At 42.6% G+C, this 72,089-nt stretch overlaps 15 non-coding genes across 15 annotated transcripts; all 15 read left to right on the top strand.

Moving 5' to 3' along the window:
• The first annotated feature begins 37,120 nt into the window (after positions 1–37,120).
• Positions 37,121–37,194, top strand: trnat-cgu (transfer RNA threonine (anticodon CGU)). The gene has a single exon. It is a non-coding gene; the product is annotated as a tRNA-Thr (tRNA).
• A 1,199-nt stretch (positions 37,195–38,393) lies between these two features.
• Positions 38,394–38,467, top strand: trnat-cgu (transfer RNA threonine (anticodon CGU)). The gene has a single exon. It is a non-coding gene; the product is annotated as a tRNA-Thr (tRNA).
• Positions 38,468–39,352: 885 nt separating this feature from the next.
• Positions 39,353–39,426, top strand: trnat-cgu (transfer RNA threonine (anticodon CGU)). Its single transcript has one exon. It is a non-coding gene; the product is annotated as a tRNA-Thr (tRNA).
• Positions 39,427–42,174: 2,748 nt separating this feature from the next.
• Positions 42,175–42,248, top strand: trnat-cgu (transfer RNA threonine (anticodon CGU)). Its single transcript has one exon. It is a non-coding gene; the product is annotated as a tRNA-Thr (tRNA).
• A 1,189-nt stretch (positions 42,249–43,437) lies between these two features.
• Positions 43,438–43,511, top strand: trnat-cgu (transfer RNA threonine (anticodon CGU)). Its single transcript has one exon. It is a non-coding gene; the product is annotated as a tRNA-Thr (tRNA).
• A 920-nt stretch (positions 43,512–44,431) lies between these two features.
• trnat-cgu (transfer RNA threonine (anticodon CGU)) lies at positions 44,432–44,505 on the top strand. Its single transcript has one exon. It is a non-coding gene; the product is annotated as a tRNA-Thr (tRNA).
• A 4,259-nt stretch (positions 44,506–48,764) lies between these two features.
• Positions 48,765–48,838, top strand: trnat-cgu (transfer RNA threonine (anticodon CGU)). The gene has a single exon. It is a non-coding gene; the product is annotated as a tRNA-Thr (tRNA).
• A 3,153-nt stretch (positions 48,839–51,991) lies between these two features.
• On the top strand, positions 51,992–52,065 carry trnat-cgu (transfer RNA threonine (anticodon CGU)). The gene has a single exon. It is a non-coding gene; the product is annotated as a tRNA-Thr (tRNA).
• A 1,485-nt stretch (positions 52,066–53,550) lies between these two features.
• On the top strand, positions 53,551–53,624 carry trnat-cgu (transfer RNA threonine (anticodon CGU)). Its single transcript has one exon. It is a non-coding gene; the product is annotated as a tRNA-Thr (tRNA).
• A 1,481-nt stretch (positions 53,625–55,105) lies between these two features.
• On the top strand, positions 55,106–55,179 carry trnat-cgu (transfer RNA threonine (anticodon CGU)). The gene has a single exon. It is a non-coding gene; the product is annotated as a tRNA-Thr (tRNA).
• Positions 55,180–56,646: 1,467 nt separating this feature from the next.
• Positions 56,647–56,720, top strand: trnat-cgu (transfer RNA threonine (anticodon CGU)). Its single transcript has one exon. It is a non-coding gene; the product is annotated as a tRNA-Thr (tRNA).
• A 1,501-nt stretch (positions 56,721–58,221) lies between these two features.
• trnat-cgu (transfer RNA threonine (anticodon CGU)) lies at positions 58,222–58,295 on the top strand. The gene has a single exon. It is a non-coding gene; the product is annotated as a tRNA-Thr (tRNA).
• Positions 58,296–59,823: 1,528 nt separating this feature from the next.
• Positions 59,824–59,897, top strand: trnat-cgu (transfer RNA threonine (anticodon CGU)). The gene has a single exon. It is a non-coding gene; the product is annotated as a tRNA-Thr (tRNA).
• Positions 59,898–61,555: 1,658 nt separating this feature from the next.
• trnat-cgu (transfer RNA threonine (anticodon CGU)) lies at positions 61,556–61,629 on the top strand. Its single transcript has one exon. It is a non-coding gene; the product is annotated as a tRNA-Thr (tRNA).
• A 6,471-nt stretch (positions 61,630–68,100) lies between these two features.
• On the top strand, positions 68,101–68,174 carry trnat-ugu (transfer RNA threonine (anticodon UGU)). Its single transcript has one exon. It is a non-coding gene; the product is annotated as a tRNA-Thr (tRNA).
• The last annotated feature ends 3,915 nt before the right edge of the window (positions 68,175–72,089 follow it).

Here is a 72,089-nt window from a genome sequence, read left to right as displayed (position 1 = left end):
GGGCTATATGTATATTTGGGAATGAAGGCGACTTTTAAGACACAAACACTACATCGAATTACACTGTCAGCAGCTGTATAATTGCTATTATGAATATGTACACAAAAAGGTAAAGCATCTGGAGACGTCTGGATGACATTTATAGAATATTGTTACAGGCATATATGGTTGTATAACTTGCAAGCCAGTACACATATAAGTGTGTGATGTTTAGGCACTGCACATTGGGTGCAAAAACCCCCCCACACACAAAAAAAAAAAATATATATATATATATATACAGTGAGGGAAAAAAGCATTTGATCCCCTGCTGATTTTGTACGTTTGCCTACTAACAAAGAAATGATCAGTCTATAATTTTAATGGTAGGTGTATTTTAACAGTGAGAGACAGAAAAACAACAAAAGAATCCTGAAAACCGCATTTCAAAAAAGTTATAAATTGATTTGTATGTTAATGAGGGAAATAAGTATTTGATCCCCTATCAATCAGCATGATTTCTGGCTCCCAGGTGTCTTTTATACAGGTAACGAGCGGAGATTAGGAGCACTCTCTTAAAGGGAGAGCTTCTAATCTCAGCTCGTTACCTGTATAAAAGACACCTGTCCACAGAAGCAATCAATCAATCAGATTCCAAACTCTCCACCATGGCCAAGATCAAAGAGCTGTCCAAGGATGTCAGGGACAAGATTGTAGACCTACACAAGGCTGGAATGGGCTACAAGACCGTCGCCAAGCAGCTTGGTGAGAAGGTGACAACAGTTGGTGCGATTATTCGCAAATGGAAGAAACACAAAATAACTGTCAGTCTCCCTCGGTCTGGGGCTCCATGCAAGATCTCACCTTGTGGAGTTTCAATGTTCATGAGAACGGTGAGGAATCAGCCCAGAACTACATGGGAGGATCTTGTTAATGATCTCAAGGCAGCTGGGACCATAGTCACCAAGAAAACAATTGGTAACACACTATGCCGTGAAGGACTGAAATCCTGCAGCGCCCGCAAGGCCCCCCTGCTCAAGAAAGCACATGTACAGGCCCGTCTGAAGTTTGCCATCATCTGAATGATTCAGAGGAGAACTGGGTGAAAGTGTTGTGGTCAGATGAGACCACAATCCAGCTCTTTGGCATCAACTCAACTCGCCGTGTTTGGAGGAGGAGGAATGACCCCAAGAACACCATCCCCACCGTCAAACATGGAGGTGGAAACATTAGGCTTTGGTGGTGTTTTTCTGCTAAGGGGACAGGACAACAGCACCGCATCAAAGGGATGATGGACAGGGCCATGTACCATCAAATCTTAGGTGAGAACCTCCTTCCCTCAGCCAGGGCATTGAAAATGGGTCGTGGATGGGTATTCCAGCATGACAATAACCCAAAACACACAGCCAAGGCAACAAAGGAGTGGCTCAAGAAGAAGCACATTAAGGTCCTGGAGTGGCCTAGCCAGTCTCCAGACCTTAATCCCATAGAAAATCTGTGGAGGGAGCTGAAGGTTCGAGTTGCCAAACAGCCTCGAAACCTTAATGACTTGGAGAGGATCTGCAAAGAGGAGTGGGACAAAATCCCTCCTGAGATGTGTGCAAACCTGGTGGCCAACTACAAGAAATGTCTGACCTCTGTGATTGCCAACAAGGGTTTTGCCACCAAGTACTAAGTCGAAGGGGTCAAATACTTATTTCCCTCATTAATATGCAAATCAATGTATAACTTTTTTGAAATGCGTTTTTCTGGATTTTTTTGTTGTTATTCTGTCTCTCACTGTTAAAATACACCTACCATTAAAATCATAGACTGATCATTTCTTTGTCAGTGGGCAAACGTACAAAATCAGCAGGGGATCAAATACTTTTTTCCCCCACTGTATATATTCTAGAAAAATATGGAATAATCTGAACAATCAATTATCTAGTAGCAGGTGGCCAACGTTATGCCTTTATCCTAGACACAGCAGCCTATATAACACGGAGATGATATGCAACAACATAATGAAACCAGTGTCAATCATTCATTACTAATCACATATCACACACGCATGATGCAATTGGATTGAATGAGCACCATATCGCCATCTATACAAGAGAAAGTGGACTATTATGACAATTAAAATTATAACGGCAGACATCGATGCCCGAAGGCGTGGAAGACGATGCCAGCCCTACACTTTCAGATCCATCGGAACTTTCTAGACCTTCCGATCACCTTTTAATAAGACATTATCGGTTTGATAGACACAGCATATCGTTATTGTGTCACCTGCTGAAGGATAAATTGAACAATAGATTTGCACGCAACCATCCTCTTACCGTGGAGACAATTATGTGCCGCGTTAGCCTATATGCTACAGGCTCCTTTCAAACTACAGTAGGGGACGTTGTGGGGGCGCCAAGCCACTATCAGCACCGCTATCACAGCTGGCACTGTGGAAAATCAATGATGTAGATTGACATATATACAACTGACATATACACAATTATATTACACTGTCATATTACAATGTGTACTATAAAGAGTATCTATGTATGGATCAGTGGCGTAGCCAGGAAAATGAGGGCGAGGCGTAATGAGGGATTCACGGTGGGGGTCTGGGGGTCCTCCACCAGAAAATGTAGAAAATTAAACACCTGAAATGAGCGATTCTGAGTCATATCGGAGTCGAACAACTTATATCAATATCTCCATGAAATATATATTTGCTTCACAACCACATATCACAATGGGACACATCCAGTGAACAATCACACATCAACCGACATTATACTGGCAAACTAGGGGCCAGATTGAATCAAATCTTTGACCGCTGCTAATACAAAACTACAGAACTGGACTCAGTTGCGGCTTCATTCTTCAGTTGATCATTTATTCTAATAATTAATGTAACCACTATGATGTTCATTTAGTAGTTTTGTATTAGCCAGTGGGTCAGTTTTTATTGAATACACCGCGCTACACATATTATTCTTATTCTTATTCTTATTATTCTTATTATTATTATATGTGTTTATATGTTTATTGGCAATCTTACAAAACAGAGCAATACAAAGTGCACATGACAAGTAAACGCTGATTTAAAGCGTCCCTGAATAAGAGACTTGCATTTTTCTGGTATTCATATATAACCGAAGATACCAGCATTGATCCACGGCTATAGATAACGCCTGGATAAGATTGTCTGCGAAGACATACAAAATTTAAAATACACAGCTGTCATCAAGAGCGGCTTTGTTTTTATTATTGTATTATTTTCTCCTACTCTTTTTTAGCCGCTACACAGTACAGGTTTGTAATTGTGTTTCAGCGGGTAGACTCATGCTTTCAATTTACAGCGTGGAGCTGTACCTTCAGGCGCTATCGTGGGGCTGGATAAAATTAAAACTTTGACCCACCCGCTAATAGCAAACTACACACCTGTACATCACAGCGGTTACATTTATGGTTAGAAGAAAGTGTCATCTTACTGAAAATGAAGCCGCAACTGAGTACAGTTGTGTAGTTTGCTATTAGCGGGCGGGTCACAGTTTTGATTTCTCTGCTTTATCGACGCATCGCTCTCCTCGCAGCACGTCCTGCTCTCGCGCCCTCGCTGTCACTCAGATTTCAGACACTGTGATTGGCTCGCGATTTCTCTCACGCGCCCGCCCACCCCAGAAACCCCGCCAGAAAATCCGGCTCCTCCCGCTCGCAGCTCCGCACATTTCAGATTTAATTCAGCGAGGAGCTGAGCTGCGAGATCCCCTCCTGTGACTCTTCTGGGACTTTTCGCGCTCGCAAACATTTTTGATTTAATCCTGCCCTTAGTCTTTTGCTGTTACAATGTACAAAGACAGAGTAGGTCCGTATTTTCGGGTGTAGCTCGCACAGTACACGTCTTATGTTTACCCTTTCAACTCTACTTTGTAGAGCCAGCGATTCTGCATTGTTCAGTATATAATATGTCACCATAATATACGATCTCACTGAGATAGAAGAGGACAAAATCGTGCCCCCGTGTTGCATCGTTAACATTAAACAGTAGTAATGCACTCGCGGTGGCACTCGATCTCAGATTGAAATGATTTTCAAATTAAAGCAATAACCCACCACTACAGATTCAGCAACGTCATTGCTGTTGTACCATTGTTCATATTCTTGTATTTATTTTAATAACTTGTATTTTCGTGTTTTGTGAATCACTTTTAATTCTATGTTTTAGTTTCACTTTCGGTTTGTCTAGCTTTTCTCAACGGCTTTCTTTCTGAAACGATCCCTCACTATAACAAATCTCAGTTTATACTATTTGTATTTGCTTGCAGAAGTGTCTGTGTGTTTAAACAGATACTTTCCATTGTAGTACTGTTGCAAGTGACTGATAGTTCTTAGTTTTTACGATGTGCATGCCAAAGATGGCTCCTGAATCTTGTTTTCTCAGTGAAAAATATGATATATGCTGCCACAAGTGGAGACAGTGCATCATTACAGTAAAAAAATTGACTTTTTGTTTAAAACATTTGTTCATTGCGCCCATATTTCTTCACGTAGGAACTTTTCTTATAGAATATTTGTAGAGAACAGTCCACAGATGCTGTATACCAAAGCACACATCAGCCAGTCAAATGGTCTATGAGGAGCTGAGGCTCAAGTGTTTTCAGCTTAATTGAAAATTGTGAGCACACCATGTGACTTATCATTTTTTTGATATATCCAAATCAAGTATTTACATAAGCACACTATGTAGAAAAAGTTTCATAACTCAACTCTTTACCATTCCTGATAAAACACTGTTTGAAAACGGTCCAATTTTTTGGACTACATTCAAGATGGCTGCCAAACCATGTGACGTTAGGCCACCATATTGTATTTAAGTGACCATACCATAGCCCCTACACTCATACCATAGTTTGGTGAGTTTTCACCAAGCAGTTCAAAAGTTATAGGCATTTGAAAATATTCTGGCGGAAGAAAAGAAAAATAAATAAATAAATAATAATAATAATAATAATAATAATAATAATAATAATAATAATAATAATAATAATAATAATAAAAATCCTTACAACAACAATAGGCTTCCAGGCATCCTGGACCTGGAAGCGTAATAATAAATATATCTGCAAGCAGCAATGCAGGGGGCCAAATACACATCTACACAGTACTAACACAGTCTAATACATTCTAATGTACTTCAAACCTGCTATTTATGACACGTTATGCAATTTAAGCATTGCTTTAAGCATCTCGTTTCATCAATCGTATTGCCTTTAACAAATCTGATGGAGGATCTAGCCAAGGGCATGTGTACAGAATTCCACATCAATCGTACCTGCGGTTTCACAGAAGAAGACGTTTGAAAATTGTCCAAAATCTGTCACTTAAACCAATCTGGCAACCAGCCAGTGACAAATGACTTCCATATTACATATGGCAATGCTCTACACAGCTGTGTATCACTGTATGAAGTGTATTGTTTGTATAAGCTTTTGAAAATAACTGCAGAAACATTTTCATAATAATACTAATGAAATATATTCGTTGCAGACAACTATTGAGGCTTCCAGGTGATTCCAGTCAATAAATGTATGGTTTCACACCCCTAATAATATAAATCAGATGAAAGCAAATTTTGACAAAATCGGAAGAGTTTTCATGTTGAAGTTCCCCCTCTTGTGGTCACATATGTTGAAGTACAAGCCAGTATTAATCTCAAAAAGTCAACTACCCTGATTTGATTTCAATATATCATTTTTAATTAAATTAGTTTAATAATATAAATAGCTCTGGTATCATAATAAATGAGTAAACACTTTATTCTACAAGTCTCATTTGTGTACTTGTATAGCATAGAACTGCTGCAGCTTTTCAATTCGCAGTAATCATCCGAACCTCATTTAGTAGCTTAATTTCTGTTTCATTTGGTTGTCACATTGATTACCGATGTGCACGTTATATATAATTATGGCTTGTAAATTCAATGTTTTATACACTGTAAAAAATTAATCATGGGTCTTGTAATTTTCACTAAATGTTTTTACGTAATTATTAAAAATAATGTGTACATTTTATTAATGAAATTGTGGTTTAGTGTTTGATACAAAATATTGAGAAGATTTCACTAATAGAACCAAGAGATACATTTTCCTCTTTTATTTAAGGACATTTCTGCAATTTTAAGGCTTAAGAGAATTAGTTCAATTTTAGTTGTCTCATGTCGATGCCTATTCTGACGAGCTGATGAGTTGAAACAGGTGTCTTAAATTAACGAAATCCAATATTCCACAAAAAGTGTGACAGGTAAAATGTCTTTCTCTCTAGAGATCAGTATGGATTGAAAGGTTTGTTTGATGTTGGCTTGAGAAAGAATAGCCAAAAGAGAGATAGATAGATAGATAGATAGATAGATAGATAGAATTAGATAAGTGCTGATTGGCTCGCAAATAGAACCGTATAGTACGAAGTTTGAGTTCAACTTTGTAGACAGAACCTTTTTGTTTTCTAAATAAAAAGTCCAAAAATGTACACAACTTAAAAAAAAGTCACATAATGTAAATAAGTTGTCACAGAATAAGAATATGTGAATAACTCAATTTTGTCAAAAATGTCAGATAGAACCTTATAATTCCAAGGGGATGAACCTGAACAATACTTTTTTACAATTAAATTGTCTAAAACAACTGTGAAAATATTTAACACAAATAAGACTTTTGTCAGCCACTATATTAAGAAAGGTAACACTTTATTTAGGTGGTCCACTTTAGAAATTCTACTGAGTATAAGTAACTTTGCAACTACGTGTTAACGTAATCTATTAACCCTAACCTAACAGTTTACTTGCAGTCTACTAATACTCTAATGAGAGTAGTTACTTACAGTTAGTAGAATGTCTAAAGTGGACCATCGAAATAGTGTAACCAAAAAAAAAAAATGTAGGTTATATCTTTCAGTCCTCAAACCCAAAAGGCGTGATGTAAGGCAGAGTGTAATTTCATTTATATGTAACAGAGAGCAGCTAGTAAGAGCTGTGTGAGTAAACCTCACTCCACTTGGCCTCAAGAGGTGCCCCAGTGACTGATGCTAGAGGCTATGATCTTTAGCGTCCTTGTTAGTGCACCCACCTCCAATGCCGGTGAAGCTGGTTCGAATTCTGCTTGGAGCGGTGCAAGTAGGACCAGTTACATTTACAGATTGGGATCAACATCAGTGTTAAGGTGCAAAGCTTCAGTTGAAGCAACCCTTCGGATCCCAGTGAATCAGGCACCCCAGTGAGCGCTTCCAGTAACAGTTTAGACTCTCAGCAGGAGACAGGCCCGGGAAATAAAGTCACTGACACAATGTCAGTTTGTTTATCTTCGTTTATTGAAAGTTTCACACAGCCTTTTATACATCTACAAGCAATATTTCATAGGTGGTTCGGGGCAGTCCCGAACCTGAATGAAATTTTCTTTGCATATGTCCCAGGGCAGTTCCGAGACACAGGAAGAAATAATTGATAAGGTATTCTTTATAATTGGGAAAACAACTTTACCCCAACAATCAGAATAAGTAAACTGAAAATTAGAATTAATGTGGGGGCTGTTTTACATTCTGAATGCACTATATTCCTCATGTAAACATGGTTAATTTGCAGTTTTCCCCCCTACACTGGTGTCACCAAATGTATTTTTTTTCTTTACCCTGAATACACCCTCTGTCATTGGTGAAACTATATTTGAGCTTGTTATTTTGACAGTGTGTGCCGTCCACTGAAACATATTTTTTTGTTTTAGTGTTTACAAAGAAATTTAGAATTTTAAGCTGTTATAAGAAAAATGTTTCAAAATGTTTGTTTACAACCGTACACAAATAAACTTTATAATTATGGACAGATATATAATGATAGAGAGACAGACAAGATAAAAATACTTATTTAATGGTTGTTTTACAGTGCGACAATACAGATGTACAGCAAGATCTCCTGCCGCAAATAATGAAAATTGCCATCTGCAAGAGGGATGATCAGGAGGACGTCAGCATCATCTTGGAGGGGGTGCAAGTCATGGGTGGCTTGGAAAATCTGTCTAGAGCCTGTGCTGTTTTTCTTGGACTGACGTATGCACTAAACCTCACCTACTCGAAAGAACTGAGGCACACATTTGAGGCCTTTCAGAAGCTCTTCTTAGAACTGGATGTGTGCAAGTTTTCCCCCAAATTACTAACACTTAAAAACAAACTCATGTCTTAGATTGAGAGACAAAGCATTATTACCAAGTTCTGGTGGAAAAAAAACTGCACTGATTGAGCGTTTGATACTGTTCTACATGATTGTTGTTCATACAATCTTTTAGCTAGTATAAATGGTTTTATACATTTTGCTACAAGTTGTTATTTGTATGCACATGTTTTTGTGTAACAAAATGATGTTTCTCAATGACATGGGAAATGTAAACTTTTTTTTTTCATGTCTTAAAACTGCTGCTTACATTTTATATATATTTGTTATTTATGGTTACAGTCCAAAAAGACAATAAAAGCATGTTTGTCAACAAAAACTGCATTTTGTATTCATTATTATCTTAACCTGAAAAAGGCAGTACATTTTATAATTAAGTCATTTTAATTAATACAAATGAGTAAATTTTACTTGATTAATTTGTGAGAAAACATACAATAAAAAAGATTAAATTAAATTCATTGTGTGCCATAGACTAAATAATTTAGGAAATTTTACTTAATTTATTCGCGTAGATTTCGCAAAAAAACTAAACCTTAAAAAATATGTGTAATAATGTTACCATAATTTTTTAAAGTAGATTGCATGTAACATTTTTTACAGTGTACAATTCCAGCTTGTAAAAGCAATGTTTTTCATAAAGCGGGAAATATGTCCAATTACTAATATCAAGCGCCTCAATGAGCAGGTCCGTTTATTCGATTGTAGCTCGCACAGTAAACGTCTTATGTTCGCCCTTTCAATTATATTGAATAGAGCCAGCGATTCTGCACAGTTCAGTATACATGTCACCATAAGTTACGATTTCACTGAGAGAGAAGAGCACAAAATCGCCCCCTGTGTTGCATCGTTAACTATTTAACCAGGAACTGATGCATGGATCCAGCCAATCTCAGTTTGAAATGATGTTCAGTTGAAAGCAATAATCCACCACTACAGATTCAGCAACATCACCGCTCTTGTACCACTGTTGATTTTCATGTATTTTATGTATTTTACATAATGTGTATTTATGTTTCATGTGAATCACATTTAATCCAATTTTTTAGTTTCACATTTTTTTTCTCTTGCTTCTCTTCAAGGTTTCTCTACAGCTGAAATAATCCCTAATTTAAACACATCTCAATTTACACTATTTGTATTTGCATACAGAAGTGTCTGTGTGTTTAAAATAATAGTTTCCACTCTAATACTGTTGCAAGTGACTGATAGTGTTTTGTTGTTACGATGTACATGCCCAAGATGGCCGCTTCATTTTTTAAAATCTCAGTGCTGTTTGTGGTATATGCTGCTACCAGTGGTGACAGTGTTTTATTGCAGGCTTAAAATTGAACAAAATGTACAGTAAGTCAAAATATTTTGTTCATTACTGCTATGTTTCTTCATGTAGGAATTGTCTTTTAGGATATGTGTAGAACACGGTCCAAAGATACTGTATACCAAAGCACACATCAGCCAGTATAAGGGTTTATGAGAAATTGAGGCATAATCCAAGATTGTTGCCACACTGTGTGACTTATCAATGTTTGGTAATACACATTTCAAGTACTAACATCAGAGTAGTAATGATGGTACTTTATGTCAAAGTGACAGGTGGCCCCGCCCCTACCCAGAAGCCCCATGGGCTGGGAAACCCGCCTTACCCAGAAGCCTCACGGGCCATGAAGCCCCTCCTTACCCAGAAGCCCAATGGGCCAGGAAGCTCCTCCTTACCCTGTACCCTTTGATCCTCTCCAGTCAGCCATCTTGTAAGAATACAGGTTTTACCCTTTGACCCTCTCCTGTCAGCCATCTTGTTTGGATGACCGTGATCTTGTTAGGATGGCAGCCATCTTGTTTGGATGACCTCCATCTTGTTAGGATGACAGGCATTTTGGAAAGGGCACAGGTCATCTTGACAAGTGTTCGCCGCCATCTCACCCTGATGGTGTATGTGTGTGTGTGTGTGTGTGTGTGTGTATGTAATGTTTAAGAGTTTAAACTTATTATTATTTGTGTTAGGTTATGTTTTATGATTAGGTTTGGTACGATAAGTTGTTACCAAAATAAAATACATTAAAATAAGAAGAGAACAACAACATAAAGTTTTAATAAAAAAGTATTTTAAACTGTGTTTAGTGATCTGCATGTGATGATTTTAGGTTATATATTTTATGATTGTTTTTGGGGTGGTATAAAATAAAATAAATTAAATTAGAAAAAGAGAACAAAATAAAGTTTTGATCAAAAAAGTACTTACCCAGAGTGGAATTCCAACCCACACAGACATACATCTATTAGATCTTAAGTCCAATGCCTTAACCACTCAGCCACCTGGGTGTTACTATTTGGTATAAGTTACTAAGTTGAAGGGTGTATTCATTAATCACGAGAAAATGAACCATGAAGAGAGATTAAAAGAGATCTATTATACGCCTAAAGAAGCCGGTCGTTTTGGAGGACTCGATACACTGCTGAGAAGTGCCAGAGCAAAGGGTGACCGTATAAAAAGAGAACATGTTTCACAATGGTTATCGGATCAATATACATACACAGTGCACAGACCAGCGCGGGTGAGGTTTAAGAGGAACTTGACACTGGTACAAGACATTGACTGGCAATGGCAGGCAGACCTGGTGGAAATGGGTCAGTTTTCAAAGTTCAACAACGGTATGAAATACATTCTAACCTGTATAGATGTGTTGTCCAAATACGCCTGGGCAGTACCATTAAAAAACAAAACGGGTCAGCAAGTGTGTGCCGCCTTTAAAAGAATATTCACCCAAGGGCGCGTTCCAAAGAAACTGCAGACAGATCAGGGGAAAGAATTCCTCAACCATGGTTTTCAAAGTCTTCTCAAGCAATACCAAATTGTACATTTTGTGACAAATAGTAAAGTGAAAGCCAGTGTGGTAGAGAGATTCAATAGGACTATAAAATCGAAAATGTGGAAGTACTTTAGAGCTGTTTCACAGTTACAATCACACATTCCATAGAACTGTTAAGGAACGACCAGTAGATGTCACCCATGACAATGCCCTGAGGGTGTGGAGGACTGTGTATGGGTCATTTGTAAAAAGCAAACCTTCAAAATTTAAGTTTAAAGAAGGTGATCATGTGAGGGTGTCGAGAATAAAAGGGAAATTTGAAAAGGGGTATGAGCAAACATTCACAGATGAAATATTCATAGTTAAAGAATGTGTGCCTGGATTAAGGCCTATTTACAAACTAAAAGATTATGCTGGTGACGACATAAAAGGTCAGTTTTACACCGAAGAGTTACAAAAGATAAACCCAAATGGTGACAGAGTCTATCGAATACAGAAAAATTTAGACTCCAGAGGCCGTGGCCGGGGTAAACAAGTTTCTCTCAGCAGCTGTGTTTGTGAAGAGGGTCCGGGTGGCCCCCGCTGTCAGGCTGGGTCATGCCGATGTGCTGCAGGTGGCTAATGCAAAATACCCTGTAGATCGGGTTCATATGAAAGTGTTCAGTCTGGCCAGAGGAAGCAGGGTCTGCAACCAGGAAAATGTGTTTCTGGGACAATTGGCTAAAATAATAGCAATTGGTTTTGTGGATAAACCCCTTCTACTTTAAACATTGTGATATTAATTTCCTGGCCCTGTAAGTAGATCGGGAGCAGATCCCTACTAAACCGCTACAACCGGATTTCGCAAATGATAACTTTAACCTGGTGGAAACAGCCGGAAAGCACCTCAAAGACAAGCCTCTGGTAGTGGACTGTAAGGAGTTTGCCAGAGGTTACACACTGTTTGCATTTAACCTCAGCCCGGATCAAGAGTGCACTGGGCACTATTCGCTCATAAAAACAGGGAACCTGAGAGCAGAAATTAGTTTTGCCCAGCCATTACCAACCACCGTGAACATGATAGTGTATGCTGTTTTTGACAACATTGTTGAAATTAACATTAATCATTATTAAGATAAGTCCTTTACGACTACAGTTGAAAAACGATTGCCTTGTGGCTTTCAATACTCTGGTCATGAATACGCAACAGATTGGGGCCATCATGACTAAGGACAGTTACACAACAGACTATTTTCTGGGTGTGTTTCCATCTGACAAGCTCCCCAAATGGTCAGGAGTCCACAGGCCGGCCTGTTTCGTCATCAACACACATCCGCATGACCGACCCGGGGAGCACTGGCTTGCTATCTATCTAGGAGGAGATGGGAAGGCCGAATTCTTTGATTCTTACGGATTCCCCCCCAATGCTCCTTTTTTCCCTAAATCAATCATGCGTTTTTTAAACACAAACTCAGTGTTAACAGTGTTAACTCCAGACAGTTGCAGGATGCTTTATCCACAACATGTGGAAACCACTGTGTGTATTTTTTACAACAGCGTTGTAAGGGGCTAGCTTATAATCAGATATTGGATTTGTATTCTGAAGATTTAATTAGTAATGACAACATGGTAATGCAGTTTGTGAAAAGTTATAACAGGAGAACGAGACCTATGTATCTGTTTAAGCTTCATGTAAATGAGAATTGTCAGATGTGTAACCGAATGCATGATTTTAGGATCTGTCATAATTGCTAAATCAGTCATGAACAGAAATAAACAATGTTAGAACAGTGTATGAATAACACCATAGACACTATAGAATGATAGAATAATGCTTGTGTGTATGTTTGTGTGTGTGCGTTTAAGCTTAATGACGTGGCATTCTCATATATGTAACGCCTGCTAACCTGATAATAAAATATTATATACACATGAATTATGTTTATATGTAGTTAATAAATCCATACATACAAACACCATAGTTTATCACGCGTTACATTTTTTATTCAGCACACACAAAAACCAAATAAACTAAAACAGTGAAACACCACTGATAATGTTCTTTGACATACAAACACAATAATAATAATAATAATAATAATAATAATAATAATAATACATTTTTTATTATCAGAATCACACAAGGATTTAACATTTTACAGATAACATCAATGTATGTATTTCTATAGCCTATATATAAACAAACAACAACCAAAATAATAATACAAAAAATAAAACCATGAGGACCCGCTTTACAGAGACAGCCATGGTAATTTCCCAAACAGCCTATGCTTTTTAGCTGGCTGGTCTCTTTGTGGTGTTTCGGGTGGGGCAGCCGCCCCCTCCATCGAAATATCAAAGTCTGGTTCAGGAGAAATAGGATTTCTCTGTATAGACATAGAACTGTCTCTAGTAGGTGTTGTTTTCAGTTTCTCCAACACCTCCCTGTTTATTCTGTTAGACAGTACCGAACCGGGGATGTTAATCTCCGCCCTCGCCATCATAAAACTGCCCCAGCCTTTGGGGGCTCTTCCTGTGGCCAGCGTGTGCGGCTGTGTGACAGCCCTAACCAGATCAATCACATGAGACCCACGAACAGGGCCCCCCTTGTACACAAATTCCCCATTCTCATTCCAGCTAGCTATAGAATTGTTGGACACCATTTGGGCATTTTTATTTTGCCTTTGTGGGATAGCGTCTAAAATATAATCGAAAACAGGCTCTGTGTGCGGTTTTTCGGCCGGGGTATCGGTGTCAGGCATCTGCAAAGTCAAAGTGGCTTTTTCAGATTCTGCCTGCCGCGTCAGGGCCAAGTACCTCTGCAGCGCTTTGTCATATTCACCCAATTGAGAGCTTTGCAGAATATCTTTCATTTCACCATCCAATTTATATGTGGCTATTTTTCTGATGTCGTGTTCAACTGGAAAGTCCTCTTTAATTTGGCCCATCTGTTTCTGAGGTACTAGATACATTTTCTCAGTGAATTGCATTTTCATCTGGTCAGTAAGCCGGTAATGAGGGGAATGGCAATACTTAGCAAATTACCGATAAACCCCCCAGACTGATTCAATAGATTTCTCTTTCTCTTAACAGACACTGTCTTTTTACTAAGTGTTTTTATAATGTGGCCACTTTTCTTGAGTTTCTGAAATTGTTTAGCGCTCAAGCGGATGTTTCCTTTCAGTGTATTTAGAGCGATTTCTGACACGGCCTGTACCAGGTCGCTTCCAGCGGCGCACAGAATGGCCTTGTTGCGGCTTGGCTTTAACCAGCAGCTGCAGGAGAGCCAGTTTTCTCTTCATACGCAGTGACATACTGACAGCCAGAGTCACAGACAGCAAATGTGCTCAACGCTGGAAAACCAGCGGCTTTTACTTTCTTTGTTTTTTAAACACATAAACCACCGGGATGTCAGGGGGGAAAAGACCCGTCCTTAAACGGTATTCATCAGGGGTCTTTGACATGACATCGACAAATAAGTATCCGAAATACTTCTTGGTGGCATCTTCAAAAGCTTCCAAAAAATATTGAGATTTGCCTGGATACATCTGTCGAGCTAACGTTGTAATCTGTAATTTATCTCTCGGTCTTTTGCAGTGTTCTCATCTCAAAGTGCCAGTCACGTTTAACACGTACTATCCCCGGTTGCCGCAGTGCAATGTCTTTTATTTCACCATTTGCACCAGCCTACTTATCCGCATAGTCAAGTATCAAATCTTTTAGGCTATCGACATTAATTTTCTCACTATTAGCCACGTTTAATGTGATACCTTTACCTTGATACAGGCTTTCCCTCCTGAGAGCTTATATCCATAGGATTTAGGTCCTGTTGCAACAAACTCTGTAATGTGCTGATCCGGAGGCAGCTCACTTGTCAATTGACCCAGATAATCTCCTAACTTGGGGTCCCACTGTCCTGGCCTGCTTACATAAATGATTGAATCAGTGTCATAATACAAACAACGACCTTGTAATGAATCCAGAAGAGAGTACAGTTCTAACCTAGCATAGGCGGTGGTGAAACTGGCAATACAAATATTTACATTTGAAAGCTGTGTGTAGTGCTCTTTTCCCCGTTTCCAGGTGACACAGGCACATAAAATCATCGTCATCATCAATAAAATCACAAGACGGGACCTCGTGGTATGGGGCAAACACGTATTTAAATAATTCGTTGGGGTCTCTCACAATACTGGTGTTTTGTAAATCTGGTCGTTGTCCAAATTTTCCCCATAAAGAATTCAAAAACAGTTTTGAAATCTGTCTTTTGGCCGGATTCTTAGTAATGTTGTAATGGTCCAAGTGTACCCCCTCTCTGTCATGTTACTCTCTGATGTAGTGTTCACGGTCTGTGTCATTTTTGCACCACTGGGGGTAGCCTGAAGCTTCTTGTTTGCCTTTTAAATGCGTTTTAATATATTCACTAAACAACGTGTTGGTCGAGTGCTTAAAGTGCCAGATCTCGTATAATTCTGCTATTCTGTAATCCTTATCTACAGCAGCCAGCAGCTCTGGCATGCACCAGACACCGGTAAGCGCTATCTGCTCGTCGCTGTTTGTTCAGGGGGAGCCCTGCTGGGTGTCAGCGCACGTCCGACAGAGTGTAAAGAACAGTTTTTTACCAACTCTGGTCGGTAGCACAGGGAAAAACAACCTTCTAGGAGGGTAAACTTTGACTTTTGCGAGCCCAAAGTAATTTTGTAAATCTTCAAAGCCCTCGCATATTATATCCGGGTGACCAACGGGGTACAATTTGGTTTTATTTACAAACGGGTACAGACTGGTGAAATCATAGTAACGGAGTTCCTAGCCAGGTTTTGGTTGATAATACAGGGTCACTGCATTCGTCCACCCACCGAATAGAGACTCCCTGGGGTCTAAAGGCGCTGGTAACTGTGATTCGGAAATAAATGCCCTAACATCCTGGTCTTCATTCAGCATTGTCTTCCATTTGTGTTCCCACATCACTTTAACATCAAACCCTTGTAATTTTAAGAATTCGGTTTTATACATTGTCTTTTGATATAGCCAGCCGAATGTTGTTTTTGTCACACTGTTAACGTCATTTTCGCTATAACAGGTATCGCAACCATGAAAAAAACATCCATGGTACTCAAAAGCAGTGTACACACCGTTTATTACTGCAAAACCATCTAGATAGTACGGGCCAAATTTATGCTCACCACCCAGCTTTAGTGCGTGTTGTATACTGATGTTGTCTGTGTGTTCAGTATACATGAGCCACTGAATAGCGGGGGTCGAGAACCGCTTTTTCTGGTTGTGATAATTGTTGTGCGGGACTAATGCTATGGTCTGCGGTCTGAGAAACATGTACCGGTACATGGTCATACACACAGAGGCTAATGTGATGTACTGAAACGGGTCAAGACTGACTTTAATCAGGTCTGAATCAGGGTCAGACGGACACTTCAGACGTATCTGCTCTGTCATACTTAATATCTCGTTTCTATATGTAGTACAAGCTTGTCTCAGTATGTCCACGTCCTGTCTACAATACCGCTTCAATTCATCGAGTTTGTGCTCATCGTACCATTCCTGAAACTGTGTTTTATCAGCACCCATCATGTAGTCTACCCCGTAAAATTGTTTAGCGGGTAAGGGTCCTACATAATTTTGGTTTGCGACCGTGTTAAAGAAGTGTGGGAAATGGCCTTTCTCACCCTCAAACCCCATTGCTTTTGGCATATTGCTCAGTTTCAGAGGCAAGAAATGTAATGAATCAATGAACATGATGTTCAGAGCGGTCACTGTCATGCACATAATTTTACCTCCTTGTGTGATGAAGTGTGTAGCAACCTTTTCACGTATGAGCTCTCTAATGACCAAGTAGTTATCATAGCCTTTACCATTGTGTGAAATAAAAGTGTAGTTTTTAAAACACGTGTCAATGAAACATTTCACAAAGTCAGATAAGCAAGAATCCCCATAAAACTCCCATGTGCGGTTGTTGTTTATGTGTGAGGCATAAACATAATTTGGGATGTGTGTCCTGTTTCTTGCATGCATTCAAAATCAAAGAAACTGTATTTTTCCGATTGTTTGGGGATGTTTATTACGCTCATGTAGCATACATGATTGTCAGGTGTCTGGATAACACTTTTACAGCGCGGAAAGAGCTTTTCTTCACAAGTGTGCATTATTGGGAGAAAAGTCCGGCACTCTGTACAGTAAAAGTGTTGAACACACTGAATCTCTTTGGTGGCAGCTTTAGCCTTGTGTTTCCTGAGACAGACACCACCTCTACAGAATATTTTACATACATCGCATCTGGTGATGGTCTCTTTAACCTCAAAACAGTGGGGGTCAAAACACGCTCTGCACAAATTCCGACACGTGTGACTATTTTTATGCCCATATACTGCGTGGCAATAATCACAGAAATAGTTAACACCTATAAATGTTCTGATGTTTAAAACCCCGTAGTAATGCTGTTTGTGAAGTAAAACAAACATCTGTGCATTCTTTCCCTTTCCACAGGCGGTACACACTGGCGGCAAAACATAAATTGTTACCTTGGTTTTTGAAATCAGTGAGGCATGCCCTTTTCTTGTCTATTATCTTGCAAAACAAAATACCTTTTATACGTCTCCGTACCCCACCTTGCATATTAGGATTTCGGTGTGACTTTGCAGTAAATTAGCTATGCTCTCTAGGAAATCTGTTTCATCCAGCTCCCCCAAATGTTGCCTCCTCTAACAGAAAGCATTATTTAATGACCCCGAGCTCAGTCTAAGCTGTACAAAATCATTAGGACCCACATTGTGTGATATTTCATTTAACAGCCCTTGCACAGCACCAGTACAATTCTACCAGATCCAGATTCACAAACCTGAATTCTTCATAAAACTCCATTCCCCGGAACCTGTTAAGTTCCCGGTCATAGTGACGAATACGCTCCAAAAACACCCGAGGCGGGTCCCCGCCATCACCACCCTCAACCATTTGTTCAGCATTTTCATTATTCACCTCTAACATTGCTACATCACCACCCCCAATCTGATTATCATTATTATTCGCTTCTAATGCTTACCCATCAGACACGTGCAAATCTATATATTCCTGAATTTCCAAGTCTGGTTGGTTATTATTATCAGCTTCTAATGCTAATTCATCAGACACAATCAAATCAATATATTCCTGAATTTCCAAGTTTGCTGGGTGGTCATCAACCGCCACTGTGCTGTAATGGTGTCTGTGATCCTGCTAATTGTGACACATCCATTCTAGATTTAAGCCTACGCAGCATTCTTTTGGCTACATTAATATTCTTTATCAGTACTGCCGTGATACGTGCAGACCGAGTGTCTTTGTGTCTTACTTGTTTCATTATTTGTTAATTGCGGTTTTCACTCACAGTGTGACGATTCAGCAAACTCGATGTTATACCCTTTTTGTTTTAACACATTTGTCAAAACATGTATTTTTCTATGAGCTGTGTGTAAATCTTCTACCAGTTGCCAACAAATGTGACATATTTTACTAAACAACAGGGCCCTAGAATCATCAGAGGTCTGAATGCCTGTACAGGGTATTTGTTCACCTGACCTGTCTATCTCTTTATGCACACTCGGAGTGGGGTTAACTGTGCTATTTGTCTGCTTACCTCATTTTACAGTAGCGGGCTGTCTTACTGCGTGCTTTTCTCTGAAACATGCACTCTACCTTCAAAATGGTTTAGTGACTTGTTAGAAAGTGTGGATGAGAAAGTAATGCAAATAGTTGAGAAGGTTATAAAAAACAAGGCTTATCAAGTGTTTTACAAACATAAATAAAATACTGTTTGTGTCTGCTCTGCTTTTCTGTGCAATAAGACATTATATTAATTCCTATATTTTTTCAGAGAAAGAAACCCCCGGGGCCCCTGGAATTATGTTTACGTATGTTTGAGGAATCTATGTTTGAAGATGTCATCCTCACTCTAATAGCTCACAAGTTTGGTGATTTGTATGATACTGGTAATTCTGATGTGAAATCGCTAGTTGCTGATGTTGAAAAAACAGTGGCGTCCCTCCCCAATGTGCTCAAGAGAATGCTGTATAAAGAGACACATCCTGGTGAATCTGCTTTTACATCTGTCCAAAAAGTTCTGCACAGTTCTTTTGGAAATACTATCCCTATCATGACCAAACCCAATTTCTACACTGTGCTAGACAGAATAGTGTCACTGCCCTGGCCAATAAACAAGTAGAGGGAGTAGCTAGTGCAGTACAGTTCAGGTGTTTCTTCCTGGCTGCTGTAGGTGTTGGGGAAGCGGGATCATTGGTCACCCGAGTCAGTATCTAATCTCACTGTCTACATCTGACTTGATGCCTTGTTGTCATTTTTAGAGCTGTCACAATAAAATATTGACATTGAAATATATTTTACTGAGTCTCATATTTTGAATGTCTATACCTTTTCTTTCTCTTTTATTTTTCCAACACTGTACCACCCCAAAAATAATCATAAAATATATAACCTAAAATCATCACACGCACATCACTAAACACAGTTTAAAATACTTTTTTATTAAAACTTTATGTTGTTGTTCTCTTTTAATTTTAATGTATTTTATTTTGCTAACAACTTATCATAACAAACCTATTCATAAAACATAACCTAACACAAATAATAATAAGTTTAAACTATTAAACATTACACACACACACACACACACACATACACCATCAGGGTGAGATGGCAGTAAACACTTGTCAAGATGACCTGTGCCCTTTCCAAAATGCCTGTCATCCTAACAAGATGGAGGTCATCCAAACAAGATGGCTGTCATCCTAACAAGATTACGGTCATCCAAACAAGATGGCTGACAGGAGAGGGTCAAAGGGTAAAACCTGTATCCTAACAAGTTGGCTGACTGGAGAGGATCAAAGGGTACAGGGTAAGGAGGGGCTTCCTGGCCCGTGGGGCTTCTGGGTAAGGAGGGGCTTCCTGGCCCGTGGGGCTTCTGGGTAAGGCGGGGCTTCCCAGCCCATGGGGCTTCTGGGTAGGGGTGGGGCCACCTGACACTTTGACATAAAGTGCCATCATTACTACTCATAAGCGCAATATGTACAATATCTTTCCCGTTCCTGAGAAAACTATGTTTGAAAACTGTAATTTTTTGCCTGGACTACAATCAAGATGGCTACCAAACCATGTGACATTATGCCGCCATTTTGCGATCTAGTGACCATGCCATAGACCCCTACATCCATTCAAAGTCTGGTGACTTTTTAGACTGCGGTTCAAAAGTTATAGGCATTTGAACATATTCTGGTGGAAGAGAAGAAAAAATAAGTATAATAATAATAATAATGACCAGTGACCACCACATTGCTTATGGGATCAATTCTGTCATGTAACAATCAGTCCAATACATTCTAACATAGTTCCATACTGCACCATATGCATTTATTTGCAACTTGACCATCTCTGAAATTTGATTGGCTCATGGCGGCCATTTTGTTTTCTCAATCAACTTGCCTTGAAAAAATCTGATAGAGGATCTAGCCAAGGTCACGTGTACAAAATTTCATATCAATCAGACCAACCATTTCAGAGATGAAGATCTTTGAAGATTCTTGGCCAATCCAATATGGCTGCCAAACCATATTACTTATTGACTTGTTTTGAACAAATCTGAATTTAGGCCATAACATAACATCACACACCAAGTTTCACATCTGTCCCGTCTGCGGTTTCGGAGAAGAAGATTTTTGTATATTTTCCAAAATGTGTCACTTAAGCCACTATGGCCACCAGACCATGTGACATATGGCCTCCATATTGAATATGGCATAGTACTACATAGCCATCTATCACTGTATGAAGTTTCATGAGTTTTCATCAAGCGTTGGTTTTTATAGGCTTTTGAAAAGATACTGCGGAAAAATAATAATCCTAACAATAACAATAGGGTTCCAGCAACTTCGTTGCTTGGCCCCCAACTTTTGAGGCTTCCAGGTGCTTGGAGTCGAGAAATGTATGGCTTCAGACTCATAAAAATATGAATCAGATGAAGACACATGTTGACAACAATTGTTGCTTAAAGGTTTTGGTAAGTAGAGTATTCAAGGTCAAGTTCCCCCTCTTGTGGTCTAATATTTTAAGGAACAAGCCATTTCAATCTCAATAAACCAACTACACTTATTTGATTGAAATGTATCAATTTAATTACATTAGTAGTACCATCAATACTTCTAATATCATAATATAGTAGTAAACACTTTATTCTCTAAGTTTCATTTTGTGTACTTTAAAACACAATCTAACCATTTAAGTAGCTTTAGATTGCTGCTGCTCTCCATTTTTCCATTTACCTTCTCAAGCTTATTTAGTTGCATACCTGGTGTTTCATATAGTTATCACGTTGATTTCTGATGTATGCGTTATATATATTTACAGCTGGAAAAGCAAAGTATATCACTAAGGAGCAAATAGCTCCAATTAGTTTTTACTATTGCGCCTGACCGAGTATGTCCGTATGTCCGTATGTTGTCTTATGTTCAACTCTATAGATCCAGTGATTAAATTATCCATTACAGAAATAATCCATTAGGACAAGGCACATCAGGAGGTCTGTGCAATAGGAACAGTCTGGACACCATTTTAAGTTCCGAACGGAATTAACGTCTTTACTATCTACATATTTATTTATTTATTTATACATTGTTTTTTTTTTTTGTTTTTACATTTTGGCACAAATTATCCTCCATACTATCCATGACAAAATTAAAAATAAATACATGGAGAAAATAATAAATACATGAATTAATGTGGAAATAAATAGATGGATAAATAAACAGATTTTGAATTAAATACAATAATAAATAAATCTCCATGTATTTATTAGAACATGTATTTATTTATTTCAACATTTATTTATTATTTTCACTGCGAATTTGTTTTAAATTTTAATTAAAAATAAATACAGTGAAAATAATCAATACATTAATACATAAATACTTGTTCAAATGGACATTTATTTATGTCAACACTACTACATTTATTCATTTATTTATGTAATGTGAAGCGATTCAAGTAATGAATAAACAATGTATTTGCTAAAATAAGTTTTGCTTAAACTTTAAGGGGAACTGCACCACAATTTTATCTTAATTCTGTTATTTGTATAAATTGTTTTAAATATAGCAATGTCACAAATGTCTGAAGTGAAGATATATTTATTAATATGATTTTCTTAAGGAATAGGTGACCATTTTCTCTCCACCAGACCCTCGGTAACAGTCTGTACTAGTATGTGTAAGACCTGTAGGCAATACAAAGTAAAAGCATAATAATAATGATGATATTATTTATAACTAGAATGCTAAAGTTCCATGAGAAACATTGTGGAAGTACAGTAAGCAGTATGTTTCAGTGTACATGTAATATATTAAGTACTATAGTACATCACAAGGTACTACAGTAAACTATAGTATACAACAGGGTAGTTCAATATTTGTCTAAGTACCGTAGGAGGCACTATAGTACATTACAAGATACTATAGTATATCATGTAACAAGAGTATACTATAGTATAACAGTGTACTATCGTATGTCACACATTATTCAGTATACCATAGTATAAAAGTTTAGTGTGGTATACAACAGTGTCCTACAGTATTTGTTGTACTACTTAATTGTAGTTTTAATATTTAATTAACTATATTTTCTTGTAAAGAGCTTTGCGATACACTATGAAATTTCCATGGAATCCGAATGTGTTCAATTTCGTTGGATTTCATGAAATCCGAATGCATGAAATTGCATGATTTAATCAGGTGAATACAGATTAAATCGTGATGCAATTGCATGCTATATAAAGGTTGTTTGGGAGCAAGACTACATGATGAAGTTTTGAGTTTTGAAAGAGAAAAGCAAGATCAAGAGTGTAAATATGTATAGGAATATTTAGTTATGGCAGCTTCTGCCATGCTGTACATTGGCAAAAAGAAGATGGCTTCACTCACATCTATGCAAGTGTACACTCAGTATTTGTTGCAGAAATTAATGAAAGCAATACTAGTTTCAGTACTGTACTTCGCAAAAACATATTTGCATATTTGTTCAAAACTTGTACTTTAATATTTTTGCGATATCTAACACTGATAGTCCTAGATTGTTTCATGTGTGCATGTATTTAAACAAAACAAAAACAAACAAAAAACAACATTGTTCTCTTTTCTTTGCTAAAACTATTTTTGTTACATTGAATCAGGGGTATGCATACATCTGGAAGGCACACTATATGTAATGGTAAGTTACAACAACATAAATTACAGTATATATATATATATATATATATATATATATATATATATATATATATATATAATCATCACAGTATAGTTCTTAAAAGATCATTTATCAAGCAGATTTAAACAAATTAAAAATGTCTATTATAATGACTGGCTATTATACAGTACACACTAGAAGCACCGACATTTCAAACTACCTACAAGAGCCAAAACTATAGTATAATAATGATCAAATAAAAAACTTTATTTGCGTTTATGCAGCTAAAATGCTGTAGGCATATTTAATACATATATTTAGGAAAAGTGAGGAATTGGTATCCATAGTGTATTCAGGAACACATAGTAATTCAAATTAAATCAGTCAAACTGACCAGCCGTGCACTTCTAGAGTTAAATTATAAAGGCAAATCATGCAAAAGATCACATCACGTGTACAGTATCAGCACACAAACTACAGGGTCACAAGCCGCTAATGGGAAACTAAACTTTGGATTCAAACTCGATTTGTAAGGAAATATTGAAGACAAGGAAAGGTTTTCTGTTTCATTTGCATGCAATGCTTTTCTTACAAGAGCAGTGTAGTTTACAGTATAATTTGTGAGCACCCATTTGCTGTAGCAATTATAATTTAGTTTGCTTATTATAATGATTTGGTGTTTTTTAAATATATATTCCTATATATATATATATTTTACCATTAATGTTACAGCGTTGTTTTTATTTTAATAAGTGCCCGATTAATCAGCAATTGCCCATTGATTAACCGATCAAATATTTGAATGGACTGACAGCCTTAATATATATGTGTGTGTGTTATTGTAATGAAATGTATGGTTTGTATTATTATTAGCAACTGTACGCTATCCAAAACAGAGGTATGGAATATTTTGCTTTTGACAGCTTAAAAAGAAAAATATGTGAACAAAGACCAATCAAGGCTAACTTACCAGTATACAAAATAACATTTATAAATATTAATGTAAAACTTTTTGAAGAGCCGGTATTAATGTTTTGTATAAACTGTATAATGTTTTATATTAATGATTGAAAAACATGTCAACAGAGCCAATTGTATTAATTGTCAAGCAAGCAAATTTTAGCAAGGCTGTTCTGACACTCCCAGCATCTCCTTCAAGATTTCTGTGGCTAATCTGTGGCTGGAGAGGTCACCTCATCATTATTGATCAACAGTTGCTTTGAGAACTATGAGACCAGACCTCTGCCAGTAGATCAAAGGAAGCCCTCTTGATATGTTTATTCATTTATTTACAGTAGTTTACAATTAAGATTAAACATAAATTAGTACATTTTGTGCACCCCCAAATCCTAATATGAGGGGCAAAGCTAACGAACTGAGCTTCCGTCCCTCAGTCCCAACAGCTTTCATATGATATTATTTTAATATAGTGATACAACATTTTGTGACATTCCTGTTTTGGATGCCCTATTTTTCAAGTTTGATTGTAATACATGAGTGTTATTAAAGTTTTAACTTAGAGTTACAGACTACATTTGCTGGGCACATCTAAAGACTAGCAAAAATTTATATTTGGATTTCGTTTTGTGAAAATTACTTCACGCTGGGGAATGATTTATTGCAGGATTTACATGTGGTAAGAACAGTATAATTATTAATACTATGTATGTGTAAGAACGGAGATAAAGTGCTCAGTTTAATTTATTTAAAAATGTGTTATGCTAATTTAGGTAAGGTAGCTGGGGTTTATTAGGGTGTGTGCAGGGGTTTTAGAGTTGGTGACCACGTGTGCGGAGCAACACCTGGAACTGTGTGAACTTCTACTGGGCAAGAGGCGCGTAGTTTTTTTCTTCAATAAATCTAGCAGCAAGTAAGCAAGCGATTTGTGGGCTACTTGCTTTCCCCCGCTGAAAATACTACATTGGCATCAGAAATGAGGATGGACACTTACGGCTCCTGGCCAGCAGACAGGGGAGGAGGGGGCGCAGGCCAGAGACTCCAGCTCTTCAGGCAGTGCCTCGCAGCCAAGCGTGAGCGGCAGATAAACCGGCAGTGTGTACAGTGTCGGTCTGCTGTGTATCGCTGTTTCAATAATTAAATTATTATTATTATTTATCTCTTGGCAGACACCCTTATCCTTACAATACAAAATAATAAATAATAATTCATAATAACCAATAAAATGCCCCCCCAATGCTACAGTATGTAAGTTACTATAAGTACATGTAAGTTATTTTTAACAGTAGTAAGCTACTAGTAGTAGTTTTTGAAAATAATCGAAACGTTAAACGATTTGAAAAAGGTGTTTAAGGAAAATAAGCTAAGGCTATTAGATAAGGATAATATAGGGAATTAATTGCCTGGTATGTATACTATGTTTCTACCAAAGTTGTAACAGGAGTTGGAATTTTGGGGGTAGAAGGAAAGCTGTAAAAATCCTCAGATTAAACTTAATGGATAATTATTTACTGAATATTGGCATATATCATTTGTTTGTACATTTTCTTATCTTGACAATTATCAAAAAGGAATATAACAAACATTAGAATTAGAGTTACCCTGTGTTAGACTTGTGTCCTTAATTAGAGATAATTAGAGTTGCCTTGTGATAGACTGGTGTTGCTGCAGGGTTGGGCTTCGGAACACTTTAATTTTGTTAAAAAGTAAACAAAATTGGAAACATATATATACACACACATTTAATTGCATGTAATTAACTTAGTTAAAAAAAAGTAAATTAAAAACTAAAACAGTAAAATATGCGTATACAAAAAAACAAATCAGTCTGTTACTATTTTTATATTATACATACTTATTTAAAATAACACATCATCCAATAGGCTTCTGGTTTGGAGCCAAACAATAGCACTAAATGCTACTCCTCATTGCTAATTGCAATAGATTGATTGCATTTTTTTTTTACTTTGGATAGTTATGTCTGCTACTACAGGGAGAAGCTGTTCGATCTCCTCCACAGTCTTCAATCCCATCTGCCGTAGAAGGTCCTCCACTGGGGCAAGCAATTGCTCCCCTTTCTCTGTGAACAGTAGGAAACCTTCTTCGGTGTCACAGAACCTCAGGATGGTTTTCTGTTTCTTTTCTGTTTTTTATGTTGACTCCTGAATGAGAATTAATTAGATGCTTTTCTGGTTTTACCCAATTTATCCTGATTTCTAAAGGAATTAACGGAATGTAAAAAAGATTTGGAGAGGTTGAGCTTGAGGTGGTGTGAGTGCATCCAGGCAGAGATAGCAGACAAGCAGGAAGAGATGCAAGAGGGGATGAGAATGTCGGAGGAGGGAAAAGACAGGAAGATCTGGGCATCATCGGTGTAAAAATGGTAAGAGAAACCATGGGATGCAATGAGGGGGCCCAGGGAGTGAGTGTAGAGAGAGGACAAGAGGGGACCCAGAATGGAGCCTTGGGTTACACCTGTGAGGAGAGGTTGGGGGGTGGATGAGGAACCTCGCCATGTCACTTGGTAGGTCCCGTCGCTGAGGTAGGAGTAGAACCAGGTGAGAGCAGTTCAGAGATTCCAAGGTCAGCGAGGCAGGAGAGGAGGATGGAGTGATCGACAGTGTCAAATTCTGCAGAGAGATTGAGGAGGATGAGGACTGAGGAGAAGAAGGCCACCCAAGCACAGCTGAGGGAGTCAGTGACTGTAATTACATAAAATCCATTACCAGTAAAAACATGGAATATGCATACCTTACAAGTCCTTACAAAGGTTACAGATTTTTTTTTATCATTCTTGCCTCACAGAATTACAGACCAGTTGCAGCAGTGAAGTTGAAACTCAAGAACCTTCTTGTTTGTTTAGATTTGCACTCTTCTCACAGAACTGGTAACTGAAGTGCCCATAGGAAACCCACACAGACAGAGGTAGATCATGTGAACTCCACACAGACAAGCCCCCAAGCCAGGACTCAAACCCCAGACCCCTGTACCGGTGAGGCAGCAGTGCTAACCACCATGCCACCATGCTGCCCTACTAGGTCCTCATTATTTTATACAGCTCTGGAAAGAATTAAGAGACCACTGCACATTTTTCTTAAATCAGCATCTCGACATGTATGGCAGTCATTCCATGCCAGTGTCTGTTGAATTCCAACACAGACACACCTCATTCTACTCAATGAGGTACTAATTAGGTGATCACCTGAACCAAATCATATTTAAGGAGGAAAAGTATATCACTATCCTCTTGCATTAGCACCAGCTGGATGGGAAAAACAGTGCTAGTAGAACCTCAAAAGTAATTGGAATCAGAAAATAACTATTGACCATGCCAAAAGAGTTGAAAAGGAAAGTTTTGAGAAAATTAGGTTTCAATTCTGGCTTTACTGGCAGAGGGATACAGTGAGCGTTGCTTCCATTCTTAAAATGTCAAAGATGGCGGTTCATAAGAACAAGGTCAAGCAGCAGACATTGGGGACAACAAAGCTACAAAGCTACCAGCAGAAGACAAAAACGACTCTCCACTGACCGGGATGACCGCCAACTCATTGGAATGTCACTCAACAACCGTAGGATGACATCAAGTGACCTACAAAAAGAATGGCAAACGACAGCTGGGGTGAAGTGCACTGCGAGGATGGTTCGAAACAGGCTCCTAGGGGCAGGGCTGAAGTCTTGCAAAGCTAGAAAAAAGCGAGAAGCAAAGAAGAGCCAGGCTGAGGTTTGCAAAAGACCATAAGGTTTGGACCGTAGAGGACTGGAGTAAGGTCATCTTCTCTGATGAGTCAAATTTTCATCTTTGCCCAACACCTGGTCATCTAATGGTTAGACGGAGACCTGGAGAGGCCTACAAGCCACAGTGTCTCGCACCCACTGTGGAATTTGGTGAAGGATCAGTGATAATCTGGGGGTGCTTCAGCAAGGCTGGAATCGGGCAGATTTGTCTTTGTGAAGGACGCATGAATCAAGCCATGTACAAGGTTGTCCTGAATGAAAACTTGCTTCCTTCTGCTCTGATCCTTCTGCTGTGTTCCCCAAATCTGAGGATTGTTTTTTCCAGCAGGACAATGCTCCATGCCACACTGCCAGGTCAATCAAGGTGTGGATGGAGGACCACCAGATCAAGACCCTGTTATGGCCAGCCCAATCTCCAGACCTGAACCCCATTGAAAACCTCTGGAATGTGATGGATGGAAGATGGATGGTCACAAGCCATCAATCAAAGCCGAGTTGCTTGAATTTGTGCGCCAGGAGTGGCATAAAGTCACCCAACAGCGATGTGAAAGACTGGTGGAGAGCATGCCAAGACGCATGAATGCTGTGATTGAAAATCACCAAATATTAATTTCTGAACTCTTTGTAAGTTAAAACATTAGTATTATGTTGTTTAAAAATTAATATGAACTTATTTTCTTTGCATTATTTGAGGTCTGACAACACTGCATATTTTTTGTAATTTTGTCCAGTTGTAAATTTCTGCAAATAAATGCTCTAAATGACAATATTTTTATTTGGAATTTGGGAAAAATGTTTTCAGCAGTTTATAGAATAAAACAAAAATGTTAATTTTACCAAAACATATACCTATAAATAGTAAAACCAGAGAAACTGATAATTGTGCACTGGTCTCTTAATTTTTTCCAGAGCTGTATACACCTTTATATGCGCTGCCATATCAAACATTTAACACTAAAGCATGTTGTGAATAAATGTTATGCTTTGGAATTTTAATATTGACATGAATAGACAATCCATGCAAGTAAACTCAAACACACAATAACAAGTGGTATTGTCACTGTTGTATCCCACACATCCCGCAATTCACAAGCTCCCCTGCAGAGGTCAGAATCACCGGAATTCTAAACCCTCACATTCCCCAGCAATCAGCCACTTAACATTCCTCGGCACCATGTGCACTTGTTCTATCATCCTCGAACTCCCATTGGACCAGCACTCTCCTTCACCGTCCTCTGCTCCTCTCTGCTACACATATAAACCTTTCTGTGACTTTAATTCACTGCTAAGTCTTGTATCCTTTTGTTATTGATTGTTTACAACCTCCACGTGTTCCTCCACCAATTCCCGTATTCTCCCTACCAGCCTGTTTGCCTGATCATTGACCCCTTGCTTGTCTTTTCGACCAGGACTTGTGGATTTCCCTGGACATTACGGTTTGCCGGCATTGACCACAGCCTGTTTCTGACCACCTCTCACTCCGCACCTGGGTTCCCCGCCATGGCAGTCCTTCGTTACAGGTATACAGTCCGGTCCATAAATATTTGGACAGACCCAATTGTCAATTTGGCTCTGTACACCATCACAATGGATTGGAAAGGAAACAATCAAGATGTGCTTTAAGTGTAGACTTTCATCTTTAATTGGAGGGTAGTTACATCCAAATCGGGTGAATGGTGTAGGAATTAAACCAATTTTTATGTGGTCCCCCCAATTTTAGGGGCTCAAAAGCATTTGGACAAACTAATATAATCATTAATTAAATTGTGAGTTTCAATACTTGGTTGTGATGCGGGACAGTGGCCTGTCCGAATGCCAAATATATTTGCACCATTGTTGCAGTAAGATTGTGTAGCCCATGTATGAATTTAAGCTTTGTGTATTGCTCCGCAGAGGACAGGTGCAGTAGTTCTGTGTAGCTGATTTTTAGAAAAACATTTTCATCCAAGGCTATAGAGAAAACAGAAGACAAAGGAGAAGTCTGTGATCAAGTTTGGGGTACATCATTGACGTCATCCAGTTTCCCAGCAACCAAAGGGAGTCATCTTGTATATGATAGCATGTTCTTTAGAAAAACCTTAGATGTGTCTTGCTGACTGACCATCTCCAGAGCACTTAGTTGTAGCTGAATAAACTATTTTGGTATTATTTCAGTTAAATCGGGTCCTGAGTATTCCTTGTCCGCCTGTTTATTGAGGGAGTAAAATTTCTCCCTATCAGTTGCAAATCCTTTGCAGTCAATGACTGCCTGAAGTCTGGAACCCATAGACATCACCAGATGCTGGGTTTCTTCCCTGGTGATGCTATGCCAGGCCTGCACTACAGCTGTCTTTAGATCCTGCTTGTTCTTGGGGTGTTCTGCCTTAGATATCAAAACAAACCAATCAGAGAGCAAAAACATTAGGTGGGGCCAAATCCACTAATAAGAACGTACTGGTGAGCGGAGGAACACCACAAGGCCATGAACACCACGGAAAACAACTGTGGTGGATGACAGAATTTTTTCCCTGGTGAGGAAAACCCCTTCACAACAGTTGGCCAAATCAAGAATACCCTCCAGGAGGTAGGTGTATCTGTGTCAATGTCAACAATCAAGAGAACACTTCACCAGAGTACATCTTGTGGTAAACCCTCTGTATTTAAACAGGAAATGGGAAGACCATATTAGAGTTTGGCAAAAAACATCTAAAGAACCCTGTACAGTTCTGGAACAACATCTTATGTACAGATGAGACAAAGATCAACTTGTACCAGAATGATGGGAAGAGAAGAGTATGGAGAAGGGAAGGAACTGCTCATGATCTGAAGCATACCACCTCATCTGTGAAACATGGTGAAGGTAGTGTTATGGTAAGGGCATGTATGGCTGTCAAGAGAACTGGTTGACTTTTGACAAAAGCAGCAGGATGAATTCTGAAATGTTTAGGGCTATGTTATCTGCTCCGATTCAGCCAAATGATTCAAAACTCATTTAACAGCACTTCACAGTGCAGATGAACAATAATGTGAAAGCAGGTAGAGGAAAGCAACCCCAAGAAGACTACCGTCACCAGCCACGAAACCAGACGGCTTCATGCCCTAGGGCTCGTTCAGGAGTTGAACACAGGACCTCTCGCACACTAAGTGAGAATCATACTCCTAGACCAACGGGCCAACTGAACAAGTGGCTTCACAAAGTTCTCCTCCTCAACAACACACTACATGTCCTCCTCCTCCTCCTCCTCAACAACCACAACAAACTTGCATAATACACATTTTTTTTATAGAAAAACACACAGATGACAGTCTGATTTCCCTTCAGCTGCACAGGCAACAGCATCTGAGGTCAAAAGCCCTCTTGTGCAGAGGAGCCCAAAAGCTGGCTTTTGACAGAGAGCACACTGTTCAGTAACCACTTAATAAGTAGGCCTAATCATTTCTTATTTTTTACAGAATAGGACACAGAAATAACTTATGATTACTTATTTGTTATCTACATTTTACTTTTCATAGTATTTCCAAACGTTTTTTATCGATGTATGAACAAACACAACCATTGAGACACACACTATTAGAGATTTTTCGTTTTATTTTCTTTATGAATGTAATTCAAAACAATATAGAGTAACAGTGACAAAAAGTGCCAGGGGTTTATGACAATACAGAAAGCACATTATAGAAAAGACCTGAAAAACACACAAGCACTACATCAGAGATACCACGCATTAAGTCCCTTCCCTGCGCTGTAGGCTCCATAGCGCTGCATCACTGCTGCCTCTCGCTAATCTCAAGATGGAGCTGGGGGTAGGTGTTCCATGGCCAGGCTGTCGTTCCCTCTGCCAAGTGTGTACAGGCCAAGATACCTCCATTACTTCAATCACTACATCTTCCGCTGACTTCTATAGGGGGCTGCGTGAACTACTGAAGTAATGCTGTAGAGATAAGTGTCCTTAAACTGGGAAATGGAAATAAAGATTAAGTAAGCATCACTCATTGAAGAAATGCATCACAGTGTCTCTGTCAGCCTGTACAGCAGCGCATGTTTGCCGTAGCCAACATTTATTCAGTGCCAAATTTCCTTGCACAAAGCCATAGCAGATTCTCAAGCCCTCCCATGTTGTTGATTATCTTGTATCCATGTATTAAGAATAATGGTAATGCTTTATTTTAAGTGTCCATTATAAACAATCTATTAACATGTTATGTTATTATTATATGATTAATTTTACAAATTATAAATATATTAGACATTTTTAAACTTTTTTGCTATAATATGTTTTAAGGTATTTAATAACATATTTAATAAAGGGTATAATAACATGACATTTGCACACCGATATCAATCTATTATCATTAACTGCCATGCCAGTTAATTGCTGCTATTATCCATCCATTTTTGAAACCAGTTATCCTGGCGAAGGTCGCCGAGCACTGATCCCGGCAGGCAAAGGGCACAAGGCAGGAATACACCCAGGACGGGACCCCAGTCCATCGCTGGGCAACACACACACACACACACGCAGACACACCCACATACAGGGCAATTTAGAGAAGCCAATTAACCTAACCCACATGTCTTTGGACGGTGGGAGGAAACCCACGTGGACACGGGGAGAACATGCAAACTACATAGTATAGCAAAAATGTTTAAATAAAAATGTCTAATATATTTATAATTTGTAATAATCATATAACAATAACATAATCAATAATTTGTTAATAGATTGTTTATAATGGACACTTGTTAGCATAATAACTAATGTATGTTATCTATCTGTATGTAATGCTGTTGTCCTATAAGTCCTTACATTTGTAAACAGGGATTTTTGAAATAACCATTACTTATTTTGTGAAAAAACAGGGAAACAGAAATAAGGAATAAGTAACTATTACTTATTTCTTCATACTGCTAGAATCAGAATTCACAGAAAAAGTAATAAACAATAAAGATAAAAATAAATAACCATTACTTATTTAAAAAAAAAAAAAACAGGAACCAGAAATAAATAAGTAAACTTTACTTATTTTGCAGAAAAAAATAAAACAGTTTATTATTAATATATTGAGGAAACAGTGAAAAAAATAACCATTACTTATTTTTTGAAAAATAAGGAATCTACTTCATAGAGGTTCTGAAATCAGCATACTTCTCATGGCAGGAAAGGAAACTGGAAGCCTTTTGACACATTTCTTGACTTTGATTGAAGATTTTCCAGTATTTTAATCAGACCTCCTGCCAGAATATATTCTGCAGTGGGTTTCAGAATGGGCTGCCAAAACTGCGTAATCTCCTCCACCAACCTTTCCTGGTTTTCCTTTGTTTGGTAAAACTGCATTTATGGAAGATACCCTTACAAAAATAAAATATTTAAAAATATATAATATTCTGAAATATGAAATGTATTTTAATGTATTAATATGTTTTATAAATGTGCATACCATTTTATAATATATGGTGAAAATATACTTTTAAATATCAATTGCAGTTTTAGTATGTTACTTGATACAGAAATATGGTCAAATACACTATATTATACAATACAAATATTGCTTAATATAACTTAAGTATATTCAGAATTATATGTAAACTTGTTTTTAATATATCTATAATTATATGCAAATATACTGTAACATCTACACATGTATTTTATACTAAATATATAAAAATGCATACATATATGTCCCCTTATAATATACATTTAGTATACTGCTAAATACACAACAATCTCATATTGCATGTATTGTATACTGTGAATATATTAGACTGCAAAAATGTTGCATTCTAAATATACTGGTAGAATATATTTGGATAAACTTCCAAACACATGTATACATGAAGTGTAACTTAAAACATTGGGATACTTCAATACTTTAATAGATTTCACTTGGTACTCACTTGGTGTTTGACCCCCTTTTGCCTTCAGAACTGCCTTAATTCTACGTGGCATTGATTCAACAAGGTGCTGAAAGCATTCTTTAGAAATGTTGGCCCATATTGATAGGATAGCATCTTGCAATTGATGGAGATTTGTGGGATGCACATCCAGGGCACGAAGCTCCCTTTCCACCACATCCCAAAGATGCTCTATTGGGTTGAGATCTGGTGACTGTGGGGGCCAGTTTAGTACAGTGAACTCATTGTCATGTTCAAGAAACCAATTTGAAATGATTCGACCTTTGTGACATGGTGCATTATCCTGCTGGAAGTAGCCATCAGAGGATGGGTACATGGTGGTCATAAAGGGATGGACATGGTCAGAAACAATGCTCAGGTAGGCCGTGGCATTTAAACGATGCCCAATTGGCACTAAGGGGCATAAAGTGTGCCAAGAAAACATCCCCCACACCATTACACCACCACCACCAGCCTGCACAGTGGTAACAAGGCATGATGGATCCATGTTCTCATTCTGTTTACGCCAAATTCTGACTCTACCATCTGAATGTCTCAACAGAAATCGAGACTCATCAGACCAGGCTTGTGCAAATTGTAGCCTCTTTTTCCTATTTGTAGTGGAGATGAGTGGTACCCGGTGGGGTCTTCTGCTGTTGTAGCCCATCCGCCTCAAGGTTGTACGTGTTGTGGCTTCACAAATGCTTTGCTGCATACCTCGGTTGTAACGAGTGGTTATTTCAGGCAAAGTTGCTCTTCTATCAGCTTGAATCAGTCGGCCCATTCTCCTCTGACCTCTAGCATCAACAAGGCATTTTCGCCCACAGGACTGCCGCATACTGGATGTTTCTCCCTTTTCACACCATTCTTTGTAAACCCTAGAAATGGTTGTGCGTGAAAATCCCAGTAACTGAGCAGATTGTGAAATACTCAGACCGGCCCGTCTGGCACCAACAACCATGCCACGCTCAAAATGGCTTAAATCACCTTTCTTTCCCATTCAGACATTCAGTTTGGAGTTCAGGAGATTGTCTTGACCAGGACCACACCCCTAAATGCATTGAAGCAACTGCCATGTGATTGGTTGGTTAGATAATTGCATTAATGAGAAATTGAACAGGTGTTCCTAATAATCCTTTAGGTGAGTGTATAGGGCATGTATTACAGATTCATTCAAAAAGGTCTCACTTTAGATTTGAGGAAACACTATTTACTTGTATCAGCGGTCATTCATTTGTCATTAATAGTTCTTCCAATTTCCGACCTTTTAGTTCCAGAGACCAATGTTTTGGTACCAGCTAAAAAAAACAAAAACAAATGTACATTAATTGGACAAATATGAAATATATAGTTACATGTAAAATATGGCCCAATATACAATGCTACAATTATTACAATTTACTTGCACTGTAATTACACGGTAACAAGAGTGAATTGACCAAGTAGTTTGTGTATAGTTAATTAAATTATTAAATACTAGTATGGATGATGTATGATTACAGAACGAGCTTACATACACTAAACAAGTAGTATGGCTTATTTACATGTAGTGTGTGTTTTTTACTTTACATATTCATGTAAAATGCTGCCAACCTTTGTGATGTTACCGATGACCTTAAACTCACCCCTTCTTAAAGTGTAACCACATGTGGTGATCAGGTGAGAGTCTGCCTCAAGCAGTTACGTGCTTCCCAGGAGAACATGCAATACTGCCTATTAGCTTGGCTCGTTCGTCTAGGGGTATGATTCTTGCTGAGGGTGTGAGAGGCCCTGGGTTCAACTCCAGGACGAGCCCACATGGCCCTGCTTTGCAGTCACTGAAGTGTTTGTTCATTTGCTCTTGAAGGCTGGCTTCTGGGCTCCTCTGCACAAAGGAGGGCTATTGACCTCAGATACTGTTGCCTGTATAGCTGATGGGAAATCAGACTGTCACCTGTGTGTTTTGTTTTCTTTAAAGAAAATGTGTATTTTACAAGTTTGTTGTTGTTGTTGTTGTTGTTGTTGAGGAGGAGGAGGACATGTAGTGTGTTGTTGAGGAGGAGGAGGACGAAATGTGGTTTGCCGGCTTATTATGGAGACCTTTGCTGAACGTGTACACCTGAGCTGCACCCAAGGAGAGGCATTCTTTTCAGTTGTTTGCGGGCCTGCTGAACCATGCTCTCAGTGCTGTCTCACTGGGGATGGGGTTACCGTTCTGGAAAGACACGTCAGCGCTACAGTCCATGCTATCAGTCAGTGAGCGTAGGTCTCCTGGTCTGCCCCAAGCAGTTACGTGCTTGCCCAGCAGAAACTGCGACACCGTCCGTTAACTTGGCTCGTTGGTCTAGGGTATGATTCTCGCTTCGGGTGCGAGAGGCCCTGGCTTCAACTCCCGGACGAGCCCGCTTGGCCCCGCTTCGCAGTCACTGAAGCGTTCGTTTTTTGGCTCACGTGCTGAAAGGACCAGGGAGGGCGCCATCCTTGACCCGTTTCAAACGGGGCAAAAAGGAGCACACACTGTTGTCAGAAGTGAGATTCGAACCCACACCTCCAGGGGAGACTGCGACCTGAACGCAGCGCCTTAGACCGCTCGGCCATCCTGACTGCCCGGCGGGGCCCTAGCGCAACGGGTCGCGGTCCAGGACTGCTTTCCGGAGCCTGAGCTGACCGAAGGACACTAACAAGGTGGAATAAAGCAGGCAGGGGAGGCAGCGATGCTGCCCTCGCCTTGCCCTGAGACATTCAGAATCGGAAAGGGGCGTGGCGAAAGATGTGGGGGCGGAGAAGGTGGGAGGTGGCAAGCCCGGCTCCTCGTTAGTATAGTGGTGAGTATCCCCGCCTGTCATGCGGGAATGCCTGTCATTGGGGGAGCGATAGCAAGCAAGAGAGTTAGATATGGAGAGTCATAGATAGATGGATGTATGGACGGCAAGGCAAGCATCTGATTGACAGTGGTCCGTGATCTGCTGTTATGCTACTATGCTACTGACCATTGGGGGAGCGATAGCAAGCAAGAGAGTTAGATATCGAGAGTCATAGATAGATAGATAGATGGATGGATGGACGGAAAGGCAAGCATCTGATTGACAGTGGTCCGTGATCTGCTGTTATGCTACTATGCTACTTACCTAACGTCCAATTCCCATTGCCGCCCCTGGACAGTCGCAACAGGGAGCTTGTTGCTCCCGTCAACCTTACGTTTTCACCTCTGTGTGCTTCCTTTGTTGCAGCCTGCATCCAGATTTTGTTTTGTTTTGTTTTGTTTTGTTTTGTTTTGTTTTGTTTTGTTTTGTTTTGTTTTGTTTTGTTTTGTTTTGTTTTGTTTTGTTTTGTTTCTTACGCCTGAGTGTAGGCATTGGGGAATGGGAGAGTCCTGGCACCGTGGCTTAGTTGGTCAAAGCGCCTGTCTCGTAAACAGGAAACCCTGGGTTCGACTCCTAGCAGTGCCTTGGTTTATGTTGGCCTAGGCAATGGAAAGGAAGTTTCTAAACGCTCAATACATTTTTCCAAGATGGCCGTCCGCAGCAAGCAGCTTAAGGTTACTGTAGCCGCAGTCTGGCAAGGTGACCGCCAGAAGTAGAAACAATAACAAGGGGCGGGGGGAAAAGTGGGCCGTCCCTGGGTGGATTCAAACCACCATTCTTTCGGTTAACAGCCGAACACGCTGACCGATTGCGCCACAGACACAGACGGAGGTGTTGTGCTTGCTGCAGTCGTGCAGTTCCTTCACAGTTGCCAGAAATCATTGCCAGCACACGATTTTCTTTGTCGTTGAATGCAACATACGTGACCATTGGGGGAGCGATAGCAAGCAAGAGAGTTAGATATTGAGAGTCATAGATTGATAGCTAGCTAAATAGCTAGATAGATAGCTAGATAGATAGATAGATAGATGGATGGATGGCAAGGCAAGCATCTGATTGACAGTGGTCCGTGATCTGCTGTTATGCTACTATGCTACTGACCATTGGGGGAGCGATAGCAAGCAAGAGAGTTAGATATGGAGAGTCATAGATAGATAGATAGATAGATGGATGGATGGATGGACGGCAAGGCAAGCATCTGATTGACAGTGGTCCGTGATCTGCTGTTATGCTACTATGCTACTGACCATTGGGGGAGCGATAGCAAGCAAGAGAGTTAGATATCGAGAGTCATAGATGGATGGATGGATGGACGGCAAGGCAAGCATCTGATTGACAGTGGTCCGTGATCTGCTGTTATGCTACTATGCTACTGACCATTGGGGGAGCGATAGCAAGCAAGAGAGTTAGATATCGAGAGTCATAGATAGATAGATAGATAGATAGATAGATGGATGGATGGACGGAAAGGCAAGCATCTGATTGACAGTGGTCCGTGATCTGCTGTTATGCTACTATGCTACTTACCTAACGTCCAATTCCCATTGCCGCCCCTGGACAGTCGCAACAGGGAGCTTGTTGCTCCCGTCAACCTTACGTTTTCACCTCTGTGTGCTTCCTTTGTTGCAGCCTGCATCCAGATTTTGTTTTGTTTTGTTTTGTTTTGTTTTGTTTTGTTTTGTTTTGTTTTGTTTTGTTTTGTTTTGTTTTGTTTTGTTTTGTTTTGTTTTGTTTTGTTTTGTTTCTTACGCCTGAGTGTAGGCACTGGGGAATGGGAGAGTCCTGGCACCGTGGCTTAGTTGGTCAAAGCGCCTGTCTCGTAAACAGGAAACCCTGGGTTCGACTCCTAGCAGTGCCTTGGTTTATGTTGGCCTAGGCAATGGAAAGGAAGTTTCTAAACGCTCAATACATTTTTCCAAGATGGCCGTCCGCAGCAAGCAGCTTAAGGTTACTGTAGCCGCAGTCTGGCAAGGTGACCGCCAGAAGTAGAAACAATAACAAGGGGCGGGGGGAAAAGTGGGCCGTCCCTGGGTGGATTCAAACCACCATCCTTTCGGTTAACAGCCGAACACGCTGACCGATTGCGCCACAGACACAGACGGAGGTGTTGTGCTTGCTGCAGTCGTGCAGTTCCTTCACAGTTGCCAGAAATCATTGCCAGCACACGATTTTCTTTGTCGTTGAATGCAACATACGTGACCATTGGGGGAGCGATAGCAAGCAAGAGAGTTAGATATTGAGAGTCATAGATTGATAGCTAGCTAAATAGCTAGATAGATAGCTAGATAGATAGATAGATAGATGGATGGATGGACGGCAAGGCAAGCATCTGATTGACAGTGGTCCGTGATCTGCTGTTATGCTACTATGCTACTGACCATTGGGGGAGCGATAGCAAGCAAGAGAGTTAGATATCGAGAGTCATAGATAGATAGATAGATGGATGGATGGACGGAAAGGCAAGCATCTGATTGACAGTGGTCCGTGATCTGCTGTTATGCTACTATGCTACTTACCTAACGTCCAATTCCCATTGCCGCCCCTGTACAGTCGCAACAGGGAGCTTGTTGCTCCCGTCAACCTTACGTTTTCACCTCTGTGTGCTTCCTTTGTTGCAGCCTGCATCCAGATTTTGCTTTGTTTTGTTTTGTTTTGTTTTGTTTTGTTTTGTTTTGTTTTGTTTTGTTTTGTTTTGTTTTGTTTCTTACGCCTGAGTGTAGGCACTGGGGATTGGGAGAGTCCTGGCACTGTGGCTTAGTTGGTCAAAGCGCCTGTCTCGTAAACAGGAAACCCTGGGTTCGACTCCTAGCAGTGCCTTGGTTTATGTTGGCCTAGGCAATGGAAAGGAAGTTTCTAAACGCTCAATACATTTTTCCAAGATGGCCGTCCGCAGCAAGCAGCTTAAGGTTACTGTAGCCGCAGTCTGGCAAGGTGACCGCCAGAAGTAGAAACAATAACAAGGGGCGGGGGGAAAAGTGGGCCGTCCCTGGGTGGATTCAAACCACCATCCTTTCGGTTAACAGCCGAACACGCTGACCGATTGCGCCACAGACACAGACGGAGGTGTTGTGCTTGCTGCAGTCGTGCAGTTCCTTCACAGTTGCCAGAAATCATTGCCAGCACACGATTTTCTTTGTCGTTGAATGCAACATACGTGACCATTGGGGGAGCGATAGCAAGCAAGAGAGTTAGATATTGAGAGTCATAGATTGATAGCTAGCTAAATAGCTAGATAGATAGATAGATAGATGGATGGATGGACGGCAAGGCAAGCATCTGATTGACAGTGGTCCGTGATCTGCTGTTATGCTACTATGCTACTGACCATTGGGGGAGCGATAGCAAGCAAGAGAGTTAGATATGTAGAGTCATAGATAGATAGATAGATAGATGGATGGATGGATGGACGGCAAGGCAAGCATCTGATTGACAGTGGTCCGTGATCTGCTGTTATGCTACTATGCTACTGACCATTGGGGGAGCGATAGCAAGCAAGAGAGTTAGATATCGAGAGTCATAGATGGATGGATGGATGGACGGCAAGGCAAGCATCTGATTGACAGTGGTCCGTGATCTGCTGTTATGCTACTATGCTACTGACCATTGGGGGAGCGATAGCAAGCAAGAGAGTTAGATATCGAGAGTCATAGATAGATAGATAGATAGATAGATAGATGGACGGAAAGGCAAGCATCTGATTGACAGTGGTCCGTGATCTGCTGTTATGCTACTATGCTACTTACCTAACGTCCAATTCCCATTGCCGCCCCTGGACAGTCGCAACAGGGAGCTTGTTGCTCCCGTCAACCTTACGTTTTCACCTCTGTGTGCTTCCTTTGTTGCAGCCTGCATCCAGATTTTGTTTTGTTTTGTTTTGTTTTGTTTTGTTTTGTTTTGTTTTGTTTTGTTTTGTTTTGTTTTGTTTTGTTTTGTTTTGTTTTGTTTTGTTTTGTTTTGTTTTGTTTCTTACGCCTGAGTGTAGGCACTGGGGAATGGGAGAGTCCTGGCACCGTGGCTTAGTTGGTCAAAGTGCCTGTCTCGTAAACAGGAAACCCTGGGTTTGACTCCTAGCTGTGCCTTGGTTTATGTTGGCCTAGGCAATGGAAAGGAAGTTTCTAAACGCTCAATACATTTTTCCAAGATGGCCGTCCGCAGCAAGCAGCTTAAGGTTACTGTAGCCGCAGTCTGGCAAGGTGACCGCCAGAAGTAGAAACAATAACAAGGGGCGGGGGGAAAAGTGGGCCGTCCCTGGGTGGATTCAAACCACCATCCTTTCGGTTAACAGCCGAACACGCTGACCGATTGCGCCACAGACACAGACAGAGGTGTTGTGCTTGCTGCAGTCGTGCAGTTCCTTCACAGTTGCCAGAAATCATTTTTTAGCACACGATTTTCTTTGTCGTTGAATGCAACATACGTGACCATTGGGGGAGCGATAGCAAGCAAGAGAGTTAGATATTGAGAGTCATAGATTGATAGCTAGCTAAATAGCTAGATAGATAGCTAGATAGATAGATAGATAGATAGATGGATGGATGGACGGCAAGGCAAGCATTTGATTGACAGTGGTCCGTGATCTGCTGTTATGCTACTATGCTACTGACCATTGGGGGAGCGATAGCAAGCAAGAGAGTTAGATATGGAGAGTCATAGATAGATAGATAGATAGATGGATGGATGGATGGACGGCAAGGCAAGCATCTGATTGACAGTGGTCCGTGATCTGCTGTTATGCTACTATGCTACTGACCATTGGGGGAGCGATAGCAAGCAAGAGAGTTAGATATCGAGAGTCATAGATGGATGGATGGATGGACGGCAAGGCAAGCATCTGATTGACAGTGGTCCGTGATCTGCTGTTATGCTACTATGCTACTGACCATTGGGGGAGCGATAGCAAGCAAGAGAGTTAGATATGGAGAGTCATAGATAGATAGATAGATAGATGGATGGATGGATGGACGGCAAGGCAAGCATCTGATTGACAGTGGTCCGTGATCTGCTGTTATGCTACTATGCTACTGACCATTGGGGGAGCGATAGCAAGCAAGAGAGTTAGATATCGAGAGTCATAGATGGATGGATGGATGGACGGCAAGGCAAGCATCTGATTGACAGTGGTCCGTGATCTGCTGTTATGCTACTATGCTACTGACCATTGGGGGAGCGATAGCAAGCAAGAGAGTTAGATATCGAGAGTCATAGATAGATAGATAGATAGATAGATAGATGGACGGAAAGGCAAGCATCTGATTGACAGTGGTCCGTGATCTGCTGTTATGCTACTATGCTACTTACCTAACGTCCAATTCCCATTGCCGCCCCTGGACAGTCGCAACAGGGATCTTGTTGCTCCCGTCAACCTTACGTTTTCACCTCTGTGTGCTTCCTTTGTTGCAGCCTGCATCCAGATTTCGTTTTGTTTTGTTTTGTTTTGTTTTGTTTTGTTTTGTTTTGTTTTGTTTTGTTTTGTTTTGTTTTGTTTTGTTTTGTTTTGTTTTGTTTTGTTTTGTTTTGTTTTGTTTCTTACGCCTGAGTGTAGGCATTGGGGAATGGGAGAGTCCTGGCACCGTGGCTTAGTTGGTCAAAGCGCCTGTCTCGTAAACAGGAAACCCTGGGTTCGACTCCTAGCAGTGCCTTGGTTTATGTTGGCCTAGGCAATGGAAAGGAAGTTTCTAAACGCTCAATACATTTTTCCAAGATGGCCGTCCGCAGCAAGCAGCTTAAGGTTACTGTAGCCGCAGTCTGGCAAGGTGACCGCCAGAAGTAGAAACAATAACAAGGGGCGGGGGGAAAAGTGGGCCGTCCCTGGGTGGATTCAAACCACCATTCTTTCGGTTAACAGCCGAACACGCTGACCGATTGCGCCACAGACACAGACGGAGGTGTTGTGCTTGCTGCAGTCGTGCAGTTCCTTCACAGTTGCCAGAAATCATTGCCAGCACACGATTTTCTTTGTCGTTGAATGCAACATACGTGACCATTGGGGGAGCGATAGCAAGCAAGAGAGTTAGATATTGAGAGTCATAGATTGATAGCTAGCTAAATAGCTAGATAGATAGCTAGATAGATAGATAGATAGATGGATGGATGGCAAGGCAAGCATCTGATTGACAGTGGTCCGTGATCTGCTGTTATGCTACTATGCTACTGACCATTGGGGGAGCGATAGCAAGCAAGAGAGTTAGATATGGAGAGTCATAGATAGATAGATAGATAGATGGATGGATGGATGGACGGCAAGGCAAGCATCTGATTGACAGTGGTCCGTGATCTGCTGTTATGCTACTATGCTACTGACCATTGGGGGAGCGATAGCAAGCAAGAGAGTTAGATATCGAGAGTCATAGATGGATGGATGGATGGACGGCAAGGCAAGCATCTGATTGACAGTGGTCCGTGATCTGCTGTTATGCTACTATGCTACTGACCATTGGGGGAGCGATAGCAAGCAAGAGAGTTAGATATCGAGAGTCATAGATAGATAGATAGATAGATAGATAGATGGATTGATGGACGGAAAGGCAAGCATCTGATTGACAGTGGTCCGTGATCTGCTGTTATGCTACTATGCTACTTACCTAACGTCCAATTCCCATTGCCGCCCCTGGACAGTCGCAACAGGGAGCTTGTTGCTCCCGTCAACCTTACGTTTTCACCTCTGTGTGCTTCCTTTGTTGCAGCCTGCATCCAGATTTTGTTTTGTTTTGTTTTGTTTTGTTTTGTTTTGTTTTGTTTTGTTTTGTTTTGTTTTGTTTTGTTTTGTTTTGTTTTGTTTTGTTTTGTTTCTTACGCCTGAGTGTAGGCACTGGGGAATGGGAGAGTCCTGGCACCGTGGCTTAGTTGGTCAAAGCGCCTGTCTCGTAAACAGGAAACCCTGGGTTCGACTCCTAGCAGTGCCTTGGTTTATGTTGGCCTAGGCAATGGAAAGGAAGTTTCTAAACGCTCAATACATTTTTCCAAGATGGCCGTCCGCAGCAAGCAGCTTAAGGTTACTGTAGCCGCAGTCTGGCAAGGTGACCGCCAGAAGTAGAAACAATAACAAGGGGCGGGGGGAAAAGTGGGCCGTCCCTGGGTGGATTCAAACCACCATCCTTTCGGTTAACAGCCGAACACGCTGACCGATTGCGCCACAGACACAGACGGAGGTGTTGTGCTTGCTGCAGTCGTGCAGTTCCTTCACAGTTGCCAGAAATCATTGCCAGCACACGATTTTCTTTGTCGTTGAATGCAACATACGTGACCATTGGGGGAGCGATAGCAAGCAAGAGAGTTAGATATTGAGAGTCATAGATTGATAGCTAGCTAAATAGCTAGATAGATAGCTAGATAGATAGATAGATAGATGGATGGATGGACGGCAAGGCAAGCATCTGATTGACAGTGGTCCGTGATCTGCTGTTATGCTACTATGCTACTGACCATTGGGGGAGCGATAGCAAGCAAGAGAGTTAGATATCGAGAGTCATAGATAGATAGATAGATGGATGGATGGACGGAAAGGCAAGCATCTGATTGACAGTGGTCCGTGATCTGCTGTTATGCTACTATGCTACTTACCTAACGTCCAATTCCCATTGCCGCCCCTGTACAGTCGCAACAGGGAGCTTGTTGCTCCCGTCAACCTTACGTTTTCACCTCTGTGTGCTTCCTTTGTTGCAGCCTGCATCCAGATTTTGCTTTGTTTTGTTTTGTTTTGTTTTGTTTTGTTTTGTTTTGTTTTGTTTTGTTTTGTTTTGTTTTGTTTTGTTTTGTTTTGTTTTGTTTTGTTTTGTTTTGTTTCTTACGCCTGAGTGTAGGCACTGGGGATTGGGAGAGTCCTGGCACTGTGGCTTAGTTGGTCAAAGCGCCTGTCTCGTAAACAGGAAACCCTGGGTTCGACTCCTAGCAGTGCCTTGGTTTATGTTGGCCTAGGCAATGGAAAGGAAGTTTCTAAACGCTCAATACATTTTTCCAAGATGGCCGTCCGCAGCAAGCAGCTTAAGGTTACTGTAGCCGCAGTCTGGCAAGGTGACCGCCAGAAGTAGAAACAATAACAAGGGGCGGGGGGAAAAGTGGGCCGTCCCTGGGTGGATTCAAACCACCATCCTTTCGGTTAACAGCCGAACACGCTGACCGATTGCGCCACAGACACAGACGGAGGTGTTGTGCTTGCTGCAGTCGTGCAGTTCCTTCACAGTTGCCAGAAATCATTGCCAGCACACGATTTTCTTTGTCGTTGAATGCAACATACGTGACCATTGGGGGAGCGATAGCAAGCAAGAGAGTTAGATATTGAGAGTCATAGATTGATAGCTAGCTAAATAGCTAGATAGATAGATAGATAGATGGATGGATGGACGGCAAGGCAAGCATCTGATTGACAGTGGTCCGTGATCTGCTGTTATGCTACTATGCTACTGACCATTGGGGGAGCGATAGCAAGCAAGAGAGTTAGATATGTAGAGTCATAGATAGATAGATAGATAGATGGATGGATGGATGGACGGCAAGGCAAGCATCTGATTGACAGTGGTCCGTGATCTGCTGTTATGCTACTATGCTACTGACCATTGGGGGAGCGATAGCAAGCAAGAGAGTTAGATATCGAGAGTCATAGATGGATGGATGGATGGACGGCAAGGCAAGCATCTGATTGACAGTGGTCCGTGATCTGCTGTTATGCTACTATGCTACTGACCATTGGGGGAGCGATAGCAAGCAAGAGAGTTAGATATCGAGAGTCATAGATAGATAGATAGATAGATAGATAGATGGACGGAAAGGCAAGCATCTGATTGACAGTGGTCCGTGATCTGCTGTTATGCTACTATGCTACTTACCTAACGTCCAATTCCCATTGCCGCCCCTGGACAGTCGCAACAGGGAGCTTGTTGCTCCCGTCAACCTTACGTTTTCACCTCTGTGTGCTTCCTTTGTTGCAGCCTGCATCCAGATTTTGTTTTGTTTTGTTTTGTTTTGTTTTGTTTTGTTTTGTTTTGTTTTGTTTTGTTTTGTTTTGTTTCTTACGCCTGAGTGTAGGCACTGGGGAATGGGAGAGTCCTGGCACCGTGGCTTAGTTGGTCAAAGTGCCTGTCTCGTAAACAGGAAACCCTGGGTTTGACTCCTAGCTGTGCCTTGGTTTATGTTGGCCTAGGCAATGGAAAGGAAGTTTCTAAACGCTCAATACATTTTTCCAAGATGGCCGTCCGCAGCAAGCAGCTTAAGGTTACTGTAGCCGCAGTCTGGCAAGGTGACCGCCAGAAGTAGAAACAATAACAAGGGGCGGGGGGAAAAGTGGGCCGTCCCTGGGTGGATTCAAACCACCATCCTTTCGGTTAACAGCCGAACACGCTGACCGATTGCGCCACAGACACAGACAGAGGTGTTGTGCTTGCTGCAGTCGTGCAGTTCCTTCACAGTTGCCAGAAATCATTTTTTAGCACACGATTTTCTTTGTCGTTGAATGCAACATACGTGACCATTGGGGGAGCGATAGCAAGCAAGAGAGTTAGATATTGAGAGTCATAGATTGATAGCTAGCTAAATAGCTAGATAGATAGCTAGATAGATAGATAGATAGATAGATGGATGGATGGACGGCAAGGCAAGCATTTGATTGACAGTGGTCCGTGATCTGCTGTTATGCTACTATGCTACTGACCATTGGGGGAGCGATAGCAAGCAAGAGAGTTAGATATGGAGAGTCATAGATAGATAGATAGATAGATGGATGGATGGATGGACGGCAAGGCAAGCATCTGATTGACAGTGGTCCGTGATCTGCTGTTATGCTACTATGCTACTGACCATTGGGGGAGCGATAGCAAGCAAGAGAGTTAGATATCGAGAGTCATAGATGGATGGATGGATGGACGGCAAGGCAAGCATCTGATTGACAGTGGTCCGTGATCTGCTGTTATGCTACTATGCTACTGACCATTGGGGGAGCGATAGCAAGCAAGAGAGTTAGATATGGAGAGTCATAGATAGATAGATAGATAGATGGATGGATGGATGGACGGCAAGGCAAGCATCTGATTGACAGTGGTCCGTGATCTGCTGTTATGCTACTATGCTACTGACCATTGGGGGAGCGATAGCAAGCAAGAGAGTTAGATATCGAGAGTCATAGATGGATGGATGGATGGACGGCAAGGCAAGCATCTGATTGACAGTGGTCCGTGATCTGCTGTTATGCTACTATGCTACTGACCATTGGGGGAGCGATAGCAAGCAAGAGAGTTAGATATCGAGAGTCATAGATAGATAGATAGATAGATAGATAGATGGACGGAAAGGCAAGCATCTGATTGACAGTGGTCCGTGATCTGCTGTTATGCTACTATGCTACTTACCTAACGTCCAATTCCCATTGCCGCCCCTGGACAGTCGCAACAGGGATCTTGTTGCTCCCGTCAACCTTACGTTTTCACCTCTGTGTGCTTCCTTTGTTGCAGCCTGCATCCAGATTTCGTTTTGTTTTGTTTTGTTTTGTTTTGTTTTGTTTTGTTTTGTTTTGTTTTGTTTTGTTTTGTTTTGTTTTGTTTTGTTTTGTTTTGTTTTGTTTTGTTTCTTACGCCTGAGTGTAGGCACTGGGGAATGGGAGAGTCCTGGCACCGTGGCTTAGTTGGTCAAAGCGCCTGTCTCGTAAACAGGAAACCCTGGGATTGACTCCTAGCAGTGCCTTGGTTTATGTTGGCCTAGGCAATGGAAAGGAAGTTTCTAAACGCTCAATACATTTTTCCAAGATGGCCGTCCGCAGCAAGCAGCTTAAGGTTACTGTAGCCGCAGTCTGGCAAGGTGACCGCCAGAAGTAGAAACAATAACAAGGGGCGGGGGGAAAAGTTGGCCGTCCCTGGGTGGATTCAAACCACCATCCTTTCGGTTAACAGCCGAACACGCTGACCGATTGCGCCACAGACACAGACGGAGGTGTTGTGCTTGCTGCAGTCGTGCAGTTCCTTCACAGTTGCCAGAAATCATTGCCAGCACACGATTTTCTTTGTCGTTGAATGCAACATACGTGACCATTGGGGGAGCGATAGCAAGCAAGAGAGTTAGATATTGAGAGTCATAGATTGATAGCTAGCTAATTAGCTAGATAGATAGCTAGATAGATAGATAGATGGATGGATGGACGGCAAGGCAAGCATTTGATTGACAGTGGTCCGTGATCTGCTGTTATGCTACTATGCTACTGACCATTGGGGGAGCGATAGCAAGCAAGAGAGTTAGATATGGAGAGTCATAGATAGATAGATAGATAGATGGATGGATGGATGGACGGCAAGGCAAGCATCTGATTGACAGTGGTCCGTGATCTGCTGTTATGCTACTATGCTACTGACCATTGGGGGAGCGATAGCAAGCAAGAGAGTTAGATATCGAGAGTCATAGATGGATGGATGGATGGACGGCAAGGCAAGCATCTGATTGACAGTGGTCCGTGATCTGCTGTTATGCTACTATGCTACTGACCATTGGGGGAGCGATAGCAAGCAAGAGAGTTAGATATGGAGAGTCATAGATAGATAGATAGATAGATGGATGGATGGATGGACGGCAAGGCAAGCATCTGATTGACAGTGGTCCGTGATCTGCTGTTATGCTACTATGCTACTGACCATTGGGGGAGCGATAGCAAGCAAGAGAGTTAGATATCGAGAGTCATAGATGGATGGATGGATGGACGGCAAGGCAAGCATCTGATTGACAGTGGTCCGTGATCTGCTGTTATGCTACTATGCTACTGACCATTGGGGGAGCGATAGCAAGCAAGAGAGTTAGATATCGAGAGTCATAGATAGATAGATAGATAGATAGATAGATGGACGGAAAGGCAAGCATCTGATTGACAGTGGTCCGTGATCTGCTGTTATGCTACTATGCTACTTACCTAACGTCCAATTCCCATTGCCGCCCCTGGACAGTCGCAACAGGGAGCTTGTTGCTCCCGTCAACCTTACGTTTTCACCTCTGTGTGCTTCCTTTGTTGCAGCCTGCATCCAGATTTTGTTTTGTTTTGTTTTGTTTTGTTTTGTTTTGTTTTGTTTTGTTTTGTTTTGTTTTGTTTTGTTTTGTTTTGTTTTGTTTTGTTTTGTTTTGTTTTGTTTTGTTTTGTTTTGTTTTGTTTCTTACGCCTGAGTGTAGGCACTGGGGAATGGGAGAGTCCTGGCACCGTGGCTTAGTTGGTCAAAGTGCCTGTCTCGTAAACAGGAAACCCTGGGTTCGACTCCTAGCTGTGCCTTGGTTTATGTTGGCCTAGGCAATGGAAAGGAAGTTTCTAAACGCTCAATACATTTTTCCAAGATGGCCGTCCGCAGCAAACAGCTTAAGGTTACTGTAGCCGCAGTCTGGCAAGGTGACCGCCAGAAGTAGAAACAATAACAAGGGGCGGGGGGAAAAGTGGGCCGTCCCTGGGTGGATTCAAACCACCATCCTTTCGGTTAACAGCCGAACACGCTGACCGATTGCGCCACAGACACAGACAGAGGTGTTGTGCTTGCTGCAGTCGTGCAGTTCCTTCACAGTTGCCAGAAATCATTGCCAGCACACGATTTTCTTTGTCGTTGAATGCAACATACGTGACCATTGGGGGAGCGATAGCAAGCAAGAGAGTTAGATATTGAGAGTCATAGATTGATAGCTAGCTAAATAGCTAGATAGATAGCTAGATAGATAGATAGATAGATAGATAGATAGATGGATGGATGGACGGCAAGGCAAGCATTTGATTGACAGTGGTCCGTGATCTGCTGTTATGCTACTATGCTACTGACCATTGGGGGAGCGATAGCAAGCAAGAGAGTTAGATATGGAGAGTCATAGATAGATAGATAGATAGATGGATGGATGGATGGACGGCAAGGCAAGCATCTGATTGACAGTGGTCCGTGATCTGCTGTTATGCTACTATGCTACTGACCATTGGGGGAGCGATAGCAAGCAAGAGAGTTAGATATCGAGAGTCATAGATGGATGGATGGATGGACGGCAAGGCAAGCATCTGATTGACAGTGGTCCGTGATCTGCTGTTATGCTACTATGCTACTGACCATTGGGGGAGCGATAGCAAGCAAGAGAGTTAGATATCGAGAGTCATAGATGGATGGATGGATGGACGGCAAGGCAAGCATCTGATTGACAGTGGTCCGTGATCTGCTGTTATGCTACTATGCTACTGACCATTGGGGGAGCGATAGCAAGCAAGAGAGTTAGATATGGAGAGTCATAGATAGATAGATAGATAGATGGATGGATGGATGGACGGCAAGGCAAGCATCTGATTGACAGTGGTCCGTGATCTGCTGTTATGCTACTATGCTACTGACCATTGGGGGAGCGATAGCAAGCAAGAGAGTTAGATATCGAGAGTCATAGATGGATGGATGGATGGACGGCAAGGCAAGCATCTGATTGACAGTGGTCCGTGATCTGCTGTTATGCTACTATGCTACTGACCATTGGGGGAGCGATAGCAAGCAAGAGAGTTAGATATCGAGAGTCATAGATAGATAGATAGATAGATAGATAGATGGACGGAAAGGCAAGCATCTGATTGACAGTGGTCCGTGATCTGCTGTTATGCTACTATGCTACTTACCTAACGTCCAATTCCCATTGCCGCCCCTGGACAGTCGCAACAGGGATCTTGTTGCTCCCGTCAACCTTACGTTTTCACCTCTGTGTGCTTCCTTTGTTGCAGCCTGCATCCAGATTTCGTTTTGTTTTGTTTTGTTTTGTTTTGTTTTGTTTTGTTTTGTTTTGTTTTGTTTTGTTTTGTTTCTTACGCCTGAGTGTAGGCACTGGGGAATGGGAGAGTCCTGGCACCGTGGCTTAGTTGGTCAAAGCGCCTGTCTCGTAAACAGGAAACCCTGGGATTGACTCCTAGCAGTGCCTTGGTTTATGTTGGCCTAGGCAATGGAAAGGAAGTTTCTAAACGCTCAATACATTTTTCCAAGATGGCCGTCCGCAGCAAGCAGCTTAAGGTTACTGTAGCCGCAGTCTGGCAAGGTGACCGCCAGAAGTAGAAACAATAACAAGGGGCGGGGGGAAAAGTTGGCCGTCCCTGGGTGGATTCAAACCACCATCCTTTCGGTTAACAGCCGAACACGCTGACCGATTGCGCCACAGACACAGACGGAGGTGTTGTGCTTGCTGCAGTCGTGCAGTTCCTTCACAGTTGCCAGAAATCATTGCCAGCACACGATTTTCTTTGTCGTTGAATGCAACATACGTGACCATTGGGGGAGCGATAGCAAGCAAGAGAGTTAGATATTGAGAGTCATAGATTGATAGCTAGCTAAATAGCTAGATAGATAGCTAGATAGATAGATAGAAAGATGGATGGATGGACGGCAAGGCAAGCATTTGATTGACAGTGGTCCGTGATCTGCTGTTATGCTACTATGCTACTGACCATTGGGGGAGCGATAGCAAGCAAGAGAGTTAGATATGGAGAGTCATAGTTAGATAGATAGATAGATGGATGGATGGATGGACGGCAAGGCAAGCATCTGATTGACAGTGGTCCGTGATCTGCTGTTATGCTACTATGCTACTGACCATTGGGGGAGCGATAGCAAGCAAGAGAGTTAGATATCGAGAGTCATAGATGGATGGATGGATGGACGGCAAGGCAAGCATCTGATTGACAGTGGTCCGTGATCTGCTGTTATGCTACTATGCTACTGACCATTGGGGGAGCGATAGCAAGCAAGAGAGTTAGATATGGAGAGTCATAGATAGATAGATAGATAGATGGATGGATGGATGGACGGCAAGGCAAGCATCTGATTGACAGTGGTCCGTGATCTGCTGTTATGCTACTATGCTACTGACCATTGGGGGAGCGATAGCAAGCAAGAGAGTTAGATATCGAGAGTCATAGATGGATGGATGGATGGACGGCAAGGCAAGCATCTGATTGACAGTGGTCCGTGATCTGCTGTTATGCTACTATGCTACTGACCATTGGGGGAGCGATAGCAAGCAAGAGAGTTAGATATCGAGAGTCATAGATAGATAGATAGATAGATAGATAGATGGACGGAAAGGCAAGCATCTGATTGACAGTGGTCCGTGATCTGCTGTTATGCTACTATGCTACTTACCTAACGTCCAATTCCCATTGCCGCCCCTGGACAGTCGCAACAGGGAGCTTGTTGCTCCCGTCAACCTTACGTTTTCACCTCTGTGTGCTTCCTTTGTTGCAGCCTGCATCCAGATTTTGTTTTGTTTTGTTTTGTTTTGTTTTGTTTTGTTTTGTTTTGTTTTGTTTTGTTTTGTTTTGTTTTGTTTTGTTTTGTTTTGTTTTGTTTTGTTTTGTTTTGTTTTGTTTTGTTTTGTTTTGTTTTGTTTCTTACGCCTGAGTGTAGGCACTGGGGAATGGGAGAGTCCTGGCACCGTGGCTTAGTTGGTCAAAGTGCCTGTCTCGTAAACAGGAAACCCTGGGTTCGACTCCTAGCTGTGCCTTGGTTTATGTTGGCCTAGGCAATGGAAAGGAAGTTTCTAAACGCTCAATACATTTTTCCAAGATGGCCGTCCGCAGCAAACAGCTTAAGGTTACTGTAGCCGCAGTCTGGCAAGGTGACCGCCAGAAGTAGAAACAATAACAAGGGGCGGGGGGAAAAGTGGGCCGTCCCTGGGTGGATTCAAACCACCATCCTTTCGGTTAACAGCCGAACACGCTGACCGATTGCGCCACAGACACAGACAGAGGTGTTGTGCTTGCTGCAGTCGTGCAGTTCCTTCACAGTTGCCAGAAATCATTGCCAGCACACGATTTTCTTTGTCGTTGAATGCAACATACGTGACCATTGGGGGAGCGATAGCAAGCAAGAGAGTTAGATATTGAGAGTCATAGATTGATAGCTAGCTAAATAGCTAGATAGATAGCTAGATAGATAGATAGATAGATAGATAGATAGATAGATGGATGGATGGACGGCAAGGCAAGCATTTGATTGACAGTGGTCCGTGATCTGCTGTTATGCTACTATGCTACTGACCATTGGGGGAGCGATAGCAAGCAAGAGAGTTAGATATGGAGAGTCATAGATAGATAGATAGATAGATGGATGGATGGATGGACGGCAAGGCAAGCATCTGATTGACAGTGGTCCGTGATCTGCTGTTATGCTACTATGCTACTGACCATTGGGGGAGCGATAGCAAGCAAGAGAGTTAGATATCGAGAGTCATAGATGGATGGATGGATGGACGGCAAGGCAAGCATCTGATTGACAGTGGTCCGTGATCTGCTGTTATGCTACTATGCTACTGACCATTGGGGGAGCGATAGCAAGAAAGAGAGTTAGATATGGAGAGTCATAGATAGATAGATAGATAGATGGATGGATGGATGGACGGCAAGGCAAGCATCTGATTGACAGTGGTCCGTGATCTGCTGTTATGCTACTATGCTACTGACCATTGGGGGAGCGATAGCAAGCAAGAGAGTTAGATATCGAGAGTCATAGATGGATGGATGGATGGACGGCAAGGCAAGCATCTGATTGACAGTGGTCCGTGATCTGCTGTTATGCTACTATGCTACTGACCATTGGGGGAGCGATAGCAAGCAAGAGAGTTAGATATCGAGAGTCATAGATAGATAGATAGATAGATAGATAGATGGACGGAAAGGCAAGCATCTGATTGACAGTGGTCCGTGATCTGCTGTTATGCTACTATGCTACTTACCTAACGTCCAATTCCCATTGCCGCCCCTGGACAGTCGCAACAGGGAGCTTGTTGCTCCCGTCAACCTTACGTTTTCACCTCTGTGTGCTTCCTTTGTTGCAGCCTGCATCCAGATTTTGTTTTGTTTTGTTTTGTTTTGTTTTGTTTTGTTTTGTTTTGTTTTGTTTTGTTTTGTTTTGTTTTGTTTTTTTGTTTTGTTTTGTTTTGTTTTGTTTCTTACGCCTGAGTGTAGGCACTGGGGAATGGGAGAGTCCTGGCACCGTGGCTTAGTTGGTCAAAGCGCCTGTCTCGTAAACAGGAAACCCTGGGTTCGACTCCTAGCTGTGCCTTGGTTTATGTTGGCCTAGGCAATGGAAAGGAAGTTTCTAAACGCTCAATACATTTTTCCAAGATGGCCGTCCGCAGCAAGCAGCTTAAGGTTACTGTAGCCGCAGTCTGGCAAGGTGACCGCCAGAAGTAGAAACAATAACAAGGGGCGGGGGGAAAAGTGGGCCGTCCCTGGGTGGATTCAAACCACCATCCTTTCGGTTAACAGCCGAACACGCTGACCGATTGCGCCACAGACACAGACGGAGGTGTTGTGCTTGCTGCAGTCGTGCAGTTCCTTCACAGTTGCCAGAAATCATTGCCAGCACACGATTTTCTTTGTCGTTGAATGCAACATACGTGACCATTGGGGGAGCGATAGCAAGCAAGAGAGTTAGATATTGAGAGTCATAGATTGATAGCTAGCTAAATAGCTAGATAGATAGCTAGATAGATAGATAGATAGATGGATGGATGGACGGCAAGGCAAGCATCTGATTGACAGTGGTCCGTGATCTGCTGTTATGCTACTATGCTACTGACCATTGGGGGAGCGATAGCAAGCAAGAGAGTTAGATATGGAGAGTCATAGATAGATAGATAGATAGATGGATGGATGGATGGACGGCAAGGCAAGCATCTGATTGACAGTGGTCCGTGATCTGCTGTTATGCTACTATGCTACTGACCATTGGGGGAGCGATAGCAAGCAAGAGAGTTAGATATCGAGAGTCATAGATGGATGGATGGATGGACGGCAAGGCAAGCATCTGATTGACAGTGGTCCGTGATCTGCTGATATGCTACTATGCTACTGACCATTGGGGGAGCGATAGCAAGCAAGAGAGTTAGATATGGAGAGTCATAGATAGATAGATAGATAGATGGATGGATGGATGGACGGCAAGGCAAGCATCTGATTGACAGTGGTCCGTGATCTGCTGTTATGCTACTATGCTACTGACCATTGGGGGAGCGATAGCAAGCAAGAGAGTTAGATATCGAGAGTCATAGATGGATGGATGGATGGACGGCAAGGCAAGCATCTGATTGACAGTGGTCCGTGATCTGCTGTTATGCTACTATGCTACTGACCATTGGGGGAGCGATAGCAAGCAAGAGAGTTAGATATCGAGAGTCATAGATAGATAGATAGATAGATGGATGGATGGACGGAAAGGCAAGCATCTGATTGACAGTGGTCCGTGATCTGCTGTTATGCTACTATGCTACTTACCTAACGTCCAATTCCCATTGCCGCCCCTGGACAGTCGCAACAGGGAGCTTGTTGCTCCCGTCAACCTTACGTTTTCACCTCTGTGTGCTTCCTTTGTTGCAGCCTGCATCCAGATTTTGTTTTGTTTTGTTTTGTTTTGTTTTGTTTTGTTTTGTTTTGTTTTGTTTTGTTTTGTTTTGTTTTGTTTTGTTTTGTTTTGTTTTGTTTTGTTTTGTTTTGTTTTGTTTCTTACGCCTGAGTGTAGGCACTGGGGAATGGGAGAGTCCTGGCACCGTGGCTTAGTTGGTCAAAGTGCCTGTCTCGTAAACAGGAAACCCTGGGTTCGACTCCTAGCTGTGCCTTGGTTTATGTTGGCCTAGGCAATGGAAAGGAAGTTTCTAAACGCTCAATACATTTTTCCAAGATGGCCGTCCGCAGCAAGCAGCTTAAGGTTACTGTAGCCGCAGTCTGGCAAGGTGACCGCCAGAAGTAGAAACAATAACAAGGGGCGGGGGGAAAAGTGGGCCGTCCCTGGGTGGATTCAAACCACCATCCTTTCGGTTAACAGCCGAACACGCTGACCGATTGCGCCACAGACACAGACAGAGGTGTTGTGCTTGCTGCAGTCGTGCAGTTCCTTCACAGTTGCCAGAAATCATTGCCAGCACACGATTTTCTTTGTCGTTGAATGCAACATACGTGACCATTGGGGGAGCGATAGCAAGCAAGAGAGTTAGATATTGAGAGTCATAGATTGATAGCTAGCTAAATAGCTAGATAGATAGCTAGATAGATAGATAGATAGATAGATAGATGGATGGATGGACGGCAAGGCAAGCATTTGATTGACAGTGGTCCGTGATCTGCTGTTATGCTACTATGCTACTGACCATTGGGGGAGCGATAGCAAGCAAGAGAGTTAGATATGGAGAGTCATAGATAGATAGATAGATAGATGGATGGATGGATGGACGGCAAGGCAAGCATCTGATTGACAGTGGTCCGTGATCTGCTGTTATGCTACTATGCTACTGACCATTGGGGGAGCGATAGCAAGCAAGAGAGTTAGATATCGAGAGTCATAGATGGATGGATGGATGGACGGCAAGGCAAGCATCTGATTGACAGTGGTCCGTGATCTGCTGTTATGCTACTATGCTACTGACCATTGGGGGAGCGATAGCAAGAAAGAGAGTTAGATATGGAGAGTCATAGATAGATAGATAGATAGATGGATGGATGGATGGACGGCAAGGCAAGCATCTGATTGACAGTGGTCCGTGATCTGCTGTTATGCTACTATGCTACTGACCATTGGGGGAGCGATAGCAAGCAAGAGAGTTAGATATCGAGAGTCATAGATGGATGGATGGATGGACGGCAAGGCAAGCATCTGATTGACAGTGGTCCGTGATCTGCTGTTATGCTACTATGCTACTGACCATTGGGGGAGCGATAGCAAGCAAGAGAGTTAGATATCGAGAGTCATAGATAGATAGATAGATAGATAGATAGATGGACGGAAAGGCAAGCATCTGATTGACAGTGGTCCGTGATCTGCTGTTATGCTACTATGCTACTTACCTAACGTCCAATTCCCATTGCCGCCCCTGGACAGTCGCAACAGGGAGCTTGTTGCTCCCGTCAACCTTACGTTTTCACCTCTGTGTGCTTCCTTTGTTGCAGCCTGCATCCAGATTTTGTTTTGTTTTGTTTTGTTTTGTTTTGTTTTGTTTTGTTTTGTTTTGTTTTGTTTTGTTGTTTTGTTTTGTTTTGTTTTGTTTTGTTTCTTACGCCTGAGTGTAGGCACTGGGGAATGGGAGAGTCCTGGCACCGTGGCTTAGTTGGTCAAAGCGCCTGTCTCGTAAACAGGAAACCCTGGGTTCGACTCCTAGCTGTGCCTTGGTTTATGTTGGCCTAGGCAATGGAAAGGAAGTTTCTAAACGCTCAATACATTTTTCCAAGATGGCCGTCCGCAGCAAGCAGCTTAAGGTTACTGTAGCCGCAGTCTGGCAAGGTGACCGCCAGAAGTAGAAACAATAACAAGGGGCGGGGGGAAAAGTGGGCCGTCCCTGGGTGGATTCAAACCACCATCCTTTCGGTTAACAGCCGAACACGCTGACCGATTGCGCCACAGACACAGACGGAGGTGTTGTGCTTGCTGCAGTCGTGCAGTTCCTTCACAGTTGCCAGAAATCATTGCCAGCACACGATTTTCTTTGTCGTTGAATGCAACATACGTGACCATTGGGGGAGCGATAGCAAGCAAGAGAGTTAGATATTGAGAGTCATAGATTGATAGCTAGCTAAATAGCTAGATAGATAGCTAGATAGATAGATAGATAGATGGATGGATGGACGGCAAGGCAAGCATCTGATTGACAGTGGTCCGTGATCTGCTGTTATGCTACTATGCTACTGACCATTGGGGGAGCGATAGCAAGCAAGAGAGTTAGATATGGAGAGTCATAGATAGATAGATAGATAGATGGATGGATGGATGGACGGCAAGGCAAGCATCTGATTGACAGTGGTCCGTGATCTGCTGTTATGCTACTATGCTACTGACCATTGGGGGAGCGATAGCAAGCAAGAGAGTTAGATATCGAGAGTCATAGATGGATGGATGGATGGACGGCAAGGCAAGCATCTGATTGACAGTGGTCCGTGATCTGCTGATATGCTACTATGCTACTGACCATTGGGGGAGCGATAGCAAGCAAGAGAGTTAGATATGGAGAGTCATAGATAGATAGATAGATAGATGGATGGATGGATGGACGGCAAGGCAAGCATCTGATTGACAGTGGTCCGTGATCTGCTGTTATGCTACTATGCTACTGACCATTGGGGGAGCGATAGCAAGCAAGAGAGTTAGATATCGAGAGTCATAGATGGATGGATGGATGGACGGCAAGGCAAGCATCTGATTGACAGTGGTCCGTGATCTGCTGTTATGCTACTATGCTACTGACCATTGGGGGAGCGATAGCAAGCAAGAGAGTTAGATATCGAGAGTCATAGATAGATAGATAGATAGATAGATAGATGGACGGAAAGGCAAGCATCTGATTGACAGTGGTCCGTGATCTGCTGTTATGCTACTATGCTACTTACCTAACGTCCAATTCCCATTGCCGCCCCTGGACAGTCGCAACAGGGAGCTTGTTGCTCCCGTCAACCTTACGTTTTCACCTCTGTGTGCTTCCTTTGTTGCAGCCTGCATCCAGATTTTGTTTTGTTTTGTTTTGTTTTGTTTTGTTTTGTTTTGTTTTGTTTTGTTTTGTTTTGTTTTGTTTTGTTTTGTTTTGTTTTGTTTTGTTTTGTTTTGTTTTGTTTTGTTTTGTTTTGTTTTGTTTTGTTTCTTACGCCTGAGTGTAGGCACTGGGGAATGGGAGAGTCCTGGCACCGTGGCTTAGTTGGTCAAAGCGCCTGTCTCGTAAACAGGAAACCCTGGGTTCGACTCCTAGCAGTGCCTTGGTTTATGTTGGCCTAGGCAATGGAAAGGAAGTTTCTAAACGCTCAATACATTTTTCCAAGATGGCCGTCCGCAGCAAGCAGCTTAAGGTTACTGTAGCCGCAGTCTGGCAAGGTGACCGCCAGAAGTAGAAACAATAACAAGGGGCGGGGGGAAAAGTGGGCCGTCCCTGGGTGGATTCAAACCACCATCCTTTCGGTTAACAGCCGAACACGCTGACCGATTGCGCCACAGACACAGACAGAGGTGTTGTGCTTGCTGCAGTCGTGCAGTTCCTTCACAGTTGCCAGAAATCATTGCCAGCACACGATTTTCTTTGTCGTTGAATGCAACATACGTGACCATTGGGGGAGCGATAGCAAGCAAGAGAGTTAGATATTGAGAGTCATAGATTGATAGCTAGCTAAATAGCTAGATAGATAGCTAGATAGATAGATAGAAAGATGGATGGATGGACGGCAAGGCAAGCATCTGATTGACAGTGGTCCGTGATCTGCTGTTATGCTACTATGCTACTGACCATTGGGGGAGCGATAGCAAGCAAGAGAGTTAGATATCGAGAGTCATAGATAGATAGATAGATAGATGGATGGATAAATGGACGGCAAGGCAAGCATCTGATTGACAGTGGTCCGTGATCTGCTGTTATGCTACTATGCTACTGACCATTGGGGGAGCGATAGCAAGCAAGAGAGTTAGATATCGAGAGTCATAGATAGATAGATAGATAGATGGATGGATAAATGGACGGCAAGGCAAGCATCTGATTGACAGTGGTCCGTGATCTGCTGTTATGCTACTATGCTACTGACCATTGGGGGAGCGATAGCAAGCAAGAGAGTTAGATATCGAGAGTCATAGATAGATAGATAGATAGATGGATGGATAAATGGACGGCAAGGCAAGCATCTGATTGACAGTGGTCCGTGATCTGCTGTTATGCTACTATGCTACTGACCATTGGGGGAGCGATAGCAAGCAAGAGAGTTAGATATCGAGAGTCATAGATAGATAGATAGATAGATGGATGGATAAATGGACGGCAAGGCAAGCATCTGATTGACAGTGGTCCGTGATCTGCTGTTATGCTACTATGCTACTGACCATTGGGGGAGCGATAGCAAGCAAGAGAGTTAGATATCGAGAGTCATAGATAGATAGATAGATAGATGGATGGATGGACGGAAAGGCAAGCATCTGATTGACAGTGGTCCGTGATCTGCTGTTATGCTACTATGCTACTTACCTAACGTCCAATTCCCATTGCCGCCCCTGGACAGTCGCAACAGGGAGCTTGTTGCTCCCGTCAACCTTACGTTTTCACCTCTGTGTGCTTCCTTTGTTGCAGCCTGCATCCAGATTTTGTTTTGTTTTGTTTTGTTTTGTTTTGTTTTGTTTTGTTTTGTTTTGTTTTGTTTTGTTTTGTTTTGTTTTGTTTTGTTTTGTTTTGTTTTGTTTTGTTTTGTTTTGTTTTGTTTTGTTTTGTTTCTTACGCCTGAGTGTAGGCACTGGGGAATGGGAGAGTCCTGGCACCGTGGCTTAGTTGGTCAAAGCGCCTGTCTCGTAAACAGGAAACCCTGGGTTCGACTCCTAGCAGTGCCTTGGTTTATGTTGGCCTAGGCAATGGAAAGGAAGTTTCTAAACGCTCAATACATTTTTCCAAGATGGCCGTCCGCAGCAAGCAGCTTAAGGTTACTGTAGCCGCAGTCTGGCAAGGTGACCGCCAGAAGTAGAAACAATAACAAGGGGCGGGGGGAAAAGTGGGCCGTCCCTGGGTGGATTCAAACCACCATCCTTTCGGTTAACAGCCGAACACGCTGACCGATTGCGCCACAGACACAGACAGAGGTGTTGTGCTTGCTGCAGTCGTGCAGTTCCTTCACAGTTGCCAGAAATCATTGCCAGCACACGATTTTCTTTGTCGTTGAATGCAACATACGTGACCATTGGGGGAGCGATAGCAAGCAAGAGAGTTAGATATTGAGAGTCATAGATTGATAGCTAGCTAAATAGCTAGATAGATAGCTAGATAGATAGATAGATAGATGGATGGATGGACGGCAAGGCAAGCATCTGATTGACAGTGGTCCGTGATCTGCTGTTATGCTACTATGCTACTGACCATTGGGGGAGCGATAGCAAGCAAGAGAGTTAGATATGGAGAGTCATAGATAGATAGATAGATAGATGGATGGATGGATGGACGGCGAGGCAAGCATCTGATTGACAGTGGTCCGTGATCTGCTGTTATGCTACTATGCTACTGACCATTGGGGGAGCGATAGCAAGCAAGAGAGTTAGATATCGAGAGTCATAGATGGATGGATGGATGGACGGCAAGGCAAGCATCTGATTGACAGTGGTCCGTGATCTGCTGTTATGCTACTATGCTACTGACCATTGGGGGAGCGATAGCAAGCAAGAGAGTTAGATATCGAGAGTCATAGATAGATAGATAGATAGATAGATAGATGGACGGAAAGGCAAGCATCTGATTGACAGTGGTCCGTGATCTGCTGTTATGCTACTATGCTACTGACCATTGGGGGAGCGATAGCAAGCAAGAGAGTTAGATATTGAGAGTCACAGATAGATAGATAGATAGATGGATGGATAAATGGACGGCAAGGCAAGCATCTGATTGACAGTGGTCCGTGATCTGCTGTTATGCTACTATGCTTCTGACCATTGGGGGAGCGATAGCAAGCAAGAGAGTTAGATATCGAGAGTCATAGATAGATAGATAGATAGATGGATGGATAAATGGACGGCAAGGCAAGCATCTGATTGACAGTGGTCCGTGATCTGCTGTTATGCTACTATGCTACTGACCATTGGGGGAGCGATAGCAAGCAAGAGAGTTAGATATCGAGAGTCATAGATAGATAGATAGATAGATGGATGGATAAATGGACGGCAAGGCAAGCATCTGATTGACAGTGGTCCGTGATCTGCTGTTATGCTACTATGCTACTTACCTAACGTCCAATTCCCATTGCCGCCCCTGGACAGTCGCAACAGGGAGCTTGTTGCTCCCGTCAACCTTACGTTTTCACCTCTGTGTGCTTCCTTTGTTGCAGCCTGCATCCAGATTTTGTTTTGTTTTGTTTTGTTTTGTTTTGTTTTGTTTTGTTTTGTTTTGTTTTGTTTTGTTTTGTTTTGTTTTGTTTTGTTTTGTTTTGTTTTGTTTTGTTTTGTTTTGTTTTGTTTTGTTTTGTTTCTTACGCCTGAGTGTAGGCACTGGGGAATGGGAGAGTCCTGGCACCGTGGCTTAGTTGGTCAAAGCGCCTGTCTCGTAAACAGGAAACCCTGGGTTCGACCCCTAGCAGTGCCTTGGTTTATGTTGGCCTAGGCAATGGAAAGGAAGTTTCTAAACGCTCAATACATTTTTCCAAGATGGCCGTCCGCAGCAAGCAGCTTAAGGTTACTGTAGCCGCAGTCTGGCAAGGTGACCGCCAGAAGTAGAAACAATAACAAGGGGCGGGGGGAAAAGTGGGCCGTCCCTGGGTGGATTCAAACCACCATCCTTTCGAATAACAGCCGAACACGCTGACCGATTGCGCCACAGACACAGACGGAGGTGTTGTGCTTGCTGCAGTCGTGCAGTTCCTTCACAGTTGCCAGAAATCATTTCCAGCACACGATTTTCTTTGTCGTTGAATGCAACATACGTGACCATTGGGGGAGCGATAGCAAGCAAGAGAGTTAGATATTGAGAGTCATAGATTGATAGCTAGCTAAATAGCTAGATAGATAGCTAGATAGATAGATAGATAGATGGATGGATGGACGGCAAGGCAAGCATCTGATTGACAGTGGTCCGTGATCTGCTGTTATGCTACTATTCTACTGACCATTGGGGGAGCGATAGCAAGCAAGAGAGTTAGATATTGAGAGTCATAGATTGATAGCTATCTAGATAGCTAGATAGATAGATAGATAGATAGATGGATGGATGGAAGACAAGGCAAGCATCTGATTGACAGTGGTCCATGATCTGCTGATATGCTACTATTCTACTGACCATTGGGGGAGCGATAGCAAGCAAGAGAGTTAGATATCGAGAGTCATAGATAGATAGATAGATAGATAGATGGATGGATGGATGGACGGCAAGGCAAGCATCTGATTGACAGTGTTCCGTGATCTGCTGTTATGCTACTGACCATTGGGGGAGCGATAGCAAGCAAGAGAGTTAGATATCGAGAGACATAGATACATAGAAAGATAGATGGATGGATGGATGGACGGCAAGGCAAGCATCTGATTGACAGTGGTCTGTGATCTGCTGTTATGCAACTATGCTACTGACCATTGGGGGAGCGATAGCAAGCAAGAGAGTTAGATATCGAGAGTCATAGATAGATGGATGGATGGATGGACGGCAAGGCAAGCATCTGATTGACAGTGGTCCGTGATCTGCTGTCATGCTACTATGCTACTGACCATTGGGGGAGCGATAGCAAGCAAGAGAGTTAGATATCAAGAGTCATAGATAGATAGATAGATAGATGGATGGACGGCAAGGCAAGCATCTGATTGACAGTGGTCCGTGATCTGCTGTTATGCTACAATGCTACTGACCATTGGGGGAGCGATAGCAAGCAAGAGAGTTAGATATTGAGAGTCATAGATAGATAGATAGATAGTTGGATGGATGGATGGACGGCAAGGCAAGCACCTGATTGACAGTGGTCCGTGATTTGCTACTATGCTACTGACCATTGGGGGAGCGATAGCAAGCAAGAGAGTTAGATATCAAGAGTCATAGATAGATAAATAGATAGATGGATGGATGGACGGCAAGGCAAGCATCTGATTGACAGTGGTCCGTGATCTGCTGTTATGCTACTATGCTACTGACCATTGGGGGAGCGATAGCAAGCAAGAGAGTTAGATATCAAGAGTCATAGATGGATAGATAGATAGATGGATGGACGGCAAGGCAAGCATCTGATTGACAGTGGTCCGTGATCTGCTGTTATGCTACTATGCTACTGACCATTGGGGGAGCGATAGCAAGCAAGAGAGTTAGATATCGAGAGACATAGATACATAGAAAGATAGATGGATGGATGGATGGACGGCAAGGCAAGCATCTGATTGACAGTGGTCTGTGATCTGCTGTTATGCAACTATGCTACTGACCATTGGGGGAGCGATAGCAAGCAAGAGAGTTAGATATCGAGAGTCATAGATAGATGGATAGTTGGATGGACGGCAAGGCAAGCATCTGATTGACAGTGGTCCGTGATCTGCTGTCATGCTACTATGCTACTGACCATTGGGGGAGCGATAGCAAGCAAGAGAGTTAGATATCAAGAGTCATAGATAGATAGATAGATAGATGGATGGACGGCAAGGCAAGCATCTGATTGACAGTGGTCCGTGATCTGCTGTTATGCTACAATGCTACTGACCATTGGGGGAGCGATAGCAAGCAAGAGAGTTAGATATTGAGAGTCATAGATAGATAGATAGATAGATGGATGGATGGATGGACGGCAAGGCAAGCACCTGATTGACAGTGGTCCGTGATTTGCTACTATGCTACTGACCATTGGGGGAGCGATAGCAAGCAAGAGAGTTAGATATCAAGAGTCATAGATAGATAAATAGATAGATGGATGGATGGACGGCAAGGCAAGCATCTGATTGACAGTGGTCCGTGATCTGCTGTTATGCTACTATGCTACTGACCATTGGGGGAGCGATAGCAAGCAAGAGAGTTAGATATCAAGAGTCATAGATGGATAGATAGATAGATGGATGGACGGCAAGGCAAGCATCTGATTGACAGTGGTCCGTGATCTGCTGTTATGCTACTATGCTACTGACCATTGGGGGAGCGATAGCAAGCAAGAGAGTTAGATATCAAGAGTTATAGATAGATAGATAGATAGATGGATGGACTGCAAGGCAAGCATCTGATTGACAGTGGTCCGTGATCTGCTGTTATGCTACTATGCTACTGACCATTGGGGGAGCGATAGCAAGCAAGAGAGTTAGATATTGAGAGTCATAGATAGATAGATAGATAGATAGATGGATGGATGGATGGACGGCAAGGCAAGCACCTGATTGACAGTGGTCCGTGATTTGCTACTATGCTACTGACCATTGGGGGAGCGATAGCAAGCAAGAGAGTTAGATATCAAGAGTCATAGATAGATAAATAGATAGATGGATGGATGGACGGCAAGGCAAGCATCTGATTGACAGTTGTCCGTTATCTGCTGTTATGCTACTATGCTACTGACCATTGGGGGAGCGTTAGCAAGCAAGAGAGTTAGATATCGAGAGACATAGATACATAGAAAGATAGATGGATGGATGGATGGACGGCAAGGCAAGCATCTGATTGACAGTGGTCTTTGATCTGCTGTTATGCAACTATGCTACTGACCATTGGGGGAGCGATAGCAAGCAAGAGAGTTAGATATCGAGAGTCATAGATAGATGAATGGATGGATGGACGGCAAGGCAAGCATCTGATTGACAGTGGTCTGTGATCTGCTGTTATGCAACTATGCTACTGACCATTGGGGGAGCGATAGCAAGCAAGAGAGTTAGATATCGAGAGTCATAGATAGATAGATAGATAGATAGATGGATGGATGGACGGCAAGGCAAGCATCTGATTGCAAGATAGGCTTATCGTAAAGCCATCAGAGGACGTAATGAACCGGAAAGCCAACTGGACAGAAGCCGGTTTGTAAAGAAGAACCAGAACCCAAAGGACACGCGCTACGCGCACCTAACGGCCAACGTCCAATTCCCATTGCAGCCCCTGGACAGTCGCAACAGGGAGCTTGTTGCTCCCGTCAACCTTACGTTTTCACCTCTGTGTGCTTCCTTTGTTGCAGCCTGCATCCAGATTTTGTTGTTTTGTTTTGTTGTTTTGTTTTGTTTTGTTTTGTTTTGTTTTGTTTTGTTTTGTTTTGTTTTGTTTTGTTTTGTTTTGTTTTGTTTTGTTTTGTTTTGTTTTGTTTTGTTTTGTTCCTTACGCCTGAGTGTAGGCACTGGGGAATGGGAGAGTCCTGGCACCGTGGCTTAGTTGGTCAAAGCACCTGTCTTGTAAACAAGAAACCCTGGGTTCGACTCCCAGCAGTGCATTGGTTTATGTTGGCCTAGGCAATGGAAAGGAAGTATCTAAACGCTCAATACATTTTTGCAACATGGCCGTCCGCAGCAAGCAGCTTAAGGTTACTGTAGCCGCAGTCTGGCAAGGTGACCGCCAGAAGTAGAAACAATAACAAGGGGCGGGGGGAAAAGTTGGCCGTCCCTTGGTGGATTCAAACCACCATCCTTTCGGTTAACAGCCAAACGCGCTGAGCGATTGCACCACAGAGACAGACAGAGGTGTTGTGGTTGCTGCAGTCGTGCAGCTCCTTCACAGTTGCCAGAAATCATTTCCAGCACACGATTTTCTTTGTCGTTGAATGCAACATACGTGACCATTGGGGGAGCGATAGCAAGCAAGAGAGTTAGATATCGAGAGTCATAGATAGATAGCTAGCTAGCTAGATAGATAGATGGATGGATGGACGGCAAGGCAAGCATCTGATTGACAGTTGTCCGTGATCTGCTGTTATGCTACTATGCTACTGACCATTGGGGGAGCGTTAGCAAGCAAGAGAGTTAGATATCGAGAGACATAGATACATAGAAAGATAGATGGATGGATGGATGGACGGCAAGGCAAGCATCTGATTGACAGTGGTCTGTGATCTGCTGTTATGCAACTATGCTACTGACCATTGGGGGAGCGATAGCAAGCAAGAGAGTTAGATATCGAGAGTCATAGATAGATGAATGGATGGATGGACGGCAAGGCAAGCATCTGATTGACAGTGGTTCTTGATCTGCTGTTATGCTACTATGCTACTGACCATTGGGGTAGCGATAGCAAGCAAGAGAGATAGATATCGAGAGTCATAGATAGATAGATAGATGGATGGATGGCAAGGCTAGCATCTGATTGACAGTGGTCCGTGATCTGCTGTTATGCTACTATGCTACTGACCATTGGGGGAGCGATAGCCAGCAAAGAGAGTTAGATATCGAGAGTCATAGATAGATAGATAGATAGATAGATAGACGGCAAGGCAAGCATCTGATTGACAGTGGTCCGTGATCTGCTATTATGCTACTATCGGCAGCAGCAGCTGCAGTCTTGGTGCCGTCAACCTTACGTTTACACCTCTGTGTGCTTCCTTTGTTGCAGCCTGCATCCAGATTTTGTTTTGTTTTGTTTTGTTTTGTTTTGTTTTGTTCCTTACGCCTGAGTGTAGAGTCATAGCTAGCTAACTAGCAAGCGAGAGTTAGATATCGAGAGTCATAGATAGATAGATAGATAGATAGATAGATAGATAGATAGATGGATAGATGGATGGACGGCAAGGCAAGCATCTGATTGACAGTGGTCCGTGATCTGCTGTTCTGCTACTATTGGCAGCATCTTGGCTTAGTTGGTTAAGGTGCCTGTTTAGCAAACAGGAGATCCTGGGTTTGAATCCCAGCAGTGCCTTAGGTGGGCTTTATGTGCACCTTGTGAAGCTTGTGCTTTATATTTGTTGTGTTATGAGTGTGTATTGTGGTGACCACTATCCCCTGCTGGTGCTGTTGTGCATACATGGTTCCAGGTGAGGATGTGGTGGACTACAGATGACCTAATTTATGGAATGGATATAAAAGGAGAAAGGGAAGAGGAACAGGAGAAATGAGACGCCATGGTGGGGGAATACTTCAACCGCGGATTCATTGCACAAAAGACTGTTAAATTAATCTTTCGCCCACTTTGGAAGTCTTGACCATAATGGACATGTTATAATCAACACTTCCATGATTTCCACGGCACCTCAGCGTCGGTTGTGATATGAACTGGTAAAGGACTGGGGGAACTTCATTGTGGACTTTGTATCGCCACCATTTGTAATAGTGTCTGATTTGTTATGACTTTTGTTGTCCTTCCTTTTTCATGATCTTTTTGCTCATCTTAAATGTGCTGTAATTTATTCCAAATACATTTCATTGTGCTAGGATACACACATTTGTATCAGTTGTTTGAGTTGTTTGCTGTCACATTATTCGTTGTGTGCAGGTTGGGAGGGGCTGTTAAATATCCCACCCGAACTGTTACATCAACCCTTAGTTTTAGCAAGATAGGCTAATAGTAAAGCCATTGGAGGACGTTATGAAGCGGAAAGCCAACAGGACAGATGACAGTTTTTAAAGAAGAACCAAAACCCAAAGGACATCCCTGCGTGGGCTACGCGCACCTAACGGCCGATGTCGAATTCCCATTGCCACCCGCGGGACAAGCTCACCAGGAAGCTTGTTGCTCCCATCAACCTTACGTGTACACCTCTGTGTGCTTCCTTTGTTGCAGCCTGGATCCACACTTTGTTTAGTTTTGTTTCTTTATTTTGTCTAATGCATTTTCAGTTATTTTCAATGTATTTGACTTTTTTGTTGGTGTGCAGTTTTTGCTTTTATCACGTTTTGTTTATTTGATTTGAGCACATTTATTTTAAAAGTTAATTGTTTTAGTTTTGTTAAAATCACAAAGATTTTAAAATTTTTAAGTGATTTTAAGGATTGATATGTCAATGTTTTTAATCATAAGTATTAAAAATTGAATTGTTTTTATTGATGAAAAGAAAATACTAAATCCAATAAAATAGTATTTGTTTTGTTTTGTTTTGTTTTGTTTTGTTTTGTTTTGTTTTGTTTTGTTTTGTTTTGTTTTGTTTTGTTTTGCTCCTTACCCCTGAGTGTAGGCACTGGGGAACAGGGGAGTACTGGCGCTGTGGCTTAGTTGGTCAAAGCACCTATCTTGTAAACAGGAAACTCTGGGTTTGAATCCCAGCAGTGCCTTGGTTTATGTTGATCTAGGCAATGTAAAGGAAGCTTCTAAAACCTCCTTAAACTTTAGCAAGATGGCCGTCCACAGCAAGCAGCATAAGGTTACTGTGGCTGAAGGAAAGCCGCAGTCTGGCAAGCTGACCGCCCGAAGTAGAAATAATAACAGGGGGTGGGGGGAAAAGGGGGCCCTCCCTGGGTGGATTCTAAAGGTCAACAGCTAATCGATTACACCACAGAGACAGACAAAGGTGTTCCTGCTGACACGTTTGAAGAAGGGCAAAAGGAACACTGGATATGTCAGAAGTGGGACTTGAACTCCAGAGGAGACTGCAACATGAACGCAGCCTCTTAGACTGCTCGGACATCCTGACCACTCGGCAGGGTACTAGGAATGCGAGTAGTGGTCCAGGATTGCCTTCCGCAGCCTGAGCTGACCGAAGGACACTCACAAGGTGGAATAAAGTAGGCAGGTGAGGCAGGGATGCTGCCCTCACCTTGCTCTGACAAATTTAGAACCGTAAAAGGACGTGGCGGAAGATGTGGGGGCAGCAGGGGCACCAGGGGCAGCTCCTCATTAGTATAGTGGTGAGTATGTCTACCTGTCTTGCGGGAGACCGGGGATTGATTCCGGGGAGTGGTGGGGGAAGCCTACACAAAGGACTTGAGAACAAGAAAGAGAAAGGTGTGCAAACTGATGTCACACTGTGCAACGTTAATTAGCAACAGGAAGTACTTGATGGCAATGATAACGTGGAGCACTCTCCACTGCAGATCCCAAGCTCTCTTTTCAGCAGTGGCTGATACACACTGTGCCATACTGGCTCCCCCTTCCCCTCCTCCCCCCCAGCCTGTCCCTCCAGGGCATGTCAGTTAGCGGCAAGAGCTGCGTTTGGTGCCGGGCCTTCACACAGGCCCCATCCAGGGACAACTCCTGCGGACCCCTCCTCAACAGGGTCCCTGAGAGGCCTCCATCATACCTCAGGGAAGGGGGAAACCAGCAAATTGGGGAACTTGAACTGGGGCTCTGGGGTCTGGAGCTGGAGGAAACACTCCCTCAGCAGCAGTTTCCCTTCAGAAGGCAGGGTGGCACCGGCCTCGGCCGAGCAGAATACCTGTCCAGCGCAGGGAGCGCACACCCATTTTCCCTTCCAGGCTGTCCACAATCCTCCAGCCAGCAGATCATGCAGCTGGAACACCCCGGTCCAGATGATGGGCATCTGGAGCAGCCAGTGCAGGATGAGGGAGCTGTACACATGTCAGGCTGTGAGCAGCTGCCAGGCCCTCAACACACTGCGGTAGAACCCAGGAAGGTTGCCTGCTGCCAGCCTGCTAATGTCCATCAGGGACATTGCACTGTCCACCTGCAGCGTCCCCACATGACGGAGCAAGGTCCACGTAAGCGGCCTCCAGGACAGGAGGCTCGGCCCGTAGACCAGCTTCTGCAGGAACTGCAGATGGAAAGCAGCCATCCTGCACTCCACGTCCACCAGCCCTTGCCCCCCCTCCTCACGGGGCAGGTATAGTAGCCCCTTTCACAGCCAGTGCAGACCAGTCCAGAAGAAGAACGCTGAGGGAGCAGCCAGTGCCATCGCCCGAGCCTCCCCCGCAGCCCCTCCGGCATCCCCTCCCAGTTCCTCTGCTCCATGGCCTGATCCCCCAGGTGCACCCCCAAGTACTTGAGACCACCTCTGCACCACTGTAATCCTCCAGGGAGTTGCAGGCCTCCCTGCCCCCCCAACTCCCCCAGCAGCAACCCCGTGCTCTTGGACCAGTTCACTTTGGTTTAAGTCCCAGAGCGAGGTGCTGATTCTGTCCACATCCCCCTCGCACCCCACCAGCACCACCACATCATCAGCGTAGGCAGAGAAGCGGAAGGGTGTCGGGCAGCGAGGGACATAAAGCCCCCCCACCACTCTGTGCAGCTCCTGCAGCAATGGCTCAATGGCCATGGAGTGGAGCATCCCAACATGGGGCAGCCCTGCCAGATTCCCCTGTACACCCTGAAGGGGGCGCTCAAGCCAACATTGATTTTCAATATGTTTTGAGTGTCACCATAGAGCACCCTGGTCATGGCTATGAAAACAGGGCTGAACCCAAAAGCCTCCATCATCCGCCACAGGTACTGGTGCTCAACCCGGTCAAAAGCCTTTTCCTGGTCCAGCGCAATGAGACCAGTCTTTAACCCCAACAGCCTGGAGACCTCCATGATGTGCCTAATGAACAGGATGTTGTCCTGTATGGACCTACCAGGCACACAGTAGGACTGGTCAGGGTGGATCAGATGGATCAGGCCATCACTCTGGAGAGGAGCTTCAGTTCTAGCACAGGTCATCTTTCTTGGGCAACAGTGCCACGAGGGCACGCCTGCAGCTCACTTGCAGCGCCCCTTGCTGGATGCTCTCCTGCATCACTGCCAGCAGGTCAGTCCCCAGCAGACCCCAGAAGGTGCTATAAAACTCAACTGGCAGGCCATCAATGCCCTGGGCCTTCCTTGTACTCAACCCATGAAGAGCAGCAGTAAGCTCCTGCAGGGTGAGCTCCCCCTCCAGCCCAGCCTGCTTCTCCTCCGGCACCTGCGGCAGGTCTCCAAGGAGATGCTGCATGTTGGTCTGAGGCTCATCCACCTCACTGGAGTACAGTGTAAATCTGATCAAGCCTGGATAGGGAGAGAGTGTCCTCCCGCACCTCCGACCAGCTATACTGCCTTTCTGCCCCATACAAACTCCTCCACACATCCTGCAGGTCATGCCTCTCCTGCAGCTCCCTCATCTCCCTGGCAGACTGGGAGTGCGGCTCAGTGTGGTTCCTGTCAAGTTTGTCATGCAGGGTGCAATTAAAATCAATAATTGTCATTGTCAAGCTGTTTTAACCCCCCCACTCTCTCCCTGCCATTTGTTGGTGCATATACATTTATAAAAACAAACAATCGTCTCTCAACTACTGCCTTGACAACAAGCAGGCGTCCTTCCACCACCTCAGTCATTAAAACAGAAACTAATCTAAAATGCCCTGAAAATAAAACTGTAACTCCTGCACTCTGTCTTGACCCATGACTAAAACAAATCTCGCCTTTCCAATTCCTGACCCACTCCCCCTCTAGCATGCTCTGTGTGCATCTGCATCTAAAAAGATCACGGACAGGCATTTCTGCTTGACATACTAAAACACAGCCGCTCTCTTTAACGCATCCATTCATACTTTAATTGTGTCCATTATAGAAGTAGAGTGAGTAACACACACAAAGAAAACAGACAGCAGAAAAAAATAAGTCAAGCACCCCCGTCCATCATTTTAAGTAGGTTTAGCAGACGCTTTTAATCCTATATCCTTCTTGATCTGTAAAGCGATCTGCTCCCTGTCCCTTCCTCATCGGGATACACCTGCTTCTCCACATCCCCCGCTATGGACTAGTTATCCATTGAAGTCTCCCCGTGCAGGTTTGAATCCTGCTGACTATGACGCCAAAGAATAGTGCCAGCCCCCCTATGGCTTGTTGGCCCCCATTCGTAAAATCTGTTTCTCTCACACATTTTTTTGCAATCTCTCTCTCTCGCTCTATGACTTTATAATATATAAATCTACATATAGAGATTGGAATCTATTGGAATTATTGTGTTGCTCTTGCTCTTCCTCCTTTCTCTGGTCATTGGGGTGACATTTCTTTCTTGTTCCCAAGTCCTTTGTGTAGGCTTCCCCCCCTAGGTGGGGGAAGCAAAACCAGAGAAGGAGCCTGCTATTGGGAAATCAAACCCCAGTCTCCCGCATGACAGGCAGGGATACTCAACGCTATTCTAATGAGGAGCTGCCCTTGCAGCCCCCATATCTTCCGCCACGTCTTTTTCCAGTTCTAAAAGTTGAGGGCAGCCTATAAGCCTATAAGAACTGGCACATACAAGATCTGGGGGAGCTCAGGATCCCATGATGGGA

This window comes from Amia ocellicauda, chromosome 2 (genome assembly GCF_036373705.1).
Source record: "Amia ocellicauda isolate fAmiCal2 chromosome 2, fAmiCal2.hap1, whole genome shotgun sequence".
In the NCBI taxonomy this organism is placed as follows: domain Eukaryota; kingdom Metazoa; phylum Chordata; class Actinopteri; order Amiiformes; family Amiidae; genus Amia; species Amia ocellicauda.
This window is presented reverse-complemented; position numbering and strand designations above follow the sequence as displayed.